General features: G+C 47.8%; 1 protein-coding gene and 2 long non-coding RNA genes across 5 annotated transcripts in view; 1 reads left to right on the top strand and 2 right to left on the bottom strand.

The window, feature by feature from the left end:
* The window catches only part of LOC139060006 (neprilysin-2-like), a 4,859-nt gene extending 2,672 nt beyond the window's left edge, over window positions 1–2,187 (top strand). Inside the window, exon 2 of the mRNA XM_070538682.1 lies at window positions 45–2,187. Coding sequence (XP_070394783.1) covers window positions 45–2,117 — 2,073 coding nt within the window. The 3' untranslated portion in view covers window positions 2,118–2,187. The remainder of the gene's footprint in view (window positions 1–44) is intronic.
* Window positions 2,188–23,744: 21,557 nt separating this feature from the next.
* LOC139060005 (uncharacterized) lies at window positions 23,745–27,596 on the bottom strand. The gene is made up of 4 exons (XR_011514560.1): window positions 26,348–27,596; window positions 26,069–26,270; window positions 25,791–25,991; window positions 23,745–25,718 (listed from the first exon to the last, which is right to left on the bottom strand). It is a non-coding gene; the product is annotated as an uncharacterized lncRNA (long non-coding RNA).
* Window positions 27,597–28,399: 803 nt separating this feature from the next.
* Window positions 28,400–47,236, bottom strand: LOC139060004 (uncharacterized). Of its 3 annotated transcripts, none has more exons than XR_011514559.1 (9): window positions 45,749–47,236; window positions 45,607–45,674; window positions 45,328–45,527; window positions 33,951–34,117; window positions 31,640–31,845; window positions 31,499–31,555; window positions 30,437–30,560; window positions 29,683–29,796; window positions 28,400–29,609 (listed from the first exon to the last, which is right to left on the bottom strand). It is a non-coding gene; the product is annotated as an uncharacterized lncRNA (long non-coding RNA). The 3 variants fall into 3 exon arrangements; XR_011514557.1 differs by having other exon boundaries at window positions 30,386–30,560; window positions 45,749–47,235; XR_011514558.1 differs by having other exon boundaries at window positions 30,386–30,560; window positions 46,312–47,235.
* Window positions 47,237–72,089: the final 24,853 nt, after the last annotated feature.

Below are 72,089 nucleotides of genomic sequence, written 5' to 3'. Positions count from 1 at the left end.
TGGCAACCAGCTGATTTCCGCAACTTGTCTTTCTTTGTTTTCAGCTGTCTCCTCCAAAGCGGCCTTTGCAAAGCTTCAACAAAGGAAAGCGAAATTGCTGCGCAGTCGTCACCATCGGCGCCGCCGCGTTCGCAGCCCTTCTGCTCACTGTCGCGATGCTCATATACTCGTTCGTGGCAAGCGACTCGGCCGAGAAGCCCGTCCCTCTTTGCTCGACGGAAGACTGCATCGTGCACGCGGACATCCTGACGGCCTCACTGAACCGGAGCCTGGACCCGTGCGACGACTTTCGCGCCTTCGTCTGCTCGGCCTGGTCCCCGCGGCGACAGTACCGGGAGCGCGTCACGTCGGTGATGGACGAAGTCATCTTCGCTCACCTCGAGGCCCTGAGTGCGGTGCTTCGCTACGGCAGCACGCTGGTCCCCGCGGGTGAGAAGGCGCGCCGAATGCACGAACTCTGCGAACGCTACTTCGAGGAGGGCGACGCCAACATCAATGGCTTGCACCATTTCATGAAAAACATAGGACTCAGTTGGCCGGAGGAACCCGAGGATTACCACGAGCCATCCTTCTTTGACGTGCTGATGGAGTTGTCGCTCAAGTGGCAGATGCCGTTCTGGATCTCGGTCAGCGTGCTTCAGGGACGAGACTCGACCAGAGGCCGCCTCCTGATCAAGCCAGGCGAACACATAGCTATAGCGCGGAACCGCCATCGACGCGTGATTATGGACGGTGACTACGGCAAGTACTTGCAGGGATTCTATATCACGGTCAGCGAGGACGATAAGGGTCATGCGGAGACATTCTTTATCGAGCAGACAAAGGCAGTGGAAGGGGACGTCCTGGAGCAACTCTACAATTGCATTGTCTCCAAGATTAAAGACCCGGCCTCCTTCCCGCTGAGCGACATTGGCAACTTCACCACGAACATCCCCAGCGTCGATTGGAAGGGCGCGTTGCAGAAGCACCTGTCCTTCGATCCCAGCCTCGCTCCTCATGACCGCGTCCTCGTAAGCGACACGAAACTGCTGGAAACCATCGACAGGCTGCTGGGAAAGTACGACAACCGCCAACTCCTGAGGCACCTGGCGTGGCTATTTGTCCAGACGTACGCGCCCGTCTTCGACAGTGGCCTCCTTTGGTTCACATACGGTGGCAAGTCGCGTGCTTCTCCGTACCGTCCAGTCTTCTGCGGCCTGCACGTCGAGGCGGTGTTCAAGCTGCTGGTGTTGTGCCTGACCACCGTCTCCCGGCTGACTGGTTCCGACGAGAAGTTCATCGACGGCGCGTACGGCAGTCTAGTCTCGACGGCCGTTCGCATGGTGAACGCCTCCAAGTGGCTGGACGACGAAAGCAAGGCGCTCGCAGTGCGCAAGCTGTCGTCGCTGCGAGTGCGAGTATGGCCCCCTCCGCATTACACGGACAACGATAGGCTCGAGAAGTACTACAAAGAGTATCCGCTTGGAAGCGAGACGTTCAGGGAATACTGGTTAGCCGCCCACCTTTCCATGTACCAGCGCACGAAAGCTAAAGAAATGGCCGACGCGGATAGCCTGCCGATGAATTACGCCCCCGCGCACGTGAGCTACGACTACACCCTGAATAGTATGGCCCTGCCGATCGGAATCGTAGATCGGCCTTTCTACTATCCGAAGGGAACCGATGCCATGTTTTACGGTGGCCTCGGTTTTCTGTTGGCCAAGGAGATGGTCAAGGCCTTGGACAACATGGGTCTTCGCTGGCACCCGAACGGTAATCATGTTGACTCGATCTTCTCCAAGGCCTCGACGAGCGAGTTCCGATTCAAAGACGGCTGCTTGAGGAGCCAAGGCAGCGCGAGCATATTCCCGGAAGTGCCAGCTTTGGAGATAGCGCATTCCTCGCTCCTCGTCGCCTTGAAAGAAAGTGGTCCGAAATTGATCCGGAAAGACCTGCCGGACATGGTGGTTTTCTTCATGACTCTTTGCTACGTCACGTGCGCCACAGAAGGATTCCCGAATCCGTTCGCGGCGGACTGCAACAAGGCCGTGCGCAACTCCGCCGCGTTCGCGAGCGCGTTTCATTGTACGGTGGGATCGAAGATGAATCCCGGAAGCAAATGCGACTTCTTTGACTGAAACCGGAACGACCTTTGCCGTTACAGTGTACCAAAGTTAAGACCATATCTAGAGCTCCGTTTTGCTTTTGTACTTTTGCTTTCTTGTGTATGGGGCTGCTTACACGACGCAGCGATGTGATGGCACCACAATGCGCATGTATGTAGCCGTAATGAGTCAGTTATATGTTGCTTTTGTATTGTTCTGCATTTCAGTCGCACATCGCCATCTATCGCGATACTGTTCATTTTAACTGCATCACGTACGAAACATTGTCACTTCCTGTTATGCGGCTTATCTATGCGCACTCGAACTTAAAAACTTAAGGATTGTGAATAGTTAGAAGAGATGCGGAAAAAAACTGCATGCGAGTTCGCTGTTCCGTGAAAAGTTTATCGATTGATCTGTCAACCATTGCGCGTTCCGGCAGTGATACCGCGCACACCACAGGCAAAGCCTTGCAGTGTGCGCGACTGAGAGGACACTGGTTGCAGCATCGCTTCTACTCTGGTCTCTGTATAGGCTTCCTTGCTTGACGAGCTTTCTCATTGCTTATATTCGCCACTTAAAGCAACGCAGCGTCGTTTAGTTGCGTTGTATATTCCTTGCATATAAAGTGGCTGGTTCCGAGTTGAATACCTAGTTTTGTTTGCCGTGTTTATTATTGTCGTTTTTTTTGCGTACCGATCTTTGAGACTGTCACGTATGCAACGCAGCTATATATAGTATATCGGCAATGCACAATCCTTGCGCGTTTTTCCTGCCTGTGTTTTCTTACCTCTTCTGACCTCACCATGATAAGCAACAGCCTACATTATGACCACTGCAATTACCCATAGTTCTCCTATGTTCTCGAGTGCGCTTCAAACAAACACGTACCCCACGCAGAACAGACTACATCACTACATGACTGACCTATACAAAACATCATATTGCGAAAATTGCCATAGCACACTAGACGTACATCACTTGCTCTGGCCGTGTGGTCGGACCCACGCAAACAAGGATCAAGACTCCGCCAGGCTACAAGAAGCATTACGCAGCACGGACCTGGCGGAGCAGCTATGGGCCGTCCAGCGAGCCCACGATGGGGCCAGGGAGTTACAACTCCCGGTCCCAACGTGGGAGTAGCCCGCTCTATGGGACCTTGCGTCCCGTAGCTCGCAGGACCTCTCATTAAAGTTATTCAATCCAATCGAGTGCGCTTAATTCCCTTCCCTTTGCACCCATTCCGCCTGAAAGACTACATTGCCTGCCCAACTCCTGAATATCGAAGTGTACAATATCGACTACACCCGTTCGCTGCCTAAACCACACCACTGTATTTCAATAGTTAACTAATATATATCATTTCATTGCGATTACAATTATGCGGACATTCTACGCACGTTCGAGCCATAGGCGCTGCGTACAGAGACGCCGCTGCCACTGTAGTGCTGTCCCGCTATCGACGCATCACGCGAGTGGAAAGTTAGTTCTCCAAAGACGCGCAGTGCGTTTGGATGTAAAAATAAATACTGGCTCTCCCGTAACCGAGTGGACGTAGGCATGAAACGCCTACCGGCAAAGCAGATTGATTGGAGATGATACTAGCCAGAATCTTGAAATGGGTGTATACTACATGTTCTCAGCGGCACCCTCCACTAAACCACATCTCGCCACACCAGACCACGCCACATCGCGCCACGCCATACTGTGTACCGGTCCCTGTGGACCCAGTAGTTTCCTGTCACAGACAGAACTTCATTGCAAGTCTCGTCTCGGCCAAACAGCCACCTGCGGCGTGCCGAACGCTGTTGGCTTGGACGCTGGCGGGCGCTATCGGCGCGTCGGACGCGCCGCGGAACTCACGGACCACTGGCGTTGAAAAGAGCACGGGCTACCGTGCTTCAGCGCCAAAAGATGACAAGTGTATGTTGCCCTGTATCTGCCTTTTCAACGTCGCTTTTGGACATGACAAAGCTTCAGCTTACTAGAAGTTACAGCTTGAATGATATTGTGAACAAACATTAGGAAGAACTCGGAAGAATTATTTTTTGTAGCTTGTTTGGGCAGTAACTAGCGCATGTAATGCGGTCCTGTACAAAAGGCTGGGGCCAAAGGCCGCATTTTTATGCAAAAAAATGTCGGGCGATTAGGATACTCCCAAATGCGAAATTTGAGCGCAGCTTTATACGTGTTTTCATTTTGCGATATATTGAGGTAAAGAATTTGTGACCGGAATCACCGCACCGACTGGCAGTGGGTCAGTGCCATCAGCACCTTCGCAGAGGGAGGGGAACTATGGCAACGCTAGCTGGATGAGCGGCATCAGAGTCAGATGAGGAAGAAGAAGACGACGAACGCGCGAGCAGTGGCACACGCGCATTCACGCTCAATCCAGGAAATCGGGGCGCGCTTCGCTCTTAAACGGCGAAGCCAAGTGGACTCACCATAACGCTCCGCCACGATGCGCGATACCGTGTTAGAACGTTAAAGTATAAAATTGGCCAGGGAAGCGTTCTGCATGGCTTCCGCTGCTGGAATTTATGTTGTGCGCACACGCATTAGCGTTCCCGTTGAGCAGCTGCCTACATAACACGGTGGGGTGCATACACTGGTCCGATCGGAACGGGCAGAAAACATCAAGCTAAAATGTAATCCTTTCTCGCTGCGTGTGCAACACTGCGATGGTTTTTCATTGGTCTCATCTGGTGAACTATCGATGTGACACGTGCTAAGCTCGGCTACGAGCTTTACTTATCGTGCCAGCGTTGAAACACGCCTTCTGCTAGGGTGCCGTTCGGTCTCACGTGCTGCGTCACGCCGTGTCGCCTCCGCGTATTGATTGAACGCGGCGTCAGGAGCTCAATCGCCACTCTAAATCTTGCCATCGCTTCGTCGTCAGGCAACATCGACAAATTTTATTCAATTATATGGACACTCCAGGCGCATTTCTGCCGTCGCCGTTGCCGTCGCCGTTGCCGTCGCCGTGAGGTTCTGCACAAAGTCTAAGTGTGATAACATCGTCGCCGCGCGCCATATGTTGTGTGTGCGAGTATAAGCGTGCGAGGGTGAGCTGGCGACCGCGACTCAATCTCGCGCACGCAAGGGAGGGAAGCGGGCACTAAGCGCGCCGTCTTCCGTCGCGCGCAAGGCTCCGCGGGGAGGGTAGGGAGGGGGAGGGGGGGGCATTCTGTTTAGGCGAGCCGGAAGGCCACGAGCGCTTGACCTGGCCGCTCTATCTTCAAAGCCATCTGCGACGGGGACAGAGTCCGCTGCGCGTTGTTTTTTCGCGGCTTAGTTAGTGTTGATGCGAGGCGCAGAACGAAAGTCAATTTGCTCGCTGATGCTGCCGCGCTTCCTCACTCCAGCGTTTCGACAGCGAGTTATCATGGTCATCGAGTGAGATGTGTTCATGTTTGCTTGTGCGCGCGTGACACCATGCTTGTTAGCTTAGTTAGTATGCTTATAAGTTTATACGGCCTATAAAACTACAATCGCTACTTCGTACAGCAGTCCACTAATTTGCTATCCCAATCAATGCTTTGCCTTTCGGGTGAAACTGCGACTTTAACCCGCCGTGATTGCTTATTGGCTACGGTGTTGGGCTGCTAAGCTCGAGGTCGCGGGATCGAATCCCTGCCATGGCGGCCGCGTTTCGATGGGGGCGAAATGCGAAAACTCCCGTGTATTTACATTTAGGTGCACGTTAAAGAATATCAGGTCGTCCAAATTTCAGGTATCCCTCACTACGGCGTGCCTCATTATCAGATCGTAAACTTAAAACCCCATAATTATTTTTTTTTACCTGCGCCTTACTTGTTTCATTCATTCACTTACTGCTTGGTTATTAGTTTCCTCTCACGCTTCTTTGTTAGCCTCCAAGATGCTGCAATTCAATGGACTTTCGTCAAATGGAAAGTGAAGGGACTATGCAAATATATTCCGTTTATCAGGAGTGACATTTACACAGGGATTGAGCTCAAGGGGACACACGGTGCTCGTTTGAAAGGGCCACGTACTTCGTTGCTAATCGCAGATAACAAGGGCAGCATGTCCGATTGCAAAGCTGCTACTTACAACAAAGTTTCTACTTGCAGGCGCCCATTGGTTAGAGCTATAGCAGCACAAAAAACATAAACGCACAAAAAAAACGAGTCGTTGCTATTTCAGTGTCATGTTGTCCCCGTTACACAACTGTAATAATTTTAGCATCGTCATCCCATTGTCGTCATGTCATCAGCATCACTACATCATCTGCATCACGTTGTCACTCCGGCATCGGCATACCATCGTATTCACTACTGCACCGTCATCCCATGGTTGGCATGACATCGTCGTTACATCTTGGTCATCATTTCATTGTCGTCATTGCATCGTTGTCACGCAGTCGATGTGATTCCATCGCGGTCGTTCCATTGTCGCGGTTTTCTCGTAGTGATTCCAGTGTCTTCATGCCATCATTGTCATGGCGCAGAGTCATCGTCATACCATTATCGCCCTTTTGTCGTCGTCATGCTGTCGCGCCGTCATGCCGTTCATGCTGTCGTATTCGTTTGATTGTCTTCATTCATTCGTCAGCATTCCATGGTTGTTAGGCCATCGCCGTCACATCTCCGTCATAACGTAATTTTGTTGCAGCCCGAGAGGACGAAGACGTAGACGAGGAACACAGGACGAGCCGACTCCCAACAGAAGATTTTATTGAAAAAAAAAATCGTATATAAGCGATTGCAATACACCTAGAAACCAAGGAATACGTGGTCAGATACAAATAAGAAGATTAACAAGGCATAAAATTTAAAAGAAAGTAAAAATCAAACAAATATTGCCAGATAAGACTAGATCACAAAGGCAAACAAAAAAACACTTTAAATAACAGATTATGCAGGATGAGCGTATTTGCTAAGCAGATATGCATATTCCTTGTCCGACAACAAGACCGATGCCTGGCTGATGCATGCGTCTGCCATTCTATTAATATGAAAAGTTTCCATTATATCGCGAGTTGTTTGGCACCTATGCCTAGAAATGACTTCTGTATTTATACCAACATGGGTGTGCAGCCGCATGTGTGGCAGTGCGTCGTTAGATGCTATGTATTAGACTTCTGTAATTATTGACTGTGCTACTTTAATCGGGTATTGGCCCATCCAACATGCAATTCTTTACATGTGAGTGGAATTTCATACACAATCTTAGTCTTGCAGGGTCCAAACATTGACAAGTGCTTCACATCTCCGCCACCTTGTCTATTATCACATCGCTCGTGAATTTTCTTCTGGTGCGTGGGCAAATCCTTGACAGCGCTTCTGGAGGCCAGAACACTATGTTTGCGCAGTATCCATTGGCAACATTCCTTAAACCACATGACAACTTGTGAACGTTCGGCACTACAACAAACATTTGTCATCTTTGTTTACTTGTCTACTTGTACTATAGAGTGATTATTTACCCATTTTATAAGCTTCTCACAAGATCTGGACACCACTCGACTGGTATACCCAGCTTGCTTTAGCCTCTCGATCTTTTTCAAGAACAGCGCTCGTGCTCTGTATCTCGTCTACGTCTTCGTCATTCTGCGCTGCAACAAAATTATGTTACCGGACCAACTCGTCCAACTTTCGATCCTGTCGTCGCGACGCTATTGTGGTCATTGTGTCTTCATCGTGTCGTCGTCGTGCCATTGTCATTCCACCGCCGCCATTCTCTTCGTCACACTGTCATTGTCACGCCATCGTCATCATACCATCGCGTCATTCCAGCACCGGCATCCCGTTGTCCCCACGCCGTCGCCGCCGTACCATCGCTGTCACTCCAGTGCAATCATCTCATGGTCGTCATTGCATTATCGTCGTGCAGTCGACGTCATGCTGTAGTGGTCGTTCCATCGTCGCCATTTTGTCGTCGTCACTACAGCGTCATCACCCCATGGTGATGACGCTCGTTGTTCCGTCGTCGTCATGCCTTTGGTTTCATTGAATCGTGATCATGGAATCGACGTCATGCCGCCGTGGTCTCTTACCCTCTGTTAGGTATGGCCGGACACCACGGGTGGTGCGTCATCCCCCTACCTTCTACTTGGCCGGACCCAACGGCGCCGAAGAGGTCATTCACCCGACCTTCTCCCAGGATTCGTCGAAAAGAGGATCGACTTCTCTTTCCCGTGCTCGGTAATGCAGGAGGAGGGGCCCTCTCTCTTTCACGTGTCATCAACGGAAGCAAGATCCCGCCCACACTTGTAGAGAGCCTATTTAAGGGGCTCCGAAATATACTATATACTTCATACTTCATACATCATGCTCTTCTTACTTTCTTTCAACTACCTTTGAATAAACAGTGCAAGTGTCGCACTAGCAACTCGTCTCGCCCTTGCTCGGTCGCCATGGTCTACCGGATGCCTGCAGCCCGCCGACAACGCTACGCTACCCAATAAGTAATGTCGGTCGAGCTTCGATAGGCAGGCGCCGCGACTTCTCGGCAGCAGTACGGTACGCTACCCTGGAGTACGCAAGAAACTGTTTGCTAACGGTGGGATCGCCTACAAATGCAACAAACTGGTTGCTAACGGTGGGATCGCCTACAAATGCAACAAACTGGTTGCTAACGGTGGGATCGCCTACAAATGCAACAAACTGGTTGTTAACGGTGGGATCGCCTACAAGCGCAACACCTCATATTTTGTCGTAATGATACCAGTGTCGTTCTGCCATTTTCCCCACGCCGTTGTCTGACGCCATTCCTTCATCGCCGTTGCGTCGTCATCACATAGTGATCTTCACGCCATCGTGGTCGTCATATCGTCGTCATTCCTTCATCGTGATGCGTAGCATACGCATGATCGAGCGCAACAAGCTTCTGTCGAGCGAGGCGGTTCCCAGTGAAAATGTGTGCAATTGGGTCGTATGGTCTCTATTTGCACGAACTCGCTAAACATGAACGACACTCTACACAAGCACCAAAGAAAGCTTCGTTTAAACCGATACCCACAGAGCGTGGGATCCACAAGTTCATTTCTTCTGTAGATTCAATCTCATGAGCCTGGTCTCCTGTGACTAATCGACCTAGGTAAACATACTATTGTACATATTCCAGAGACCGACTGTAAATCACGAATTCTCGTTCTTTCGTGAGGCCGTTGACCATGTCTTTTGCGCATTAATCTTCAGCGCTACTCTACACCTTACTGGCTAAGGGACTCAATCATTCCTTCAAGTCGACTCTGGCGTTGCCGAACAGGACAATGTTATCGGCAAACTTTAGCTTGCTGAGTCGTTCCTTTTCGATCGGCACCCCCTATGCTTCTCAGTCTAGCAGCTTGAATATTTCTTCTGAGTATACAGTAAATAGCATTGAAGAGATTGTTTTTGTTTGGTTTTCCCCCATTTTAGATCGGTATTTTACTTCGCTTTTGTGCAGGATTGATCTAGCTGTAGAATATTTATACTTAGTTGCCAATTCATTTACATATGCTGTCGGTACTCATTGACAGTGGCGTAGCCAGAAATTTCGTTCGGGGGGGGGGGCTCATTTTGCAGCTTGGCCTCCTCATATAGAATTAGCCGAGGGAACAATATATATATATATATATATATATATATATATATACACACACACGACCAGGGGAAAATCTCAATGACGCCGTACTTTGTTAGAATGTATTGCGCAGGAGCAGCTGTCACCGGTTGTGTATTGCGAGTAATTGCTCCGAAATTATAGTCGCAACAGAGAGCACATATAAAAAGCAGGAGTTCTGCAAAATATACGAGGGCGAGTCAAATGAAAGTGAGCCAATGCGAATATATGACAAACGGGGTACTTTATTTAAAAGTTGTCACCATAAGTATTTAGACACTTGTCCTACTAACGAGGCGCGTAATTCCCGTCTCATAAGACTCCTTGGGTTGCTGCCTCAAAAATCTGTAAATGACTACACGTCTTCTTTCGACACGAATCTGGTTCCCTTGAGCAGTTTTTTCAAATTTTACCAAATGTGGAAGACGCAAGGCAACAGGTCTGGGCTGCATGAGGGATGCAGCATTTCCCACTTGAACTTTGCCAGTTTTGTATTAACCACATCAGCGACGTGGGAACGGGCAACGTCGTGAAGCAAGATGTTTCCAATGCTCAGTTTTCCACGTCGTTTGTTCTTGATTGCGACACGCAGCCGATCCGACCTTTCACAATATCTGAAACGATTTAGAGTCTTTCCAGGTTTAGAAAATTCGATCAATAATGGCCCCTAACGATCTAAAAAGAAGTCAACACTTTTCCGGCAGAAATGACGGCCTTTGTTTTCCTTGGGAGTGGTGAATTCAAATATTTCCACTGTAAGCTTTGCCGTAGTGTTTCAGGCTAGTAGTAGCGGCATTATGAGTCATCCCCGGTGACAATTGCAGACAAAAAGTCGTCACCCTCATCTGGGGTTCTTTGACGTGCACTTAAATCTAAGTACACGGGTGTTTTCGCCTCCATCAAAATGCAGCCGCCGTGACCGGGATTCGATCCCGCGACCTCCTGCTCAGCAGCCCAACACCATAGCCACTGAGCGACCACGGCCTTTTCATTATGTTGAGGGTGATTGCACGGTAGCTTTGGCCCGGGCATGGATCGTCTTTGTGACTTTCATGTCCTTCTTTGAACAGTTTGCTACAACGCTTCACAGTGGCCAATGAAACGCAATCTTCCACGCATACGGCAGCCATACGGCGAATAATTTCTTTTTGGGAAACATCTTCATTTGTCAAAAACCTCACGACACCAAGCTGTTCAACTTTTGGAGTGTCCATTATGTCACGCAATCGTGTTCAACCCAGTGTATGAGAGCATTAAAGAACATTTAACCTCACCTCTGCATGTCACTTGTAAATGAGATGCGTATGTGCTACGCGCATGCCTCGAAAATAATGAACCGAACCATTATTGAGCGGCGCGGGTTGTCTCACTTCCATTTGACTCGCCTTCGTAGATTAGAAATGCGAAGATACAATGCAATATACAAATGCGAAGATACAGCTTGATACAGGGCCAGAGAAAAACGAACGCGGATCCAAGTGCGCCACGCGGTTGTCGATGCAGCACGAGAAAAACGCATGCGCTCTGGTTGGATCAGCAGCCCATGGGCTGCGAGAACAAAAAAAAATGAAGAAGAGATAGAGGCTTAATGTATCCTCGCGAATAAAAGTCTAGGTAGAAAAATAAATAAGAACTTAGTTACAATTGTGGCTTTAGTGTCTTGACATGGATGCTTTGGTGCAGGTGAAAAAAAAGATGTTCATATTCTTTTCTGTGACCTGATGGCACAAATGAACCGCCACAACGCTTTGTCTCGTCGGACCTCGCTGCGTGCTTTGTCAACTTGTCTAATAGTATGCTGATTTGGCTTGTCTCGTTGTATGGCCCGATGTACGACTTTAGAAAAGTCGATGCACCTTTGGCGTCAAATATTTACAACAGCATTAAACCCACAATGTTCCGGAATTGAAAATCTAAAGCACGACTTTGTAAATGTCAATGCACCTTTCGCATCAAAATGTTATGAGTACTTTATACCCACAAAGTTTCAGAATTGAAATCCAAGCGCTCCATAGATACTGCGGCCTCCGCGAGGTGCCGAGACGAGGCCGCTCGCCATCAAAACGCCCTTGAAATTTTGTACTTGGTAGGGCTCCTTGCGTTACGATATGCGAGTCCCGATGCATGGGCGTTTCCGCGAAATCCAGCCCGATTTCTCAATGTTTGCGCTAAAATGTCTTTTCGAGCGTGAATTAAGGACATTCTAGACAAAATTGAGCATGATTTCTGGCGCCGGGAGGTGTTTTCGTCGGCGGCGCATGAGAGCACGAAAAAATTTCGGGGGGGGGCTGAAGCCCCATAAGCCCCCCCCCCCCCCCCCCCTGGCTACGCCCCTGCTCATTGACTACGAAATGCTTCCATGACCTACTGGTATTTGTATTTAACCGAGCACCTTTTCGTAATATACGAAAGCCATACAGACAGTCTGGTAATACTCAGCAGATTTCGCAATTACTTGTTTGATGTGATACATCGTGATCCTCTGTTGAATACCACTTCCTAAATCCATCCTATTCTCTGGGTTGACTGAAGTGAGAACGTTGCCCTGATTCTATTAAAATATATCTTCGTAAGTATTTTGTACAATACCACAGAGTAAGCTAATCGCCCTACAATTCTTCAAATGATTAACGTTTCCCTACCTATAGGTTAACATGATTTTGGCATTTCTCCAAGTCTGTCATACACTTGATGTACTTTGACGCTGCACTTAACGTTAAGCATTAGGTCATTTTCCTCTGCTTCTTCCTGGCAATCTAGACAGGGTGCTATTCAAAGCCTCCATACCTTGGCACGACCTTCGTGGTGTTTTTTTCTTTTAATAATATAGTCTCACAAAATATTCTGCACATCCGCGTCTTATCACTCTGTCTCTTAAAAGCGACCCAAGGCGACAACTACTCAAGAATTACCTATCACTTTGGGCTTCCTGTCGTAAACAAGCTTTTGTTGAAAGTGCCCATCCGCGCCGTTATGTCACCTAGCTGCCTTACACGGGACCCGTGCAATCTGAGTGGTTTTCTTCTTTTTTTTCAAGAGCCTACCGACGTCGACAGACGCAGTCATCACTTCGGTCCCCGAATTCCTGCACTCGGCACACAGGCTTACCCAACTTCTCTGTCTACGGTTTTCTTATTGGCGCCGAGTCCACTTAGCTATGACCGTGCGTGCGCTCCCGTACACGCGTGTTGATGACGACATCGTTCGAAAAAAAATACGACGCCCGATGCAATGACGGAGCGGGGACAGCGCGCAAGGGGGCGAGGGCTAGGTGTTGGAGATGTGTTTCTCAGGGTCGCGGGGTCTTGCCTTCACACGGAGGAAGGATAGAGTGAGAGGAGAGACGTTCGTTGTGTACGACGGCGATGGATCACCCGTCCGCGTCGTCGAAGGATGGCCGTGGCTTTCGCGATGCACGTTTTCACGCGGCAGCGGGGTTGGACCTCGCACGTGACCGAAGCGCGTCGTCAATATATGCCGCCGTGACATTCGGCGGCCTTCGACTCGACTGGAGCGCGGACTCGCCGCTGCGTACAGGGTCGTCGAGCAAAGAAGCTTCTCGTCGGGAGAACGTTTCCTCCTTTACACCTACCATGATTTCGACGTTGTTACTGTTCTTTATCGGTGGTGCGCGAGGGACGTTGTTGCGAGGGCAAGGTGTGGTTGAATAGTGGCTACTAATAGCATCTGCATAACTTCAATATGTATCTGGTAGAGCTATGCATGTGTACCGTTTGACCCAGTAAACGGCGTCTAGAGCAGAGCCCCTTCAAGCTCTAAAAAGTCATTAGACGAAAAAGAAAGCAGCTTTTTTCGTTAAAGAAAGTTTACTGCTTAGAAAACATTCTTTGTGGGCACCCCTGATTGGCTTTCACCCTCGGCTGATGAGTTCGGTCCAGGTGTCTTTGACCGTCTTGTTCACTTTGACAAGTGCTGCGGCTTCTTCAATGGTCCGATTCAATTTCTTTCTTAGGAGGGCGTGCTCATAGAAATTATTAATGTTTCAGATAATGTTACTGGCACGGTGTTCCAGTAGCGCCTGTACGGACAGAGGACTATCATTTCATCATATCAACGCATTGGGCCTTGATTCTCTTTATCCATCAAATCGAGAACAGTGGCACAATAGGGGGTCAATGTTCTCTTCGCAGCTGAGGACATTACATGCAACGCTGCGAGCCATCCCAATAAGTGCTGGAAAATCTCATCAGCCCAGAGGGCAGACACTTTTGCGTTTTCCCAAAACGGATGGCTTGTGCGAGCGCGTATGACGGTGAGGTTGCAGTTCGTGCGCATTCGCACGTTCACCTTGTCTTTCCTGCGCCCCCCTCTCTCTTTCTCTAACCTTTCTTCCTGTTCTTCTCCCCCAGAGGAGGGTAGCCAACCAAGCGCTGACCTAGTATTCTTGTTTACGTGAATTTTACGCTAGAGGGTTTACTCAGAAGTCGAGCTGACGCAGCCCGACCCGATCGCGTTTACACGCATTTTGCCAAGCGGATTGGGCGAGTCAACCGATCCCTAGCAGGCAGGTTGAGCGAACTCCCCTCGACGGTTGCTGGGCCCGACCCGCTACGAGCCAGTCGAATGTTTTTCGACCCGCGACAAGCCGACTCGGTCCAACTTTAGCGAGTTCATGTAAACATGGCTCCTGTCTTCTCTCTCTCGCTTTCTCTAAATGTTCTGCTACCAAAAGTGAAACGTGGTGACTGCAGCTTAAGAAAGCTAGCACTAGAGGTCGCGTGCGTGGCTTGAAATGCACAAGCTGCAACCCTCACGCGCGAGACCCAGAGTGTAAGGTGAGCTCGGCTCTCAGCGGTAGCACGTTGGCGTTTCTTTCCCTCTTTTTGCCCTTCATCAGACGGCCGAGCAAAACCACAAAACTTAAATTTACGGCTCATTTACTTCAAAAGTGCGTAGAAGACTTCGATAACTCAACAATGGATAACTCCACCAGAACACCCTCGCCCCACGCTCTGGCAACTCCTCGTGCTGCATGCGCCATTCACCACATTTAATAAATTCCCAAATACCATAGAGCCACCTCACAACGCGTTACCAGCGCTGACGGCTTGGACAAACAGCCGCTGTGTAAATAAACCTGATCTCTCTCTCTCTTTCAATGTACGCTTTCTTGTTTTCTTTTTCTCCTGAATAGGTCAAGTGACTTGGACTGATGTCATCTGTCCTCGAGCTCCAAGCGCGCTGTGCATTTTTCTGGCTTACGTCTCCTGTCATGCCAGGCGAGCTCCACTATATATGTGCTATACGTCGTTCCTCACGAGTCCTAGCAAAGGCACCGTTATCACAAAGAGCGCAGTGCCGTCAACGCATTCCCAGAAGCAGCCGGTGTCCCCGGTTTCGAAAGGCTGCTTATGAGGCCGTATTGCGAATAATCAAGTGTGCACAGCGAACAGTAAGGAGGAAGGCCATCTTCTCCGTAACTGCAACCCAAGGCACTCTGCTGTAACTAAACCAACACCGCCTCTGCGGTGTCACCTTCTGAAAGCCAGGCGACAACGTAAAGGAACTGCTGACCCAAAAGCGTGCCCGACTCCATGCGCGTAAGTTACAAAACGCCGACATGGTCACACGGCTCTTCTGCACCAAGCGCTATTGCTGGGCGGCTTTCAAAGTGTCAGCTTCGCTGGAAACGTTGTGCAACGGAACAGTAATGCGTAAACGTTCGCGGTAGCCAAAAAAGAAAAGGAAGTGTGAATAACTATAGTAACCAGTGTAAGACTAAGTCGTATACCTTTCACGTTTCGCTGCTTCTTTTGACTACGACGCGCCCAGTTCCTCGCACTTTCCACTTTTTTTACGCGTCGAGTATTTACTGAACATAAACAAAACGCAGCAGTTCGAAGCGACGTCAGCGAATGGACGTGAAGCTAACCACGAAACAGACTTTTCTAGTCAAGCTTCCTGCAGGCACCACTGACGGAGCGAACGAAAGGTATACACAAGGCAGACAGCTTGCCAGGGTGTCCTTTCTTCTACCTTTAACCCCTCAGTTCAATAACAGCCTGCCCACTTATAAAGTTAGCAAAAGGTGTATCCGTAGAAGGAAACACGCTGTTTTTTCGTAGCTAAGGAGTATTGCGAAAAAAAGCTCGAGACGGTCCATAAGAAGCATCATGAAGGGTAGTTCAATCCATTAGTTTCATTGCGGGTACCAACACACAAAAAGAAAAAAAAATCTTGACTGCAGAGTGATCTTGAAGCCTTTTGACGTTAAGCGGAATTATCGTGTGTAGGTGTTCCATGTACACCCGTGAGCTAAAGTATACGGATCACGGGTGTGCCGCAAAACAGAAAAAGAAAAACGAAAACGGAATTTTGGAAAGGGCGGATCATCACGGCGTTCTGTCCTCTACGTGGGCGCGGCCAGCGGTTAAAACGGCCTCCCGTTAGGGGGTCTTGACAGTAGCTTCTCAGGGTCAAATAAAGTTTGTTGTCTCTCAGTCTATTCGTAATTCGGCGGCACATTCGTATTTATTCGCAATTCCCCCGACTACCGTCCTGAATTTCTAGTTGCATTCATGAAAGGAGAATGGCTTTACTGCGGAATTCCTTCTCTACGCGTTCACTCAGGGGAGCACAGAAGCCGCAAGAAATGATCTTCGGTAAATGTGACGTCCGGATCAATACTGCCTCCGTGCACAGCACATTAAATTATGGTGTTTTACGTGCCAGAACCACATTGATTATGAGGCACGCCGCAGTGGGGGACTCCGGAAATTACACGGGTGTTTTCGCATTTCGCCCCCATCGAAATGCGGCCGCCGTGGCCGGGATTCGATCCCGCGACCTCGTGCTCAGCAGCCCAACACCACAGCCACTGAGCAACCGCGGCGGGTTTCACGCCGAAGAGGACAGAAAATGCAAAATGGAGGCCTGATGCTCACTACGCGCCCATAAATGACACCGACGGCCACGGTGCTAAGCTCCTCGGCGCATGCGTTGACACGCCCGGGCATTTTTCGTCTCGCATTAGTCTAATGTGGAACTGCGTCACTGGCTCGCTAGCCGTGGCACCGCTGTTATCACCGCAATTGGAGCTAGTGTTCATCGTAAAAGGGAAAAAAAATAGTAGCCTGCATACAGCTGTCGAACTCGGCAAAGTTCTACAAGCTTGCACACGCTTCCACTGTTTTTGGACAGCAATGGTGTTAGTCCTGTCGCCGCAGTTTGAAATCGCAGCCCACCGACGGAACCACCGCGGTTCCGTGGCCGCCTTCGTATTCGCGTTGGGCTCCGGCAGCGCGCATGACTTGCAACTCGTGAGCGTCCGTCGCAACATGTTTGAGTTGCCTGCACACGTCGTCGCCTGCTTCTGCCGCACCGTTTCCCCCCGAAATAAAATAGAAATTCTAGGCGTTCATTTGCGTGCCTGAACCACACTGGTTATCGGACGCGCCGTAGCAGGGGACTCTGGGTTAATTTTGACCACCTAGCGTTCCTTCGGGCGCATCTGAAGCTAAGTACACGAGCGTGTTTTCATTTCGGCCGTTATCGACATGCTACCGCCGCGGCCGTTATCGAACCTTTGACTTGACCAGCGGGAGACCAGAGCCAGTCGGCTACTGCGACGGGTTAGCTGCTTCGGACTGCTAGAGTGACGCGGTTTTTGCCGCCCATTAAAGACATACGTATAAAAAAACGTTTCGATCTCTGTATCACTTGTGCCACATTAGCTTTTTTTTTAAAATTCCGGATGTTAGTGTCGTAAAACGCCAGCATACTGTCTTTGCTAGCAACGCAACGGAAATGTGGAGAACGAAGAGAATTCGTAGAAAGCCAGTCTTGTTATACTCTGAATGGCTCCCAGTGATGATCCCATTCTGTCGGTGTCGCTTGACCAGTTGCAGACAGCGGTTGTGCCATTACAGTTGGCTGGCACGGCACAGTCTTCACTACATGGAGTTACCGAGACGGGCAACAAGAATATGAAGTTTTATTTTGACATGATTTGGACAAGGTGCAGTTTAATGCAATGCATACTCAGTACAACCAGCGCAAAACACGACTGTTAACTAAACGGAATTAAAAGCGATTCAATGCTACGTGACTGGACTTAATCCCAGATGCTGCAAACAGCAGCCTATATACAGTGCATTTATGCATTTGTAGAGGAATACATATCAAATACATACCGAAATTTGCATAGCACAGATAATTTCTCAGCTTTACGATACTTCGACGTATAAAAACGTAAAACTGACAACAGTTTTCTTAGATCAATAAAGCGAAAATAACAGCACAAGTAAAGGCACAGTAGCAGACTTCTTTGCATACATTAAAGTTAAAATAGCTTCAAGCCATAAAACTTATCTGAAACGGGTAAGCGTAGCAGAGCACCTTAACTGGAAGACGAAAAAAAAAACGGTTCCGGCATTTGTTTTCAGTAAACGAGAAAGCGCGCAAGTATTCGAAATTTCCCAGTTGGATGCGAAACGCAGAGAAGGGACTAAAACATTTTTAGACGACGATCTATATATACCACGTCACATCCTCCACTATCATGGCCTCAATGTGAAGTTATTTCGTGCATCGCTGTCGTATTGCTAACTATTGAGTGCTGTGTGGGTTTGTTTATTTTTTCTGGAGACTACGACGAAGTGCCTTCTTGGTAGAACGCTTCTATCTGTGTTCTGATTTCTGGCGAAATACGCGGAATTTCCTGGTGCCACGGCTCCCGGTATTGTGGCCATGGACGTGGAGCCTTCCAGAGGCCCTCCTGGCCAGAGGTCATCAAGGCCGTCCTGCACGAGGAAGAGAGGAAGCGTGCTCAGTGACACCGAGGACACTGAGCTGTACTCCGTGTCGGATGATGATAGCTTCCTCACTGTCCGCAGAAAGAGGGCTAAAAGGAGGACTGTCAACGCGAATACATCAACGCAAGCGAGCACGGCGACTCGGAAGTGAAGGCCTGAACGCTGGCCTCACGCCATCGTGTTCGTACCCGAGGAACCCTGAAGCAACCTCCGACTACTAAACAGGCAAGAACTATCCGTTTCCTTGGAAGGGGTCGTGCCGAATGAAATTAAGGACATTCGGATAAATACACGAATGAATGTCCTCGCAATCGATGTTTCGAACGGGAGTGCGCTCGAAAAATTGAAGCAAATCTCGGAGCTAGGGTGCATCAAAGTGCGTTCCTATATCCCGATTGATAATGCATCCACAGCAGGTGCAATTTATGACATCGATGTCGCCACTCTCAACGCGGACTTGCCCATCCTCGTCAAACCAGCGAGTGAGGGTGTTGTCATCACGCGTGTGAGCCGCCTTGGAACTTCGCGCTGCGTCAAAGTGATTTTCAAAGGAGGCTGCCTACCATCTCACGTCAAAGTCGGTCACTTCCGACACCCTGTTCGGCCCTTCGTATAAAAGCCTCTTCAATGTCAGTGCTTTAGGCTTGGACATGTCAAGGGGGTCTGTCCAAACTCGATACTGTGTCCCCGGTGTGCTGAACCTCACGCGGAGGACACGTGCCGGGCTACTGTCCTAAAGTGCGGCAACTGTAATGGTTGCCATGCTGCCTCGTCTAGGGACTGCCCTCGCATCAAGAAAGAGGTCGCTGTTCTGAAGTAAACGGTTCGAGACAATTCGACTCACTGGGAGTCTGCTGAAACGATCCAGCGTCGGCGTCACTGAACCTCCTCCAAAAAGGCAGACACACGAAAGGAGAGGGGTCCTTCCAGTGTAGCACAGACATTTTTCAATCAGGCCAAAAAGGGGCTGAACCGCACAAGAAAGTCAGCTGAAAATCTTTCTCGGGAAGAATGGCCTGCGCTTCTAAGCCAGCAACTGCCCACAAAAGCACAGATTGTCAAGGCCGCTCGGGAGTTTACTCCTGCCGCTGATGACAAGCCCAAAGCAGATCGACAAGTCATTTCAATGCTGCGTCCCCTCATAGATGTCATTCGAGTGATCATGTCGAACCTTGGAACAACGTCTGCTCGAAGTGCACTGAAAGTACTGGACGCCTTAAGCCCAGTGCTTGAGTCTCGAATAGACATGGCCAATGTTTTGCCAGTCACTAGACCCCCGAAAGCCACTTTCCCACATCTGGAGAACCATACGTGGTCTGCGTTCTCTCCCTGAACAACGCTTCCCATTCAAAGCGCTGGCGCTCTTCCAGAGGCGACTGGATGCTGATGCTGCCGAGGACTTGTGCAAGGATCACTGGCCAAGCAACCGGTCCAGGTTTTCCAGCGCCCAGTCACATCCCTGTTTCACGTGACGGCCGCATGGATCTTCCTTTCATAATGGAGGAACTAGACGTGGCTCTTGCTCTGTGCAGGCGTTCATCCTCGGGGCCAGATGGAATATCCTACCGCGCCTTCAACAACCTGAGTGATGGCGCACAGAGAGAACCGTTACATCTAAACAACGTATCTTCGCAAGATGGCATCGTACCCGAAGAATAGAAGACAAGCCGCTTGGTCCCTCTCCTGAAGCAAGGCAAGTCCCCACTTGAACTCGCCTCAAACCGCCCAATAGCGCTGGCTAGCTGTGTGGGAAAGATAATGGAAAAGATGATCCTTGCCCGCTTGGAGTGGTACCTGGAACGCTACAGCCTGTTACCAAATTGCATGGCTGAGTTGAGTTGAGTTATTGTAGGCTACTGGTGGGATTAGCCTTGCAGTTGCTGCCGGCAATTGCTCCACCGTAGCGACACTTAAAATAATTAAATCACGTAATCCGACACAGACCTCCCAATTACAAATGTTCACTCCTCAGTTCACCATGTGGAAGCCAAATCCGTGTCCTGTAGGTAATTTAACAGAAGGCGAGAGACCTCCTTCCTACACAACCGGTTCCCGCGCGAGAAAACTATGTCCTGATGCGAACTGTGAGGAAGTCCTGTGTTCTTGAGGGACCCGAATAACACCCTCCTTTCCGCGTTATACACAGTACAGCACATTACGTAATGTTCTATGTTACCGCACACACCACACGTTGAACATAATGGTGATAACGCCACGCCAGTCTTAAACATCCACGCAGGGGTACGAGCAGAGCCCGTGCGAATGCGGAGCAGTAAGGTGGCTTGGTTTCTTTTGAGACCCTTGATCACACATGGCTTGTGAGGTGAGCTCCACAAACTGAAGTGGCACGACACCGCATCTCTGAAGAGTCTCCCGTCTTCTTGAGGCACTTTTCTCGAAGGATTCCCAGACAGCGCTCTATGAGCGAGGCTGTCCGCCATCTCGTTGCCTATGATACCTACGTGTGATGGCACCCATTGGAATCGTATGGAGAAGCCTTTGACACTGAGATATTGCACCGAGCGTAGGGAGCTTAGAGATAAGGCATCAGTAGGGAACCCGTGCTCTAACCTTTGAAGGGCGGATTTCGAATCTGTAAGAATGACCACAGGTTGAGGCGTACAAAACCGTAGCTTTTTGAGAGCTGCCTCAATGGCAACGCTTTCGGCCGTTGTGGAGGTCGGAGGCTGGTTTTCGCCGAGATCGCTCATCGGTAGAGTGTTGATCTCGCTGTGTATGTCGAGCATCAAAAGTCACGCAAAAGATTATCTGCAGCTTTGTTCTTGGATGTCAAGGGGGCATACGATAACGTATCTCACGAAGCTATCCTCGATGCTCTTGAGATGGTTGGCCTAGGTGGTCGAGTTTTCCAATGGATTTCTCATTACCTTTTTATGAGATCTTTGTGTACCAGCGATGATAAGACCGCACGACACTACACCTACCGAGGTGTTCCTCAAGGCGGTGTATTAGGCCCTACCCTATTTAACCTCACACTCATTGGTCTCGATCATCTGCCAGAAGCGATCAAGATATCGATGTACGCAGACGACATATATATATATATGGACTTCAGGTGTGACGCCCTCAGATACATGCAAGACTTCAAAAAGCTGCTACTCTGACAGCTATATACCTCCGCAACCAAGATCTTGAAATTTCGTCAGACAAATGTACACTGATGGCCTTCACTGGCAAACCAATCGCACCTTACGCCATCTCAATAAATGGCCAGATAATTTCTTACGAGAAGACTCAGATTTCTTGGAATAATCATAGAGATCTCATGGAGCCCACACGTTACCTACTTGAAACAGCGTCTGACAGGAATTTCACAGCTTTTCAAGTTTCTTGGCGGAAAGACTTGGGGAATGTCGGTGCATGCAATGTTGGAATTGTACACGGCTCTTTTTATGGACTTATTGAGACACAGTTTGCCCGTACTGACCAACACTTGCCAGAAATCTTGGTGCTCTACAGGCTGTTCAAGCTCGGGCTCTCAGGGTTTGTCTTAGTTTGCCAAAATGCACATCGACAGTGGCGACTATTGCAATCTCCCGGGACCAACCCATACAAACACACATTGCGGTGGAAGTGTTGAGAGTGCTCATTAGGCACGTTGCCCGCGCCTGTTCCCGCCATCTGGCAACACTACCATCAGAAAGGCCACAGGCATCATTTTGTACCACGATTTTGGATTATTACAGCTGCCTTCCACCAGGCTTCACCCCCGCAACTAAGCCATCGATTCCTCCATGGTGTTTGACTCGACCTGCAGTGCACCTCACCATACCAGGAATCAAGAAAAAATCTGAGCTATCGTCACCTGTTCTTAAACAACTAAGTCTGCTCCTTTTGCACGAGAGGTACGCCGACCACGTACATATTTATACTGATGGAGCGGCTACTCTCCAGTGTTCCTCTGGAGCTGTGGTTTTCCCTGCGAAAGCCACCACCATCAGTTTCAAGACCTGTCACCCAACGACACCGATGGCTGCGGAACTTGCAGCTCTTTGGGCTGCACTTCGTCTCGTCAGCCAAGAACAACCTCGAAGATAGTCAATATTCAGCAACTCGAAGGTAGTGCTGCAGTCTTTGCTATCAGCCCTGCGGCGTGGACCACACGAACAATTGGTATACGAGATCAGAGAATTAATCCATACCTTGACTGAGAAAGGACGCCACGTGACCTTTCATTGGCTTCCAAGTCACTGCGGCGTCATAGGAAACAAACACGCCGATAACGCTGCTCGGTCGGCTGTTCAAGGCGACGAAGAGGAGCCGATACCATTATGAAGGACAGATGCCGCAAGAAGACTCCGAATGCTCAGCCGAGATATCACGTTCTCCTTGTGGAATGCAGGAAGTTTTCAATACAACCGGCTGCATAACCTAGACTTTTCTACGCCTTTGCATTCCAGCTGGACTCTGCCGTGGCGAAGCTACCCTGCTTTGTCGAATATGGCTAGGGGTGGCGTTCACCAAGTCCTTTGCTTTCCAAATCGGATTGGCCGACGACGCCTCGTGTGATAACTGTGGTAACGAGGAGACTCTTCAGCACCTCTGTGACTGTCCTCGCTATAATTTACAGAGACGATCGCTTGCAAACGCGATAGGGCGCTTTGACCGAAGACCTCTAACAGAGGAAGTTATATTAAAATGCCGCCATCACAAGCAATCGCAGCAGAAGGCGACGATAGCACTGTTGCAATATTTAAGGGCTACAGAAATGGACAAGCAGCTGTAGCATGAACAGATGTTCATAGTGCTGCAAGTGCTACTGTTCTGTGCGGTGAAAGTGTGCGGAGACAGTGACCAACTGTGATTGTATGACTGTGCTCCTCTCTTTATCTCTACTTTGTTATCACTTTACCTCCCCCTTCCCTCCGGATCTTCGGATCCGGAGGGAAACCGGATCTTCTCTGGTTAACCTCCCTGCCTTTCCCTCTCTCTATATATATATCTCGTTTTTTCTGCGTCCACGTACCAGTTGCGTTACACAAAGAAAGCCTCCAATGACACAATAAAAATTATGAGGTTTTTACATGCGAAAACCACGATCTGATGATGCACGCCGCAATGGGAGACTAATTTGGACAACCTGGGGCGTTTTAACGTGCACCCAAATTAAGTAAACGGGTATCGCATTTCGCCCAGATAGAAATGCGCCCGCCGTGGCCGGGATTCGATGGCGCAACCTCGTGCTTAGCAGCCCAACACCATAGCCACTAAACAACCACGGCGGATGCATATCAAGAAGTCCAAATCACCACACTGGTCGTATTGTAAATTGATTGCGAGTATTGTGTGGCGCAATTGCAGGACTGTCGTGTAACTGAAGATGGAAAATAAAAAGGCTTTCTACAGTAAGGCTTCATTGCGCTGTGTGTATGTTAGAGGTTAAGAAAAATGCATTCGACTGAGCACAACCGCGAATGCGTGGTTGCTCGACTTTCATCACAGCGTATGAAAGCAGCGAAAAAAAAAAGGCAAAGCAATGCGGCATACGTAACCATTTACCAAGAACAGTGCTCATTTTATATTTGGTTATCCAGCAACGCAGAGGTAAGGTTATTACAGCTTGAGAACAATGGAAGTAATTCGTAATAAATCAAGTGTGCGTCCTTATATCGAGATTAGGACAACAGTGGTAGCATGTGCAAATTCGATCACTATTCAACGTAAACGCATTCAGATGCGTGCGAAAAGCAATGGAAAGACGCACAGCGTACAGAAAAAAAAGTGCGGGTGAAACTGGTAAACTTAATTCCCTTCAACACAAAAAATACGAGTAAAGCGGACATTTCTAATCAAGGTTTCTTTGAGCTTGCTCGTCACTTCTCTAGACGTTTACACACGACTTGGCATAAGGGGAGTGGATGTAGCCGCTTCGAAGCAGCTGTTTGACAATGGCTCACGCGGTGCACTTTAATCACGAAATTACAAGTGTGCGTAATCTGAACTACAGTCAGCAGGCAATGACGTCACAGCCGCGTGAAGGGCGCCATGGCGTTTCAGCTTTCTTACCTATCTTGCAGAGTACGCGACAGTTGTGGACGCCATTATCAAACTACGGCGCGGTGTAAGCGGTGAACAAGCGACGACAGCGGGTAGCGCTGTCCGATAAACAAACGACAGGTGATACATAAGTTGGACCATGTAGATCCATAAAACCATTTCACGAGTGAAGGACACAACTAGAAACAGCGAGCCCGGTGACCTTTACCACCAACCAGTCTTTAAATATGGACGTCATTATCATGAGCAAATCAGGAAATATTTGTTGGCGAGAATAACCACCCTCCCCTTTCCCATTCATTGACATTGTGTCCTTTTGTAGTGGCATGTTAATCTTTTCGAGTCGGTGATGAGCGACGTGGAAAAACCGAGAATGTGTGAAGACCGTTTCTGGCACGAGAAAGGCGCCTGAACAAATCCGCTGAATGCTGAAACGAGGACAGATCAATCCATAGAGGAAAGCCAAAGAAACAAACGGGTTGACCAATCCAAAAGCCTATGTCCATAGACGATAGTGAACCATCAAACCAGGAAGCTTTCAACAGGAATGAACCGGGAAAAGTGAAGCAACTGTGACGTTGGAAATACTACCAAAACAAAAAAATTCGAAGCGCGCCAGGTAGCAGTGGAGCTCATGTCATACGTTCTCGTCGATCGAAAAAACGGAGCACACTACTACTACTACTACCACTACCACTACTACCACTACTACTACTACTACTACTACTACTACTACTACTACTACTACTACTACTACGAAAGAGCACAATGAATGAATGTCCATTACTCTCGCCACCAAAACTTTACAGATCGGCTCATGAAAACATCGACAGTCTTTATTAAGTACCCAGTGGTGTCCACTTAACCAGACCTTTACTGTTCGGCTCCGTATTCACCCGATTCCTAGAAGCGCTATCCATTCGCTGAGCAATGTGCGCCACTCTTGCAAAACAGAAAAGCTTGCTACACAAAACGTGAACATGCCTGCGGAAAAAGGCAACAGCGAACTGTAGGAGCCCATCCGATGGACGGTCTCGGGACGGTGAGCCCACGCAGTCCTTCAGAGCATGACCACGCCGTCGACACAAGTGCAGGACACCGCCAAGACAGAGGCGTGCGACGCGTTCACTAGTGGGAGGAAGCTTGTATAGAGCACGCGGCAGCACTACCGGGCTGAAGATAGTTGCTCGTGAGGCAAGGCCAGGAATGTTCTTGTAGACGAGAGTGCTGGAACGTTTCGCTTGCGCCACAAGCGACAGCGAACACCGGGAACCTGAAATGACAAGCCCTGTTGGCCATTCGAACACACGCAGGCGCAGTACAGTCGTGTTTACGCGATATTTACCAGAATCAAGTGCAAGGGCGCCAGGCTAAGTCCAGTCTAGCAGCAGGACGCCATCGGCGAGAGAACGTAGAAGCAATAGCTGTGGCTCATGGAACGGGTGATACTGGTGCCCGAAGTAATCTCTTTTGGAGCGCAGAACGGAGAGTCGATGTGCAGGAGCGTGCTAGGTACCCACCGCAGTCGAAAACAGGAGTGCAGAAGCTGTAACGACACAGTGCTTATTTGTTAAACACTGGAGGACACAGTCGTAATACCAGTGCCATGTAAACGACATTTACCAGTAGTAGTGCAGGTCGCGAAGACAAGTCCAGTCTACCAGCAGGACACCACTGGCGAGAGAATGTAGTAGATGCAACAGCAGTCGCTCCTGGGACAGATGATGCTCGTGCCTGAAGTAATCTTTTGGAGCGTAGACCGAAGAGTCGTGAAGAGCGCGCTGGGTACGTTTGTTGACCGCAATTGAAAACAAGAGTGCAGAAGCTGTAACGACACAGTGCTTATTTGTCAAACACTGGAGAACACAGTCGTAATACCAGTCCCGTGTAAACGACACTTACCAGTAGTAGTGCAGGCGAGGAAGAAAGCCCAGTGCAAAGACGAAACGAAGATTCAATGGAAAATAGAAAATACCCGACTGGATTGTGCCTGACCTATGTGGTGTAGAACTGCGAAACACGAAACTTGTCATGGTTCTTGACGCCGCAGAAACTGAGGACTTTCATTTTGAACTTTTTGAAGGCGGAATATACTGGCTTAGCTCCCCAGAAAGAAACTGTGCATAAAGTGGACTATGTAGTTACAAGGACTGTTCAGAAGCATGGAGAGAACAAGTTAACGTGTAAATCAACGAAGTAGCAATCGGAAGACTACGCCGAAGACACCAGACAAATGCAGCAGTGAGTTAAAATATAACTGTTCAATGCGAGATGTTTCCCACCTGGAAAGCAGAACAAGCGAGTTCGGAAGAATCTGAATAATAACTACCATATCGCGCCATCAAGCAATTCGAGAACACGAATTAGCAAGAAAATTAGGCGTAGTATTTGACGCCTCGTACGTGGTTAAGATCAGGAATGTTCTGAATGATTATCTGCAGATAGGAGTAAATGTGAATGCAAATGTACCAACATTTATTTTCTAAGAAATTCTTGCAATGACAGCAAACTTAAGTGAGTTTGCCTGGACGAAGTTATGCTTGGAACATCATAAGAAAACCAGGCAAAAGGCGTGTACATAGAAGCAAAAAAAAGTTCTCCGAGCTGCAATGAATCTTAGGAAATGGACATACAGTGAAGAAATGAGAATTTGAATTCGCATCGAGGTGCCGTTCTTACGTGATAAAGCGAGACCAGTATTCTAGGAATTAACTGGGACAAGGCCGACGGTATTCTCATTTTCCATCGATATGAAGACTCCAGTGAAATACGAAGCGATGAGTATTTCAAGCCAGGGCAAAAATATTTGGTCGGCTGGAATTTCTAACGTCCTGCACTGCAACAGCTAATATCGGTATTCAATGACGGGAAAAAAACGGAATCTTGAGACAACCCTCTCCCAGACGAAGATAAATGCTCTATGAAGAAATGTACAGAGGAAGATAAATGACTATATGCCTCAAAGCGCATCGACAAAAAGAAACGAAACGTAAGCGCCGAAACTTTTTTCGGATGCAAGCCCGGCGGTGTATTCAAGTGCAGCATTCATGGTACTGTTACGTCAGAGCGGAGACAGTGCTCGTCCTGGCGAAGAACAGAGTAGCTCTAATGAACACCATCGTCAGTCGCAAATTAGAACTTGCGAGCAACAGTAAAGTATCGGAGCACTTGTGCAATTGTGCTGCAGTGGAGATAGAAAAATGTATGAAGCAACCGTTGAACATAGACTACAAAAAAAAGCATTACTCAGTAGGAGAACAATGGGGATACGTCAATAGTACTGAAAAATCGAGCAGGTATAACCAGGAGTCACTGTAGAAAAGATGTAGTGAACAATTTTGTGGAAGGGATCCAAGTTGCTACAGACGAAATAGCCGTTACAAAATGCCGGTTAATAATGAAAGGAAAAAAGTTAATTATCGTGTCAGATATACGTCGAAAAGGATCTCAAGACCAGGCATTGAAGTTGACAGGTTTGGCAGTTACTTGAATATTTGGAAAGCAACTGCGTGAATGTTTCGTTCCGTGAATATTAGAGGACAAGTTCAACGGACCACTAAAAGCAGAAGAAATAAATACCGCCGAAACCTGCCTCATTTGGCTAGAACAAAGCGTGTATATTGCAAAATTGCAGCAATTCAGCAAGCAAGCGAATGTGCAGATAATAGGCGAATGCCAGATATAGTAAGATAAAGACCCAATGAGACTTCAAGGGCGCCTTCTGTAGGGGCCGTATCGCAAAAGGAGCAGCACCCGATCAAATGTAAATGAAAGAAATCTGGACTATTAGTGCGACACCTGCATGGACAATCTTCACGGTGGAGTACGCGGTACACTGGCGCGTATAATAACAAGGTTTAAGGTAATCGGAGGACGAAAATAAGTGAAAGAAGTAATACGACAGTGCATTGTGTGGCGAAGATACAATGCCAGATAATTGTAAGAGGAAGTACCTCGTCTTGAGGATAGAGTAATGAAGAGCACATTGTTTGAAATAGCTGGTCTACATTTCAACGGTGCGCTGGGAGCAACTACACAAAAAAAGAAAGAAAGGAGACATCCAAACTTTGTGTAGCAACTTTCACATGTGCTGTGACAAGAGGTGTACACTGCGAAACTGTTGGAGACGCTTCACATCGGTTTTCTACACTATTCTAGGCGTTTCTCAGGTCGAACGTAAATGTGCTCAGCAACAACGCAAGACTTTCAGGAGAACTAATAAGGGATTGTATGCGGTCACAGCAACATTACGACGATAAACTGAACAATTCATGACTTATCACCAAGTGAAAATTTCGTCCGCAAAACCCCGTGTGAGAGCGGTTTCTATGAAAGGCTTATTCGTAGTTTTGAAGGCTACTGCGGAAAGCAATCGGTCGATGTGTACTGCATAATGGAGAACTATACACACGAGTACACGAAGTAGGTGGTATCATTAAGAAGCAATCGTTAACAGAAGTTGACGATGGACCTGGAAAACCCATTCCTCTAACTTCTGCGGACCCGATGGGCGGAACCAGAAAACTGGGAGGAAACATTGAAGAATAGGACGGCAACCTTCGACTAAAGTGAAGACTATGTAGAGCTACAAAAGCATTGTGAAAAATGTGGCACTCCGAGTAGACGAAATAAATTGCGGGTGAGGAAATGAACTCAGCTAAGAAATATAACCAGGAACGGAAGAAATTCAACGTCGTCTTGCTCGGAGAGAGACATACAAAAGCCTTTTGGAAACTGTGGCGAAGGAAGTTTTCCGAAGCATAAACCTAACCTCGAAGGTCTGCATAGTAAATACATTCGACAGCGAATTTAGTCGGAAGCCAACAACGTTTCTGTAGTTGCTGAACCGGCAAGGTGTAGCAACAAGATTAATGAAAGGAGCACTGAGTGAACGTGAACCACAGCCGTCAGAGGAAAACACGGCTTCATTCGAAAGCAGACGTTCGGAACCTTAAATGCCACAGGGCTTATACGGCACACGAGAAAATTGGAGTGTATACATGGTACTTGTCAGAAGCAGTGCAGGGAGTTAAACGAATCTCGGTATCCCAGCTGAAAGCCACCGGTGAGAAAAATGCAGACCTAACACGGCCGGAGACGATGTCCAGAAGCACTCGCTGGATATGCTAGTGAATAGCCGCAATGGAAAGCAGACGGTAGGAACCTGAAATCAGAAAGGGCTTGTTAAACGCTCAAGAACACAGCCATACTACTATTCTACTGTTTATGATACTTACCAGGAGTAGTGCCGAGCGAGGAACAAAGTCCAGTTCACCAGCAACACTTCACCGCCGAGGGAATGCGAAATAGTTAAGATGGTTGGTAACTGCACGAGTAGCGATCAAGGTCATCTGCGACGCAAGGAGGAAAGTAAACAACGAGAAAACAACAGCTGGAACAACAAAGAAATGGACCCCTTACCGTAGCTGCTGCACGGCCGAGCTGCGCTCCAGACCGTAGGCGACGTAAGGTCGCCGCAATAGCTAAAAGCTGGCGAGGTAATTTCCGAATGCCGTTTGCTTCCGTCATTCCACATTTCGCTCGATAGCACTGACGCGCGCGGGCTATCTCCGTCACGAAATAGTGGGGTCGGGTCGCAAGGCCATTCGGATGGGTCCATGTCCCTGACGCAGTCGTAAGAGGACGGCTATCAGCTGTAGCCTGCGCAGTGTGAGCTAAGCCTGTGTGTCTGCTAAACCTGAAGCTATACACCGCCACCCCGCAACACGTGGCCCGTCCTCTTCGATTCCGGCACGGAGAAGACCCGTGTGGCCGCAAGCCATGCCCACGAAACCTCGGGCTTACAGCTAGGCAATTTTGTAATGTAGTTATACAATCCTAGTGAGCGCTAGCTAGTGCAACTGAACAAACAGTTAACTTCTCTAAGGCATGCGCCACCCTCGCCAGCTTGACCATGTAGAAAAAATACACAAAGTGCACCTGATGAGCGTTTAGGACGCTCTATGCGAAGCTCGCAGAGACGACACTCGCCGTGACGAGGGGTTGCCGCGCAGGTCCTGGGGTTAGTGGCCACGCTCAGACTTGAATGTCCAGTGCAAAGCCGATGTGCAAACGAGCACAGCCGTGGAAGGATCATTGCTCAAAAGCATCTGATCTGGAACGTAGGCAAGAAAATACTTGGAATTTTTAGCAGAAACCAGTGCTGCTAAATTGTCACGTGTACTTCAGAAAAGCATCTATACGCTGTGAGGAAGTCGCTTGCCGAGAATCTGAGGCACAATTCCCTGCAGCTGACTTAACTAAAACCCATTCGTCAAGGAAACGCAAAACAAGGACGATGGAGTCGAAGATATGTGCGCCTAAGTGGCCGGCAGTGAAAAAAAAATAAGGAAGTTTCGAAACCAGGTACAATGCCTTGATAAGATGCCTTTCAAACATCAGACATCGAGTGCTAGCGTCAGTTATTCACGCGTTCAAGCAATATATAATAGCAATCAAGAAAGCTATCTGTAAATAAGAAGCTACACTTCCGGCTCCTTATCGGCATGTTTCAAGCGTCATACTTTGCTTAGAAAATAAAAAAATTACACGATGTTCAGTTTGTTATACATGGCCACGTTTTGTCTGAGCACATGGACCGAAACGTATGAAGCTGGTGGTCATCACCCCGTAGTGCAGGAATTCAGCGCTTAACAAAACATCTAACCAGCTTTGCTGAAACTGCTTTCAAGATTTAGTCTTACTCGCACTGTAGACGCCAAAAAAGTGGCCGAGGTCGCTGACGTGAGCCTTTTGTAATGTCTGTCATTGCGACTTGCAGTCAGCTGCACAAAGCGTAACCTAAGGTGGCCACACGTAAGATGATATTTAGAAATCTCGCAAAATAGCGTCCGTCTAATAATTCAGGCATGTCGCATTGACTTCAGTTGTCTGCTAATATAAACAACTACTGTTGCCCATATCCGTACACTGCAGCACATTAAATCTAAAAGGCTCTTCTGACGTAGAAAAAATATAACATGTTTTCATTGCCAGAATAATATTTCCCCCGTGATCTCGGACGTAGTGTCCACAATATGCAAAATTTCCCACCTTTTGGCAAGACTGCCTCGGACGTCCTCCTCGCTCACCGCCATCGAAAACGGTCATCTGCAAAACGAGAACATCAGCGGGCTCATTGTCGACCACTCGAGGACAGTGCCGAAGTACGAGACGTCAGTACGCGATACTCACCAGTATAGTGGTGGGCGAGGAGCAAGTTTCCGACTGCCAGCAGGACGCCATGGGTGAGGGAATGTAATTTAACAAACACGGTCGGCCAGAGTACGAGCGGTGCTCTAGGCCATCTCCCGAGGGGGACGTTGGGAGGATGGCAAACGGGGAGCAGCACACTGGATAACCCGACTCATGGGCCTCAATTGAACGCAGACGTCGGGATCCTGAAAAGGCAGTATCCGTACTAAGCATTTCCACTAGAACATACCAAAGCGTTTTGCACAAAAAATTTCTCGCTTTCTCGAAAAAGCATGGAAGTGATTTCGCAACACCGGTGGAGCTTTGAACAGGACAAGTTAATTGAGCTACCGATATTGCAAACAAAGGAAGCAATAATAAAATATGGAACGGTAGTTCAATGCAGTATGAATATTTCTATACCTAAGATGGGCCTTTGATGAAGTCTAACACTAAGTACTCTTCAGGATGTTAAATTAAAATTCAATTGTGGGGTTTTACGTGCCAAAACTACTTTGATTATGAGGCGCGCCGTAGTGGAGGACTCCGGAGGTTTCGACCATGCACCTGAGGTGCTTTACCGTGCACGTAAATCTAAGTACACGGGTGCTTTCGGATTTCGCTTCTATCGAAATGCGGACGCCGTGGCTGGGATTCGATATACCGTGACCTCGTGCTCAGCAGTCCAACACCATAGCCACTGAGCAACTACGGCGGCTACTTTTCGGGATGTTCTTATAGAAGTGGGTGGGGACTTTAAGTTAATTAGAATCTATCTCCAAAATTGCAACAATGCGTTTCACTGGCGCATCAATCTCCAGGCTAATGTCAATGACTAAAGGTGTAGCACAAAGGTATCTTAGGGCCGCTTTTATTTTTGCTTTATAGGTAAATAATATCTCTACCATTCCACCAATATAAAAAAAAGTTTTGTACGTGGATTACATGAATTGTTTCATGTAGTGCTGACTTAACAAATACAATCAAGCAGGTGGTTAAGGGAGTTGCCAAAGTTGCTAGATGCGAACGAGTTTCAATTGAAGCACATAAAGCAAAGCGAAGTCAGTATTCTTTTTAAGTTACCAATCACGGGAGTAAACCCTTTAGGTCTCTATGGGCATTGCTCATATAGAGCGGACCAACAGCATAATATTATTGGATGCTTTTCATGACTACCTTGGAATGTCGATGTTGGCAATTTAAACATGAAGCCATCTGGTAGAATAGGTGCTTTAGGAAGGGCGAGACCAAATTCCACTTAGATGCAGGTCAATCACAGATGCAGTATGTATTTTGATGTGGGGCACAACTTTTAGTACTAAAATGAAAAGGCGAACGACGAAATAAAGCATTTCCTTTCGCTTCAATGTTGCTGAAGAACAGACTACTAAGGACTCCTGAGATCATAAATTGCTATTCGCAATCCATCCCCGCACGTGCATACTGGCGACATTGATACTGAGGTTAAGAGATCTACAAAAAACATGAAAAACCGAGGACATTACGGCAGACAGCCTTGACCTTTTGAACTCCGCTGTCGTGAATAGTTGCAACATTGAAACTGGAATTCAGCAAGCAAAGTCCTAGATAAATTTCAGCAAGCTACCAATCCATATTGTTTCCCCCACGCTCGCTAGTACAATATTTTTTTTGTTTTTTTAGATGCCAGGTTTTTTTCCTGGGCTATCCGAGTTTACGCAACAAATGGTTAGGAGGGTTTTCTTCGCCCAAAAGAAACGTTTGTTTTGTATTGCGTGACCATTGTCAGAAACTTGTTCTTTCATGTTTACTCGCTAACAATGTACACTTTGTACTCCTTTTTGCTAATTCCCTGTATCCTCCCCTCACGCGATACTCCTTCGGGAGCCTGTGAGGTAATTGAATAAATAAACAAGGAAATAATTGCTGACGGAACATTAAGCTTTGTTTAGTGATGGGATGTGTTGAATTATAATTACCACATAGTAAACATCTCATGCTTGCTTATGAACTGGTAGTCCAGATAAGTGAATTTTGATAATGTGCATGAAAATTTACATTTCATTTTTTTATTTTAGTGACAATGATAGGTTACCGCTGTTGCTCGAGTTCAAAATATCGAGGACAAGTACCTGGTCAGGTATCGAAAAGCACTTGTATTCCCTCGTTTTCCTCATATTCTATTTCCTTTGTCGTATACGTGTCCAAGCGATGAAACGAATTGATGTAACGAAAGAGACGGCGAATCTAAAACGAACCGAGGCAATAAGGCTTATTGTTCGACCACTCGAGGATACAGTTGTAGTACGAGTGGTCTGTACGTGGTACTTGCCCGTAGCAAAGAAGGGCAATGAACAATCTCGTCTGCCAGGAAGACCGCACCGGCAAAGGGGAACGATCGGTCAAGGTAGGAGCGGTGCTACAGGCCATCTCCTGAGGGGGACGTTGGGAGGATGGCGAATGTGGAGCAGCGCGCTGGATATCCACCTTACACGTGGGCTGCAATCGGAAGCAGAGGTCAAGATTCTGGAACAATACGGCACGGATGCAGTAAGGCCAAGTGCTGGGGGAAGTTGGTACATACCGAAGGAGAAATTAAACCAGTTAACCAGGCGCATACACAGCAAAGAGCATCGGACGATGCTTGTTTTACTACCAAGCGACTCAACCATCATCGTCCTGTGCACTTATTCGCAGTGTTTATGCATCTTGATCGCTGGTTTAGTTGCTGGTTCAGTAAGGCATGGGCATGGCAGTGCTACCAGGACTCGTCTCTTAATTGACCAGTTCTACGTTCTGCAGCTAATGTTCACGCCGGATCTGCCGGCGCGCGTGGAACAAGCGGTGTGGTTCGATGTGACTCTGGGTGCGCAGGAGCACATCGCCACATGTTGCTCCCTGCCACACCTTTCGTCGGATTAAGTGGTACGACCCTGAACGGCCACACGTGTGGACCGCTCTGCACAGCTCGACACAGCGAAGCCATACCTCCGAACTTGATAACGCCGCACCGTCAACGCCGTCGTGACCGGGCGTGGCAGCGCTACCTGCACTTGGGTCTCAAATTAACCCCGTCACCTACATTGTGCAGGTGGGCGAACGTGGTACGTGTGTTAGCGCGAACAATACCTTTTTAGTAGCGCTGGCCTTCCCACGACCATCCTTGGTGATCGACACGGTTATGTACTTCAGCTTGCTTCTTATGCGAGGGTACATCGAAACCAACCAAGGGCTAGACCTCAAGCAGATCGCTAAGGAACTTGAGGAAGCTGCTGTCGATATTAAAGACATTAAAGAAATGACACTGGTTGAATAATAGAAACTCGTTAAGGATGTTGCAAAGAAATGTAAAGCTTGCGAAATCTAGGTTATTAGTATGAATGGAATGATTGAAACAAAAAAATAGACCATCTAGAAAATGTCGGTAGGTTGTCAAGTCATATCGTTTATGGCCTATGGCGTCTATGGCGAAGGAATACGCAAGTAGAAGATACCATTGATACGGGGTTTATTGACAGCGGGAAGCCACGTTACGGGGAATCGTACGCAGAGCAGTCGAGTCATTCCCGACAGACGCAAGCGCGTGCAGCTCCGAACCTTCCATAATCTCAGCAGCAAAGAGGCAGGAGTGACACGCGAGCTCTCTTCGGCATTACAGAATCGGGATGTGCTCGGTCAGGAAGCGGTCACTATAGAACGCATCCATCGTTAGTGCAAGGCAAGACGAAAGGCAAAGCAAGCCGTGTTATACGTAAGCTCCTGAATTCTCGACGAACGGTACTTCAATGAGGTTACAAATTGAATAATACGGATATGGTTTATAGAAGAAGACGGCACGAAAAGCGCGAAAACACAGAAAGAGGCTTGGGACGGGACTAAAGAATCCGTAAGAGACATGAGAAAGCGTCGCTCGCGTTCGACAAGCTATGCAACAGCAATCGGCCATACGTGTCTGGTGCGTCCGTTACAACAAAGTGCCATTGCGGACAAATGCGGAGTCATCGAACATGTTGGAATTTGTGAAACGAAGCTTTCTTGAAGCTGTTCATACCGGCGTGTTTGACAGAAAGAGAACAGGTGCGTGCACGTTCTCTTGCGTAATTAACCGCGCTACACAATGCGACATCTTAAGCAGGCTTGTATTTGTTCGTGTCTTATTCTAATTGTGCCGGCTGCTTCCTCGGCAATGACTCGTTCTGTGCATGTGCTATTGCACCACCCACTGCTTGGCCGATCCCCCGCTGAGGCTATGCGCCACAGCATGGAAATCTATTGTAAAATATTATTGAAGCACTCGAACACGATGAGCAAGAGAAGGGCTCCTTGTCACGATCACGTGCTACTTTAATAAACCGTTCATATTCGAAGCAGTCACCGGTCTATCGTTTTTAACAATGGTGCCGTGAACCAGCATACTACATCCGCGCCCATAAGGCAGGTCAACCAGCAAAGAAGCAGAAAAGGAAACGGAAGCAGAAAAGCAGTGGATCGGGCAACGAGACCGAAGAGAAAACCATATATAAACATCGGAACAGCTCACTGACAAGCAAGACGCCATTGTTACTCGACTAGAAATGAGCGAAGTGTACAGTAACGAAGAAAAGGAAAGCGCTTCGCCCCCAGATCACGAAGCTTAATGCAATTATCCTCATCCCCTGCCGTAACCATCTACCAGCCTTCCTAAGTGTCGTGGAGTACCTCTACTCGTCGGGGCTCTCGGCGAGACTATAGAGAATTTCTACAAAGATATAGCCTAACGGCCATCCCACCACCTCGGGCTTCCTTATCCGCCACAACTTCGCTTATGCTGGGCCACCTCCTATACGGTCTATCACCAGCCTACTCCTCCGATAGAACCCACTAGGCCCTCATGGCCGTTCTGCTCTGATGCTGCTAGGAAGTCTACCTTACTCCTTCCTACCCTCTCCTTTACTCCCATCACCCCTCACTGCTGGCGCTGAGCAGTGCTCCCGCAAGGGTTGCATAAGATAGTGCTAGCCTTTCCTCGTTTCCCCACAAGAACCACTTCTTCAACAGACCAAAGTTGCACACAGCGCAAGAGAATAAGCGAAAGCCTCAACAGCGCCAAAGAACAAATGGAGGAATCTGTAGGAAAAAATACCGCCGCAGCAGTATTTGATAGAGTACGACATGAAAATGACGATCTTGCCTAAGTCCAGAATTCGAGAGGCCATACAGTTAGATTTGAATAGAACAACGCCGGCGGCATCACTAAGTACAGAACAAGACGCAAGGGAAATACATAAACTGCCTAATGTGGAAATGACAAAGTTTGCCCAACAGAAGAAGCAATGAAAAACAGCCATGAAATCTAGCGCGTAAAGCAACAGGAAAACAATGCGAGGAAAAGATGGACAGGCGTTAAGTCATTTCAGCGATAGTAAATATCTTTTCCAGAATACACACAGCGTGAACAGGATAGTTGCGAAGCCAAAGAATAGAAGACAGCCTCGGAATCGCAGCTTTTATAGCTCAGAAACAGAAGCTGCCTGTTGTGCAAGCAGAACAACCATCCAACTGAGGACTGTCGCCGGAACATTCCAATAACAAAAAAAAGCCATTATCAATGAGAATAGTGTTTCAGATGCACCCGGCCAGAACACTGACTTATTTGTAGAGCAAGAGGGAAATGTAAGTAGTGCAAAGGCCAACATGCTAGATCAGTAGGCATAACGGTGCAGCAAGGTAGACACAGCAAGCGGAAGCGACGACGGCTACCACACACGCAATTGAATATGTAAAACAATTTTGCGCTTGTGGAGACAGCTGTAGCTTGGATAGGGGGGGGGGGGGATAAGGGTGGCAGACAGTGCCGATTGCTATTAGACAGCCAAAGCCAGCGGACATTTGTTACAGCTGGATTAGTAAAATAAATAGGAGCGAAGATAGACAGGAAAGGCTGACGACTGGTGCATTCGAAGGAGACGAAAACTTCAAATTAACGTTGTCCAATTAACTGTAGCAACGCGAAGAGACAAATCAGCTGTGGTAAAAAAATATCTACAAGCCGACGTCATATCCGTTGTCTACCTGCTACAAATAAGAATTTAAACATGAGAAATGTAACTAAAGCTACAAATGGCGGATGACAGAACCGAGAAGACTGCAACAGAAGCTATAAGATTGCTGAAGGGCTCAATCATTGGGAGCTCTTCGCTGGTAGAACGTGAAATATCGAAAGCAGATTGATGGCAGTTGAAATAATACGGGGTTGAATACGACAAGGTTCCCCAAGAAGGGCCCCAAAACAATTTAATCAAGCATAAGAACAATCGGTCATGGTTCTGAAGGTTGAAGCTGCGGAAGCAATTCAGGAAGAGCTACAAAGGTTTTGGAGCATTGAATCAACGGGGATCCCCAAACAGAGTGTCAATACTTAGGAAGCCGAAATTCAATCGGAGTAAAACAGTAGATGTAAACGGTCGCTGTCAAGTCCACTTGCAATGGAATGAGAGCGTTAACTTGTAAATCGATATGGAAAATGCAATGGAAAGACTCCCCCGACTGCCGGAAAGGGTAAAGAAAAACGAAGATATTGTCCCGCGACAGTGATTGTCATGAGGTGTCCTCGAGCTGTCCAAATTTCAGTGCTATCCCAAGCTTTCAACCAGTGGCGTAGCTAGGTCGTCTGGCACCCGGGGCCCATAGGTCTTCTGCCACCCCCCCCCCCCCCTGATGTAGTCGAGGAAGGCGAGGATATCGACAATTTCCGGGTTTCAGCACCAGTACAGACGCCTTGGATACTGCTCACGTTCCCCGGGTCACCCTCTCCTTCGCCTTCTTTCCCAGAGATCGCGAATGCAGCAGATATACACGCTACTTTTCCTGCGCCAAATAACACAGGGTGCTGCACTGATAACGTGTGATAAGCCCATGTGCACATCTTCTGTCAGACTGTGGGGCTTGGCAGCCAATACAAATGCGGCATCGTGGAAAACATGACTCACGCCACAAGTAACAAAAAATATCTTTCTAATAAAGCTTTAATGACCAATTTTAGCGGCAATATTGCATTTGCAAAATTGAAGCCCGACATTCATATCTTGCCCAACAACAACTTCACAAAAATCGTCGTAGGTACTATGGCACGCAGTATTTTGTCTGTGGGCAGCCCGGAACGAAAACGAAAATTAAATTGTCAGTGACGCTGATCTCCCCACCCTATTAGAAAACGCTACCTGCCTCCCAGCTGCGCGGGCGCCAATGCTATGACAATTACGAGCTCTCTTCATTCTGACCAATAAAACCTTGTTTTCATTTGCTGCTATACGTATACAAACGTGATTATCCGAGCTGCGGTACAATAGAGCACGCTTCGCGTCGATTTTTGGCGTCCCCATGAAAAAAGAAAGAAAAGGCCGCGATGAAGCCCGTGCCAGCAAAAGCTTGCACTACTGTTGGTCTGCACTCGCAATAGAGAGGATTAACGGATCAACGTCACTGGTCCACTATTTCATATTTCTTTCGCTGCTGCCATATACTGGGCGCCGCCCGCAGTGCCAAAGTACTGTAGGTTGTAGCATCCAAAACGATTTTGTTTAAGAAATTTTTGTTGAGTTAATTATATGACTTCGAGTCCCCAATTCTCGAATTGAAGTGCTTCCTCTATAAGTACTAATCACGGGATTATTAAGGATATGGTCATTACTCATTTGCCCTATTTTTCGCGCTGCCGAGTTCCTAGTAATCACAAAATGACATAACTTCATGGAATCTCGATCGGGAAATATCCTTACAAAATTCACCTTTCTTTTTTTATAAAATTCTGTGCAGCTGAAACAGACACTGTACTTGTGACGTGAAGTCACAACAACAACAGTTTTCTGAAACTTTCGAGGGTAAGAAGGAAAGCGTGAAACATAACGGCAAGGTTTCGCAGCGGCTTCTCGGAGCGAGCAGGAGAGGGGAAGTAAAAGCGAGCCGGATATCGCGGCGGGTCCGCGACTACAGCCTGTCAAGTCATACGCCGCCAAACTCTTCGGCCGAACAGAGTCTGAAGACGATCTAGAGAATCCCATTCGCGACTTTTGACGGCCTCACTTATGCAACGTCGCTCTCAACGAACGATTTGCCGTAAACGCGAGCGCCGGGCGCGCTGGTTGAACGCCCTCTTGCTGCTGTCTTTGTTCGTCTTCACTGCGCGTTCTGAACGGAAGAAGGACCCAAGAGCCCCAACGCCTTACAACGCCTCACTGTATGTTTAGCGACTCCTGCTCCCAGTGTCAGGATTGGGGGCTCAATCCCGTCGCTCGTGATCCGTTGTCAAGATTGGAGTCCGGCATGAATTAGAAGGTAGCTGGCCCATGCCGTCGTCCAACTTATCCACGCTGAGGATGTTGTTGAAGGGAAGAACTGCTTCTCATCGAGAACGAGGAATATGGGTTTACTTACAGTATTTAAATCAGTCTAACATGACTGCCTGAAAAAGTGCATCAGTCTAACATGACTGCTGAAGAAAAAGAGTGTCAGTCCAACATGACTGCATAAGAAAAAGTGTCAGTCCAACATGACTGCTCAAGAGAAGTGTATCGAGCACCCGCACAACAGCAGTTTTTAAACACTCGGTCCGCCGGCGATGCAAGGCGGCGAACGTTCGTGTTTCATCGCAAAACTAGCCGCCTTCCGCAGGACGGCCTACGCACACAAAGGCACACACATTCCCATGTCCGGAGCCGACGTCCGAGGGGAGCCGTTCCGGGTAGCTCGGAGCCATTCTGGGTAGCTCGTTGTCCTGCGTCCCGGTCGGCGCGTGGGAAGCAACAAAAAACGGCTTTCCCGCGGCAGCTCGCGCACTCGTAGCAGAGCAGGTCCGCAATGGGGAGTTCGGGCACAATAGTTCGCCCGCCGAACTCATTCTGTCACAACGGCGACGGGGTTAGAGGATGGCGGCGGTTTCCGCACAAAGCCCGCTTCATCGAACGCATCCTAGCTGAAGCGACGGAGAGTGGGGGATGCGTGTCTTGTTCCCCAGTCGTAATTGGGTGGCAATCCTGCATTGCAGCTCGCCATTCTTAACACCAGCATGAACGCACAGCACGAGCGCACCCCACATGAAACGTTCCGCTAAGGCGAGTAGCTTAGCGACCATTTCGCAAATTAAGTTTTTTATCCCGCACATTCGTGCAATTATTTTGTGGGGTGTTGATATAGCTGCAGTCGACAATTCTGCGGCGCAACGCATCGGGTGCATGAGCTCGGTCTACTGGTTACCGGAGCATTCTTTGCAACTTGCGCCCAGTCAAGCCGGCGGTAAGAGGGGTGTCTTCAGGCGTAAATGACACCCCCCCTCCCACTGGCCCCTTGCACCCGGGGCCCACGGCCCCCGGCCGCCCCTGTTGCTACGCCACTGCTTTCAACCACTGGCGTGGCGGAATAGACGGCTCATTTCTTCCGTAAACATGGCAACACTGAGATTATTTCAGAAGTCTAAGAAATCCATGTTTCCGGATCGTTCGACGAAGAAAGGTAAGTGGCTCCCTGGGTTGAAACATGGACCCTGGGGCTTCCATTATGGATGTTAACTTGACCGTGATCTTGGTCGTCTCAGGCAGAAGTCCGTGCTCCGGGGCCCATCCTTGCAGCCTGCAACTTGCTCACTGGTCCTTGGCAACGTTGGTTGTCTTCGGAGTTCAGGCATGGATTGCGGCTTGTTGGGAGCGTGCGGTGCATGAACGTGAAGCACCTATACCAGATGTCACGTGTAGTGAGGATCAAGAACACAGTAGAAAACCAGAATTGCTAAACTTTTCTGGGAGGACGTGTGCCCAGAAACAGGCTACGCTCAAGGCACAACGATAGTGGCGAACACAATCGGCGAAAATCTGATCTGCGGTTCTTCTGCTTTTCTCTTTCCTCCCTCCTGATCTGCGGTTCAAGCGCGTAGATAGACGGTGAAACGCTATCGCCGGAGAAAAAAAAAACAAGTACTCGTGTCAATATGCTGCTACGCTATGATCACGCAATCTCAGAATATATGATCTTGGAAGTCGCGGAAGAGGTTCAGGAACCCTCAGAACCACTGACTACGCTGTGGTATTACATGCCACATCCCGCGGCTTTCGAGAAGATCGAGTCACGAGAAAGGTTCGTGTAGTATTCGACGCCTCTTCACACACGCAGAAAGGCGTGTCATGAAAGGACTATCTGGAGGCAGGACATCAACTTTTTAAGGAAAAGGTGGCCTAGTTGGAGACGTTGAAAAGGCATTCCTACAAATTTAGATCCACTAAGAGGACAGATGCCATGAGATTTCTGTGGTGGGAGCATGACGATTGAGGAAAAGCTGCGGAATGAAGTACAAACCAGCAGCATGACGAGTAAGTTCCGGTAAAACTCCGAGCCCGTTTCTTCTGGCAGTTACAATCAAGAACCATTTGAAACAAGTGGCCGAGTGATTAGGAGATGCAAGAAATAGTACAGAAAGATTTACGTGGATGATGTAATCCTGGGGTAAACTACTTTTTAAGGTGCGGTCAACTTGTACGAAAAGGCAAAACAAGTGATTAAAGAGGCGGCGATGAACTTGAGAAAATGGACATACAATGAAGAGAGCCTAAATAAAACAGATGAAAACGAAAAGGACGACGATCACATAGGGATTCAATTGAAAGGATACACAATGCTTCTTGCCATTTCGTGGAAGTACTCAAAAGACGTGCTATCATTTCCTGCGGACAAGTATGCATGCTTACCAGCAACAACGTACTTAACCAAAAGGACAATGCTGCACAAGCAGGAAAGATTCGATGCGCTTGGTTTGCCGTCACCTTTTACGATACGCGCAGGGATAGGCTTTCAAAAATTATAGAACGGACGACGCGTGAGATGAGCCACTCCTTAAAGAAGAATGCGACAAGTGGAGGGACGTGATGTCTGAAACGAAGGAGCTGCTAGTTCTAGTTCTCCAATACTACGCATGCAAAGATCAATTAGAACAAGCATACAAACTGTATGTCGACGCGAGTCTAACAGCATACGAAGCGGCAGTACACTTAGCAGTCATGCAAACCGATGGAACGAAGGCTACCGACAGCGAAAAGCGACGTAGCTCCAATCAAAGAGCCAAGTTTAGCAAGATTTGAGCTAATGGCAGCGGCGATAGCATCAAGACTAAGCGTCTACATCAAGTCGCTTCACCGCAAGAATTCAAGAAGCACTGCTTGACCGACTCAATGATTAATGCATTGTACCAGAGGGAGAAGCAAAGGGGATACATTAGTTGACAGAGTCGTCGAAGTAAGAACAAACGAGCGAGTCGTTCATTCAAGGTGAAGACACTCTGGCCGATCTACACCCACGTGGTATAAGCGCGTGACCGACTCGAAAAATATGGTGGCATGGACCCGAATGAGTTACACCGGTGTAGCTGGAAAGAACAAGCGTGATTCACACGAATATACAGATGGACGATCACACAAAGCGCATTGTCACACCTGCACAGGAACAAGAGAACAAACTAATTTTGCAAATAAAATTCGTCATACAGGCGGCATATAAGAGTAACAGCATGGGTATTCAGGTTCATAGACAACGCAAGATCACAAAGACCGTTTACAGGAATATAATTGCAGATACATATTGGATACGACAAAAGTACTACTGAGGCAACTAAGTGGCAATACTGAGTCAAGCGCTAAATCGTTTAAAATAAATGGGCAAGGCTATTATTAGAACAAAGGACTGACAAGACAAAAAGGACCCTTGCACTACAGCCAAGAATCAAAGCTGGCACTTCATCGTATATGCAAAGCACGGGTATTTCACGGATCCGCCAACACATCACGTTCATCAAATATTGTACGGCGGATTTCAAGCAACGCTAGTGCAACTGCAGGCTAAGTTCTGAATATTGCAAGGTCGCCAAGCTGTAAAAAGGTTTAAATAAATGCATAGTTTCCAAGAGGCGTAACACAAGACCGGCCACTTAAATTCTGCTTCCCCTCCCGGCGGACAGAGTCAACGAGTCAAGCCCATTGCAAGTCACAGGAACCGACTTCACCGGAACACTTTATGCGGAAAACAAGTACGACATTGTAAAACACGTAGTAACTTTCACCTGCGCGGTAACGAGAGGAGCGCACTTTGAGATGACCAACGACATGTCGATATCCAGTTTTTTTTTTTTTTACGAGCTTTCCGGCAGTTCACCGCACGACGGGCTATACCTGCCTTAATCTGCTCGTACAACGCCAGTACCTTTATGAATGCCGAGAAAGAAATGCTTGAAGCTGTTGGGCACGAACGGGTGAAGGATTACTGCAGTACACACAGATGGAAAACAATAGCCGAGTGCGCCCCGTGGAGGTGGGGAGAAAGGATTTTTCGAGCGCCTCATACGAAGCCTGAAGACATCGATGCGAAAAATAATCTCAAGAAGCGCAACTGCAGTGGAGAAGCTACGCACAATTGTAGCAGAAGTTGAAGGAGCGCTTAACAATTGACCGTTAACGAATGTGCATGGCTAACCTAATGAGCCCATGCCACTTATACCTGCAAACATAGGCGGACGCCAACAGCTTCGAAGTGGACAAACAAGGCTATACAACGGAGACGAAGCATGGCGAAGCAGATGCGAACTCGTGAAAGCTTGGTGGATGAGATGGCATCGCGAATATATCAAGTAAATAGGTGCTACTCAAGCCAAAACGAGACAAGCCAAACCATCGTCCAAAGGCGATGTGGTGTGAAGATCGGGTCGAACAACATTTTGGAAAGTGTGCCAAATTGAAAGAAGTTACCCTGGACGCGATGAAATAACAAGGGCTTGTCTAATTCAGAAAGGCAACAAATAATGTCTCGGAACACCTGTGAACAAAATCTTTGAAGGGTGCCTCAAACATCCCGCCAGAGCCTACCTCAGTGCAAGTTGGAAGGCGGGAGCCTGTAAAATACCTTCACCAAGGTACTCGAAGACGAATACGAGAAGGGCTCCTTGCCGCGAGCTACTTCAATAAACCATTCATGTTCGAAGCAGTCACCCGTCTCGATCGTTCTAACGTGCATCAACAACACCCGCGATCATACGAGAGCTAGTTACGGTTTGCGCAGTGTGGAATCTCCCGCTTCTTGGCCCGATACCTCGCTCTGGGAAAGGGACATGCATTGGTTTGGAACGTACAGACCCGTAATTTATGTAAAGTTTACCACTTCTGCCACTCGCCTTGTGAGGCAATGATAGTGCCGACTTTTCTCCCCGGCTATGAACAATGGTGCACAAGCAAATCCCGCATCGCTATCCGTCCTGTGTACTACGTAGACAAACAAGTCGTTTACGCAAGGGAAACATATCACACGAACTCTGCGCCGGAGTAAGTACATACGACGTAAAAAAAAAAAAAAAAACACCGCCAATTGCCGTCAACCAACGCAGACCGTAAAGAAAGCTTCGCTTATACCGATCCCAACAGCGCGTGGGAGCCGCGTAATTTATTTTTTATGCGCTATGGCGTTGAGTATCACCTACGACACGCGAGCACCTGGCAGTGCGGCCACACGTTGGCGCTCCTACTAAGGGCGTTTGTGCCTGCAGTAATCCCACCTGCTATGCTCCGAGTAAAAAAATAGCGGTAGTATTGGGAATAACAGTAACAACAGTATTAATAACAAGGAATAAAATTGAATAATAATAACAATAATGAATAATTAATAAGACACAGCGACAGTGCGAATCGTGTTTGAACGATATTTACCTGTAGTAGCAAACGATGTCCCCCGAAGCAGAAGGACGCCAAGGACGTGGAAATGCAAAGGAGCCAACGCGGTCAGCCACGGTAAGAGGTGCTCAAGGCCATCTCCGGTGAGGGACGTTGGGAGCATGGCAGACGTGGAGCAGCACACTGGATATCCTTCCTACTCGTGGTCCGCATTCTTGAAAGCGGACCTCGGGATCCTGAAACGACAACAAGGCTTTTTTTAAGCACTCGAGAACACAGATGCAGTACTATTATTAATCTGTACGTGGTACTTACCCGGTGGAGGGCCACAAGGCCACACCTACGAGGGAACACGGTAGACCGCGCACGGTGCGAGTGATGCTCTGGAAAATAGCGAGGACAGTAAGCCCACATCGAAAAACGAACAGCAACAACGGCAACGAAACGGGCCGCTTACTGTAGCTTGCTGCCCGGCCCAGCTCCGACGAAAACAGCAGGCGACGTCCGGCGTCGAGGTGCTGCGTAGAGCGGGTTAGTGCCTAATAGCTGGCGAGGTAATGTCCGAATGGCGTTTGCTTCCGTCATTCCACATTTCGCTCGATAGCACTGACGCGCGCGGGCTATCTCCGTCACGAAATAGTGGGGTCGGGTCGCAAGGCCATTCGGATGGGTCCATGTCCCTGACGCAGTCGTAAGAGGACGGCTATCAGCTGTAGCCTGCGCAGTGTAAGCTAATCCTGTGTGTCAGCTAAACCTGAAGCTATACACTGCCACCCCGCAACACGTGGCCCGTCCTCTTCGATTCCGGCACGGAGAAGACCCGTGTGGCCGCAAGCCATGCCCACGAAACCTCGGGCTTACAGCTAAGCAACAACACTAACTTTACGCAATTTCGCAGTGTAGCTATACAACCCTAGTGAGCGCTAACTAGTGCAACTGAACAAACAGTTAACTTCTCTAAGGCATGCGCCACCCTCGCCAGCTAGACCATCTAGAAAAAAATGCACGAAGTGCACAGGCCTTTTGAGCGTTTAGGACGCTCGATGCGAAGCTCGTAGAGACGACGCTCGCCGTGACGAGGGGTTGCCGCGCAGGTCCTGGGGTTAGTGGCGACGCTCAGAGTTCATCCACAGTTCAATAGTCCCGGCGCCGTCCGGGGGTGGAAACGCGCACCAACAAAAGAACGAGTACTCGGCAGGAAGGACTTGCGGCTTATATACGCTGCGCCGGCTCGACCGGAGTGTCGTCGGCGTATAGTAACGTAGTTATGCCGGCTGGCGGTCACTTACACTCCGGGAGCTCGAAAGCGGGCCAGGAATTGCCGAGACGGAGACGGCAGGCGGGTCGGGTAACAAGTCTCTCGAGGAGTGCCTCACATTTTTCTGGCCCCGGTGCATGAAGCCAGTGCTTCCAGAGTCGGCCGAATGCGGGAACATGCGCAGCGTGTAACTTCGACTAGCGCTGCCACTGTTAGCGCGTAATTAAGACCAGCTGGAGCTCGAGGTATGGTGCGACGCAGAAGGCAGTAGACACGACACACGCCGAAGCAGACGGAAAATGAAAAATGGCGGCCCAAGACCCCGGATGCTCATTACATGTCCACGACGACCACGATGCCAAGCTCTTCGGCGCATGCGTTGATACGCCCGGGCTATTTCTTTTCTTCTCTCATTGGTCTAATGTCGAATGACGTCACCGGCTCGCTAGCCTCCGCGCCGCTGTTATCACCGCGACCGGCGCGAGTGGGGATGGTAAAAACAAAGGAATAAAAAGAAGAAAAAAAAAGTTGCAGCCTGCGTACAGTTGCCGAACTCGGAATGTTCTAGAAGCTTCCACATGCTTCCACTGTGTTCTTGGACACGGAATGGCGTTAGCGTTGTCGCCGTGGTTTTATCGATATTATAACCCGCCGACGGAACCTTCGCGGTCCGTGGCCGCCTTCGCATTCGCGTTGGGCTCCGGCAGCGAGCATGACTTGCAACTCGTGAGCGCGCGTCGCGACATGGTTCGAGCTGTCTGTACACGCAGTCGCCTGCTCCTGCCGCACCGTTTCTCTTGGAAAAAGAAAAATTGAAATTCTAGGCCTTCAATTGCGTGCCCGAACGACACGATCTTATTATGAGACATGCCGTAGCAGGGGCACTAACGGGCTAATTTTGACCACCTGGGGTTCTTTCACGCGCATCTAGAACTAAGCACGAGAGCGTTTTTGCATTTCGGCCGTTATCGGAGTGCGACTGCCGCGGCTGTGATCGAACCTTCGACATGGAACTGAGCAGCGGAACCCCAGAGCCACTCGACTTGCGCCACTTGAGCTTGTTCCGGATATTGGTGTCCCAAAACGCTAGCATCCTGTCTTTGTTGGCAACGTAATAGTGAGGCGGAGAACGAAGAGCTCAGTTAATAGAAAGCCGCTCTTCCTCGACTCTGAATGACTCGGCGAAAAGACATCGCGAAAGATTTGGGACGAGAAAATCACACGCATGAAGATTTCATAACCGCAAGAAAAATCATGACAAAATTATTCCATATAGCACCTAATCACCAATAACACTTTTAAATATATTTCGATTCCTTGTTGAAAACTTCATTTGCCAATGATTAGTGCATCTGACCCTACCACCTGCTTCCTCCGCGTTGACATGGTCGAGGGTATATTGAGTCAATTTTCCTTACTTCCTAATTTTTTTCATAACTTCATTTAAATATTCTTTTGTTTTTGCTTTGCGCGGCGACCTCTCAACAGTGGCCTCATTGAGCTATGAGCTTCTCGTGCTAAGCACACGTTCACTCGTCGTCGTCACTCGTCGTCGTTGCGCACAAAATAACTCTCATTGGGCTTTAGGGAGTTTCATTGGCACAGTGCAAGTGTAGAGGGACATCTATTGGAAAAGAGGCACACCGAATAGGCTGAGATTTGTGATTATTTACTTGATTACAACCGACCGGGTATTATTTGATCATGATTAGTCATTTAATACGAGAAAAACTTTTCGGCAGCATGTAACACTCTTCAAGAAGAGGCTGAACCAGCTGCGCTTCGTAGATCGACCCGTATAAGAAAATCCGTACGGAGGTACTCACCTTAAGATGGGAAGAGTGCTGCGATGTGAAAGCGACAACGAAGACCGAAAAACCGCGTTCGCCGTGACGCGAGACTCATTTACCAAACTTGGCCTATCGCTAACCTCGACAAGCATTCTTTCTTTTGGGGCGACTTCACTGGGATCCAGCCACAGGGATGCTTTTCTTGCAGTTTACAATTTTATTAGAGAGACAAAAAGAGCACCTTGCTGGAATTTGTACAATTATCCATACTTTCTATTATTTCATTTCTTTACGTTAAATTATTTTATCAAAATTCTTAACAATATTTTCATTGCAAGTCTAAATTACAGTTCTATCGTCCCATGCTACACTATTCAAATCTAGTTTCTCTATACTTCTAACCTTACGGAAAACGGCCTGCTTCTTGGCCAATCCCCCATAGTGGGTACGCGCCACTCTCTAGGACACAAGACAAGACGCGAGACCGACGTCACCACACGTGCCGCGAGCTGCTGCAGAACGTCTGGAAAAAGGGGCTGTCACTGAATAAACGGGCGCAGTGTTCCCGTTCTTGTGTGTGCGTTATAATGCTCCTGGCAGTCCGGCCGGATGCCGTTCCTGCCCGGTAGCAGTCATAACACGTTCAGACCACGTCGCAGTGATGTTACGGAGTGATCACTTTTAAGTTTTCCGGAATTAAAGAAAAAAAAAGTCTCGTGTGGCAGATGACATAATTCTTGTCCTTGAGCTAGATTATTCGAAGAGGTGGACATTACTATCACGAGCGATCGAAGCACACTTTCAAACAAATAGCGAAAATTCCCCAATTAAATTCTCAATTACTTCACGGCACATATTGCAATTTACGAATTGCAACTAGTGAGTTTGCAAGGCGCATCTACTTGAAATAAATCTCCAGGATGACATCAGTTTAGAGATAACATTTCCCAAAGTGCAAGACTGAATACATGGGCATTCCAGTTGCCTGTGTTCTTCCACAGATAAAAAAAGCATTTTGTTAAAAAACTAAATGGAACATTAGCGAAGTTTTACGGTGAGTTTGATGGCGCATATGTGCAAACTGGTGTCATCCTGGAAATTAATTCTAGGTGTTACACCTTGAAAACTCACCTGCAACAGTTAGTAGATTGGAATATGTGCCATAAAGTAAATAATTAAGACGTTACTTAATATACATTATTGATTAGTTTAATATGTGTTTCAACTTCTCGTGCAAGTAATGTGCAATATAATCCAATACAATACTCTCTGAATAATCCTGCTCGAGGACTAAAACTATGTTATCTGTAACAGGCTACTTAAAAAAAAAAATCCCGAGAACTTAGAAATGATCTTCACGTATATGGGCGGTGTATTGAAGCTGCGCTCCCTCGTGCTACGATGACGACGATGTTTTATTGGCATCCCCTTTGAAATGTGGCGGGGACAACTTGTCGGACGGACGGAAAAAACTTTAATGGGAAATGGACCTGCGAGGTTGCCAGCCCGGGCTCAGGCCACCCGGGCATTATGTACGGTGAGGCATAGCCTTTCCACCGCTTGCCGGGCCCAATGGATAGCCCATAGTTGGTCGTGTAGTTCCGAGCTAGTCAGAGAGCTTAGCCATCGCTCCTCGAGAAGGTTCGGTTCTATGTTGTCCTCTACATATATTGATCTGATCTCTGTGCATTTCCATAAGATGTGTGCCATGTCTGCGTGTTCGTGCTTGCAGAGCTTGCAGCTCGTGTCTGGGTATTGTGTTGAATTTACTCTGTTTATGCGTACTGGGTTTCGGAACGTTCTGGTTTGCAACCTTCCCCAATCTGTTTCTTGAGACCTGTCGAGTTGTTTGTGGGGTTGTGGGCGTGCTTCTCTTTGTTTCTTGTAGTGTGTCAGTATGTCGTGGTACGTGACCAGTCTGTCTCTGTCGTCTTTTATCGCTTCTTCGTCGTCGACGCCTCCTCCGTCTTCTTCATCGCCTCCGCCGCAGTCCTTCCCCCTTCCCCGGGGGTTGCGGGGTGTTGGGCCGTCACTGTCGGAGCCGCGGTGGGTTAGTTTTCGCGCTGCTCGGTGGGCCATCTCGTTGTGGTTGGGATCCATTTGAGGTATTTGGGTGTAATTTTGCCGCTCTTAAAGTCTTCTGCTCTGTGGTTCAGGATCTTGGCCGCCTCGGTGGAGACCCAGCCCTTTGTGAAATTCCTAATAGCCGTCTTGGAGATGCTGATTATTGTTCTGTATTGTTCCCGACCGTTAATTACAGCCAATGCGATTGCCGTTTCCCGCAATCGCGGTCTTTCCTTTCGTGCATACGACCCCCATTGCGAAGAGGGAGTCACCTTTGTCAGCTCCAAAACACCATTGTCGTCCTGGTTTCGGGGGTACCGTGCGGCGTCAACGCCGCACGGTATCCCCGTGTATAATGGACAGTGAAATGGTGGTGGGGACAGCATCGATATGAAACCTTCGCGAAGCTTTTCACGCGGGCCAGAGTATAGTACTACTGTCCAGTACATCGGACAGTCAGAAAAACAACAGAAAAATTATATTCGTACGTGAACAGCCATAACAGAGACCTAAGATAAATTTATAAAACACCACTAAATTTGGCAAGACACGGAAAAGGTTAACCGGCAAGAATTCTCACATTGTCGGATGAAAGCTATTAAAAAAAAAGAATGTGCAGTAAACATTGGCGATGTTGTCATTGTAAGCGAATACCTATAGACTTCTAAAAAGTTTCTCGCTTTATTACATCAATAATGCGCTTTAAAGCGCATATTTGTGGCAGTTATAGTATTCAGCTAGTTTTCGTTGTTCCATTGCGTCGTTTCGTATATAGAGAACAGAACTTTTAAGCAGAACGTTTGTGGGCGTAGTACGGGTGCACGTTACTCAGGGCATACCTATAAGCCGATTTAATTTTTACGTTTTCTTGCTCAAAAACTGCGGTTTGCTGTAAAATAAAACACCATAGAGCCAAACGTCCCCCCCTCCCCACTTCCCCCCCCCCCCCTTTTTTGGGAGAACATGCGACCAGGCAATCACCGAGCTCTTACGTCGAGTCACACTGGGCGCAAGGCACACACTTTTCTCAACCACCGACCGCAGCTAGGCGTACTATACGGGGGCGACCGAAGCGGGTCTGCTTATACCGCGAGTAATGAACGTTGCGTCATCCGTGTCAACGCTGCTCCGCGTCTCTTCACCGGCCGCTCATTCCGTGTCGGCTATATTGTTGCGAAAGGGAATCGTACGCGCGCCCTTCGTCGCTTTTATCTTTCTTGGCACCGCGCCCGCGGTCGCGCGCGGTGTCGGGGCGATGCCGCTCCACGCGCCTGGCGCGACGCCGTGCATTCGCAATTAGCTTTCGTCGCCGGTGTCTTTCCTTCTCTCCCCTCTCGTCTCTCCTCGGAACCGTTAGTCTTCTGTCTTTTCTCCCGCTTGCGTTCCTAAGGCCTCGATGAGTCGATCTCCCGCCGCGGTGGCAGGGGGGCGTTATTGGCCTTGTAAATGTTCTCGCAGAAGTAATTCTACTTCGACCTATTTCTGAAAAGAAAGAAAGAAAGGAAGAAAGAAAGAAACGTAGAAGCAAGCAGAGACATATCGAGAGAAAATAAAGAGAGAGAGAAACAAGGAGACTTTACATATATATATATATATATATATATATATATATATATTCACGAAGCTTACATGATCTCTGATTGCAAATACCTGCAAACAGGCTTATATGCTGACCGCTACAGTAGATCAAGTAAGCGACCGTGCTGTACCACTCAATCAAAAAAAAAAAAAATCAGAATTCTGCTTATAAAACGTAAACAGGAAACGTAAACATGACAGCACACACAAACAAGCACACATGAAAAGGAAGACACACTGACGGCCACCCGGGCGGCAGTACTCGGTCGTCTGATGAACCATGCGCCCAGACGCATCCTGCTTTATTTCAGCTAACCAAGCTGGCCCTTTCTTGAAAGGAACTATACGGAGTCAGTCATTGAGCATACGAATTTGCCTCCACACTTCTGAACCAAGTATTTTGCACAGACGGTTAATGCGTCCCATGGACGGTGCAACATGACCAAACAGCACTCTCACTTCTGGCGTCGCATGTTGTTGACACAACATCCGACGTATTTTGCGGCACGTCGTAACATCCGTAACATTCATAACATCGCAACACCCGACTGCGGCAGGTCGCAGCGACGAAATGGCTGACGAGCTCTCTTGAAGCTGAACACATGATTTCGTCTTATAGGTTTCTCTAGAGCACAGCGACTTCTTAATGGCTGTCATTCATAAATGGCAGTATACTCAGCGGCTTCCTTTATTTACTTTATTCTCACTTATTTGCCGATTCGGTATGCGCCACTGCGTGCGGGCCCGCTTTTGGCCAATCCTCCTGAATGAGCATGTACTACTCCGATACAGGGAGCACAGAAGTATTAAATGCAGCTAGATACGCGTCGTATTTCTCTGTGCATACAGTTGTCATCAGCATTTTTCCCTCCACAAGCAAAACGAGAACAAGGTGAAAGCGGGAACCAACGCTCCGACAAGCGGACTTGTCTTTTTCAAGGCCTTGAAAAAGACAAGTCCACCTGTCGAAACGTTGGCTCCCGCTTTCTCCTTGTTCTCGTTTTGCGCATCGTCTTGAATTTCCATCTCCCGCCTTCCCCGTGTTTTTCCTTCGCAAACGTCATACATCGCCTTGCTCATCGTACCACCGCTGCGTATAGGCGTCTCACACTTCTTCTCATCCTCCGGATCTGGTGTTTTCATTTCGGCGTGGCTTGTGAACGCTACAGTTCATAAAAATAAAAAAGTGCGTGACAATAAAGTTTCGATAAGTTTTGAATAAGTTTGTTGATAAAGCTTTGAATAAAGTTTTGCACAACACCTGCAGGCTTGGAGTGACACCTGTCACCGGTAAAAGATGCTGAGAGTGAGTGGGGCTTTACTAATCCAGGTACAACCAAATTAGGAAGGCCCTCTAAGCTTCAACAAGACGCTCTCTCACCAGAACAGGAATTGGCCTCCCTGCTGCAGTATTCTGCCACCCCCTCCCACATGGCTCTCGCAGAGAGAGGCCTTCGTCCTGCAGCTGTCTTAAAACAGGCTGATGAGGATGATGAAAGTTTTGATCTTTGTGGTGGATAAACATGAGCATTTCATGAGCTTGCACGTTGCATAGGAACACAATTGCATGCACCACTGTTTATTTGTGCATGATTTAAATAACCGCTTCACCAAATCATTGATTTACATATAGATTCCAACACTTGTGTTGGATCTGCGCAATTTTATAGCGCTGGATTCTGTTAGCTCGTTGCTCAGTTTCGTGTCGTTGGCGCCTTCCGCAGCGATCTAGGTGAGCGAGAGAGGTATCAGAAGGTGTTTCCATTGGTGGAAGCGTGCACGGCTTCATGTGCAGTTGCACCAATGAGACAGGAGTGCTCATTGACCTGACGCAAGGCTCGCTTTCCTGTAACGCCACCAGATGGCGTCAACCTCCGCGCGTTACTAGAGTTACTGTCTATACTGCCGAAGCTAGCACTCCCTAAAGAGAGCCTGTACAGTTAGTCTACGCGTTACTGTCGGCAAAACCACTGATCTACGCTAGAGAAATTCTGAAGGAGCCCGAAAATGCAAGTCCTCTTTGGCTCCGTGCAACTGATAAAGTGACTCTCCGATTATTATTATTATTTGTTTTGCTTTACACAGGCATGTGCACTTGGGTACAACTAGGGTGGCATTTGTGAAACCTTTCCACCGCAGGCAAGAATTAAACGGCGCACAGTGCCTCACAAGCGAAATAGCAGCATTAGTCAAATCTAGTTGTTGGAAACATGCGATGACTGCACATATTGTAAAAAAAGAAAGAAAAAAAAACCGCTCATAATCACAGCGTAAAACCATGATGACAAGCGTAAGCGTCTTTGGCAGAAAGGCGCACCCCGAGATGGACATCAGGCTGGTGCGTACGTATTTTCCTCATAAAAAGGTGCATTCAGCAAAAATTTATTTGCATCTGCAGCTGCTCTATGCTCTCTTGTTTTGCTCTAGCGGCCACGAGTACGAGATACTAAAAAAGTGACGCAACAAATGAGAACAGAAGAACAGCTGCAGCCCAACAATACTTCGTTTGCGCATATACCTCTCTGCTGCGCATTGAGAAGCGCAGCAGACGCCAGCTTCCGGTACAAATGACGGATCTTCTGGCGACTTCGCAAGCTATCACCTCGAGGAGCGGGGATGCGCCATCCAGAAATTGTAGTGGAGGTCAGTGGACAAAACCCACCAGTATCGCTATCGTGTAACTTTTGCCGCGCGGCGGTCAAGCCTCGGCTCTTCCCTTCGTGAGTCGCCAGAGAGCAGTTGAGAATCGGTAGAGGAGCGCAGTAGTCAGAAACAGAACGCTACAAAACACCCTTTCCACTAAAATTTCATCGAGGAAGCAGGACTCTCAGAGCTCCTAGCGATGATTCGGTGATTCGGCTAACAGCCAGCCCGCGCATTACAACTAACGGTTAAATATTTGCGTTACACTTGTAGCCTTCCTGTGCACTTCTTTTTTTCTTTCTTTTTTTCATTTTGTACCCAGCGCAGTGTGGCCGCCAAGGCCAGGGATCAAATCGTCGTTTCCTTCTACTCGGCAGAAGAACGCATTATGGGTACTGAGCCCCCGAGGCGTGTATGAGAAAGAAAGGAAGGGAGTAAGAGTGGGGGACGTAATAATTTTCATCGAAGGAGTCGGTATGCGTGGGGCGGTTATAAAAACCCCAGACGCAAACGCCTACATAGTGCCAGGGGTCGTAGCTGCAGTCTTGACATTGCTTCATAACCCGTATCAGGATGTAGCCGATTCGTGCTGTTCTTAAGAGCGCAACGAACGTCAAGAGTACACATCCACCAACCTTGGTGATCAGACAGCGATAAAGTGGCGATTAATTGAAACGAACCTTCGCCGTCGCGGTCGTTTATCGTGCTCGTCTCAACATCCTCCATCCAGCGCTCCTCCGACGCTTGACTTGAGCTATCGGTCTACCGTGTCGTGTTATTTTCTATCGCAGTTCCTGTACAAGTAAATCACTACACCCGCAAGGGCAAACTCAAGGCAAATCAGATATGTCGACAGGCTCGGAAAATTTGATCACTGTCAGGAAATTACAGTAATGTACGCGATGTTAGAGAAACACTTGGAATTTAACATGAACACCTTCCAACAGGTAAATCAATAAGCAAAATGAGCAGCAAAATGACCACCCTTATGCTTTTCGCGTTGCAGAACCCACCAGAAGAAGACTTACATTTCATTATTTTCGACATTTACTGACAGGAAATTCAAGGAATTCATCTAAAAATTCGCACCTCCAATGACTTCTAGAGAGCCTTGTCTCTCCCGTGCACCACACTGTATACCAAACTCAGCGCTCTGGCTTTTCACGAAGAACACAGACGAATTCATCAGCACTTTTTTAACCACAGAAAATTACCTTAGTCGAAACATTTCCTCGTAATATTGCTGTCGTTACAATGTGACTCCAGAGGCCAGGTGCGATGGTAATGCGAGAGTACTCTTCGAACGTAGACGGGAAAGAGAAAAAAAGAACGAAAAATAGAAAGAAAAGAGCGTAGGCAAACGTGAATAAGGGACTTTCTCTTTGATCGAGTGCCCTCACACCGGGAGGCCAAGGCGACCGCGGAGAAAGCAGCACCCCCTGCACCCCCCCCCCCCCCCCTTCATATAAGTAACTTGTTTCGCAGTGCTCGGCGACATTCGGACGGTATACCGCGTTTACACGTACTTAACTTATCGTTTTGTGAAAGTGGGCGTTTGCAAATAGTTGGCACGAACTTATGCGTAAGTGATTTTTGTACTTGGCTATATTACTTTATTCCACAGCTGAGCACTTATTTTTTCTTCATCACACGTCGGAGCAAACGAGTAGCCGTGGAATCTCAGAGTCACCATAATATTTTTTGCATTCATTTTTAACGATAAAAAAAGAGAGTAAGCTATCTTTAATAGAAACCCCCGTACCAAAGACGCGGACGAAGGCGAAAGTAGTGCACCTCGCTTGTGTTGTTTGTTTCTCTCTGTCTTTTTTTTTTCATTTTTTTTCATCTCGTTCGCTGTTATTCCTGTCGTACGTCAAACCCGAAGTAACTGTTCCACAGTCTAAGCAAGGTGTCATATGCATTAGAAAAAAAGAAATCATCATGAGATCAACACAAAGCAAAGGCACCTTCCTTCTTATGCCACTACCAACCACATTTACGGACTACCAAAAAAAGATGCTCGCATGAGTACATCCTCCTTTTTCTCCCCCAGTAAATATGGTGGTTGGAGAGGTTGGTATCATATTTTGGACTGGCTAGCCCCGGTCTAGTTCGGTTTACCATGCAAATTACAATTTAGGCCCGTTCGAAAAAAATGCAAGCGTACTTAATAGCAGACACTGACCATATATATATATATATATATATATATATATATATATATATATATATATATATATATATATATATACATATAGCGACGATAGTAACTACATTCAAAGACGTTCTGTAGTCAGCCCTACTATTCCTATGACATAATCCCGTTTCTGCTTTTAAAGGGACCGCATATGAAGGGTTCCTGCAAGAAGGGGCCCTATAAAGAGGGACCTAATAAAATAGCGACGCTAAATCGATATATTAGATTATTTTCGGACGCTTGATGAGAAATTGTTGGTTATAGTTGAAAAAAAAGAACGCCAACCTTTCGTATATATAATTCCGCGCCAGAACCTCTGCGCCGTGGCATGTCATTGCGAAGTCACTGATTTAAAAGGCTTTTCTTCTTTTTTTTTTTATTTAGGCAGTTTTTTTCGCTCAGGATAACTTACTGAAACTCGCTAGGTTCAGTGTTTAGGTTCCTTAGAATTCGATGTGCTTCTTTGCCATTGATAAACAATTACGTTAGCTCTAAGTAGACGCCGGCAAAATCCATGAAGTCCCTGAAAGCGGGAACTTCGAGGTGGCGTGGCCACCGGCCTACCAAGCCTCCTTTGATTGAAATGGTGAAAATTTTGTTAATGTGGAAGTGTAGTTCTCTAATACAGCTTAACTTAATGTTGCTTCTTACAACCTCTTTCAGGTTATCAGCTGTTACATGCGGTGACTCTGATCAGCGCCGATCGAACAAGAAATTTTGCTTGAGTCAACGTTTGGACCAATGGCGAGTTTACGTCAGGGGCACCAACTGTTTTCTTAAGAAGCCCTTTATACACGCGTAGCTCGCTGAATAAGTTGGTGCGTAGAGTAGGGTGAGGGAAGTGTCAGGTGAAAGAAAGGGGCGGTGGTGTGTGTGTGTGTGTGTGTGTGTGTGCGTGCGTGCGTGCGTGTGTGTGTGTGTGTGCGTGCGTGCGTGTGTGTGTGTGTGTGTGTGTGTGTTTGTGTGTGTGTGTTTGTTTGCGTGTGTGTGTACGTGTGTGTGTGTGTGTGTGTGTGCTTGCGTGCGTGCGTGTGTGTGCGTGCGTGTGTGTGTGTGTGTGTGTTTGTGTGTGTGTGTGTGTGTTTGCGTGTGTGTGTACGTGTGTGTGTGTGCGTGCGTGTGTGTGTGTGTGCGTGCGTGCGCGTGTGCGTGTGCGTGTGCGTGTGCGTGTGTGTGTGTTTGTGTGTGTGTGTGTGTGTGTGTGTGTGTGCGCGCGAGCGCGCGCGCGTGGTGTGTGTGTAATATTATTCCTGCGCAGCCGTGCAACCTGGAATCTTCTTAATGCATCGCATTGAATGAACAGGCGTACGCTGGCTGTGCCACTTGATCTCAGCCTTCACGCCTAGACTTCGAAGCGAAAACTTTCCTGCGCGGCATCCGTGGGCTTCAGACGTTTCCCGAGGACACTTCCGCATCGTCACGGGCTCAAGGCAACATCCCCTGGTACATGCATTTCGGGTGCAAAAAGAAGAAGAGGAAGAAGAAGAGAAACGAAAGGTCCGTTTCTCGCGTGGGCGGTGAAATCGACATCATATAGACGGCGGAAGACGCCTTGCCGGGAACGCGTCGGAAATAAACGTTCCTCGACGTGGCTTGCCTCCCTGTACGGATGTAGATGCGGTACACATCTGCGGAATTTCCTCTTGCGACAGCTACCTTCCTCCTCCTCCTCCTCCTCCTCCTCCTCCTCCTCCTTTTCCTCCTCGCGGACGCGTTCTGCCCGAGGGAGGACACCTTTTCCTCTCGGAGGAAGCGTCCGCGGGCTTTATTTTTTTGTCGTTTCTAGCCTTTCTGGTCTTTATCGGCGCACCACTCTCACGTCCTCTGTCCCTTCCGAGGCCTTTGGCATCTTCCAAGGCTCCCAGTGCGCGTATGCAGCGTTAAACTAGAGCACACGGCGGATTCGCAGAACGCATTGCATGAATGTCTTTGTTCGCCCAATTGGCTTGAGAGTCACTTTGTCATTTTGTTTGTTTGTTTTCGTTTATTAGCTGCGACAGACCTCCTTAATGCTATAACGCATTACATCCAACGGCTCTTTCTAATTTTCTTCATATTTCGGCTACCCCATTCTTGGGTAACCGGGCGTGCGCCTCCGGATGCTCTGACTTAATATATAGCACATAATTTTGGCGACCAACGTGATGCGTCTCTAAGCAAACCTCGGCTCTTCGAAATGAAAAAAAAAATAATAAATTCCAAATAACACCTGCACATGTAATCTCAGCTCTTGCATCTCGAATGCGAACAGACCTCTTAGTAGAATATCGCGTGCGATTCAACAACAGTCTTATTTTTTTATTTTCTTCTACATATTATTGATCTGATTTCAGATATTTCAGCTACCCTATTCTTCGGTCACTGGGTATACGTCACCGCATGTAGGTAAAGGCCCATTCTTGGTCAATGCACTACATTAACTATGGGCCACTGTTACACAAGGCGTGTGGGAGCCTTATAATATGCTATCGATAGGTTCATATATATATATATATATATATATATATATATATATATATATATATATATATATATATATATATATATATATATATACACATATATATATATACACATATATATATATATATATATATATATATATAATTGCGCATTTTTTCCGTACCTTGTTAACGGTGCAGTTCGTAAAGAAAGTGCATGGTATTACATGTTAAATCGGGTGGAAATAAACCCAGTTGTACGCACCGCATTTAATCAGCAGAGTCACCAACCCTTCGCTTCCCACAGATTCCAACGTCTACGTAATGAGCTTATTCCAACTCACCCAGTTCTCGCTACTTGTGAGCATGCTAAAACAGCACATTAAAAAAAAAAGACTCAGTCTTTATTCGGTGAGAAAGACGATGACGACGAAGGGCCAAAACTCAGGGAGGTGGGCCACGAAGCTTCCCTTTAAATACGGTTCTGTTTTTGTTAAATAGCACTTACGGAATGACCGTATTAATTAGTTTAGTTATTTATGTATGATTGATTTGCTTATTTATACTGCAATCGTTACTGCGTATTTCTTCTTAATTAATTTGTACTCCTATCGAAAGGATGGAATGTAAAAAAAAAAACTGATGTATCTTGCCTCTCTGTTTTCAACGTACTTTTACTTTGTTTTCTTTTTCTTTAGAATGTATATTACATGCTTGAAAGAGAGATACCGTCGTGAAAGGTGAATGCTTACAAAACATGCATGCATTTGGTTTTGCCTGATTATTTAACGTTAAGGCTTTGATGAAAACAATTCTAATAAACACTCTTATTAAACCGTGAAGTCGAACAGAAATTCTATGAGTTTCGTCGCACATGCAGCGACATCTACACATGCCTGCCCAGCATGGAGTGGTGTCGTGTGTTGTGGTGTGACGTTGCGAACATGCACTACACCCATTTTACGGTTGTGGCTAGTATCATCTCCAACCGATCTGCTTTGCCGGCTTCCACTCCATGCTTACATCTACTCTCGATTACGGGAGAGCCAGAATTTGTCCTTCTTTTCCTTTATTGATGGGATACCAGGAAAAAGGAAGCAGTGCACGTCGTATCGGGGTACGCCTGCGTCGAAGGACGCCGACGTATTAATCCGCCAGCCTTACCCTTAATACCCAACGACACGGTGGCCTTAGCACCTTTATTTTTTAATTCTTGTGTTAAAGTTGTGCGTCAAGCACTGTGACCTTGCGACTTTGCTGCGGACGACCTAATTATGCGCCACTGCACGCTGCATCCAATGCCATTGTTTGGCTCGAATGACCTTGCGCTGTGCAACGCGGTGGCCGGCTTAAACGGATTACGATTACTCGGACCATTAACGAAAGAACATTCGGCAAAACAGCTGCAGCTTTCTGTCGCTGCAGAGCGCGTTGTGTGATACTCCTTGAGGCAACGAAGCTGGCTTCGTCGTGCGCAGCAACTCTGGTTGCGACGAAGCCGACTAAAGCGACCTCGGCTACGTCTAATGCTTCACCAAGTTAATGACACTGATATTCTCAGCGTGTTCAGAGCATCACTAATGGTTGAGGCATCATACATCGGAGGCACACATCCGTGTCGAATGATTCAGTCTGCATACGTAGAAAAAAAAAAAAAGGTAATGTCGTTTCTGTTGTAAGAAGAGATCCAGAGCAACTCCATGTAATAAAGGAATATGTAGTTTACTTAAGAGAATACTTACTGGAAAAATTTAGAAAGGAATTCTTTCGTGCGTCCAACAATAGGGCTGACGTTGTGGATAGCGTATACCTCCTCTGTTATTAGATTTGGAAGCAAATTATGTTGTTCTTGAGGTTGGTTCGAATCAAACACATTAGACGCTTCGTTTCCCTCATCTCTAGATTCCTTGTCGGTGTTTAATTTTGTTGCACTAATGTAATCAGCGAAAAAAAAATCATCATTAGTGAGGCGCTGGCTAACGCTCCAATGGCTCCGCCATGCGACCTCCGCTGATTATGCGGAGGTTATGGGTTCGATTCCACCAGAAACAATTGGCGTGTTTTCACCTTGATTTTTATTTTCCTTCATTAAGTGCGTGAGCGTCGTAAAATTTAACACTCGTCTACAATTCATCAGTGCAACATAAAACATTCCATACTGCCCTACACATTTCTTGGATTCGTACAACTGTTTTCGGGTACGATTGCTGCTCATCTTCAGCGCGAGTGTTGATTATAACGCGTTTTTTTTTACCTGTAAGAAGCCTTATACAGTTTTATCACATGAGTAACAAAAAGGTGCCGCACCAACACGGCACCCCGTGAACAGTTCAGGGCTTTACGCATTAAACCTATACGCATATTCATGTGCGTAGTTTGTCTAGGAGGACGAGTAAGTTGCAGTAAATTCACACACAACTGCGGAAGTTGTATCGGCGCAACTAAAATGTTTCGTGGTATTTGAAATTTACCAAGACTAGGTCACCAGTACTGGCGGATGTTGAAGTCATGCCCATAATAAAGAAATCGATAGAAAAAACGAACTGCAACCTCATCCAAAGGCAGCTTTGACAGTTATAGTGGAAGTACGCAGCATTACGTGTAGCAAGACTCCAACAGTTTTACGCAGTACTCTATAAAGCCTTTTTCCTCGGCCTTTGCGCCCACAGTTCCTCGTCCCGACACCATTCGTATAGTGCTACGGCATCCTGCCCACCCACGGCGTAGTCCTGGCGCCTCCGGCTTTCAGATGTGCTTTTCAGTACGCGTGCAGAACTGCGTTGTTCACTGGAGACCCGAGGACGCGGCTTTCTCCTGCGTGACGGGCTTCTGCGACTACCACCAAGGCCGCTGGATTAAAAAAAAAAGAAGTGCGACCTGCCGCGTGCATCGAAAATGGTTTGATCCACCACGGCGCATCCAGCCAGGGACTGTTGTCTGGTGTTGGTATAAAAAAGGCATCAGGAACGTGCTTTAAACGCCGTAGACCGACGCATCCCATCCCAGCCAGCTAACGCCGTTCAGCCCAGCCAAGCGGCCGAGAATGCAACTACGGCCGTCACGTTCATTGCAGCCCACCCGACGCGGCAGGCTGCACTTTTTTTTTATTCGGCGGCCACGCTACCACTCCTCCAACAGCACTTTCGGACCCGTGTAGTAGACGTGAACGAGTCGTGCGAGCGAACCTAGCCCTCGCACCCGGGACTCTGAGTTCGGTCAAAGTCCACCGTATTGTCAACGACGCCATCTTGTCAGCTCCGATTGGCAAACAGAGCATCTATGCCGTCTCTTATCGGCTGAAGGCGCCAATGACGGAAGAATCGTACAGCAAAACAGCACCCCTCAGCCCAACCCGGCTCGCCAGGGTTCTCGCTCGTCCTCGACAAGCCAGCTTTCAAACATGGAACCGACTGGGGGATTTACGACAGCATGTCTTCGATTTTGTCGGGTTCATGTATAAGTGGAGCTACAAAGTTCCCAGGTGCGGTACGCAGGCACGTACCCCCCGAGTGACGCAAGCGATCCGCCGCTACGGCGGTCTTCCTGCGTGTTACGGCTGTGCGGCCGCTCACTAATGCACAAAACCGGAGGCTCCACTTTGCCCGAGCCAGCGGGCGCTCACTCCGAACGCATAAGTGCAGGAAGTAACGTATAGGGCGTCAGCTTTTCGCGGCAAATCTCTCGCGATATGCGGAAGCTGCAGAAGGACGGTGCAGCAGCTTTCCTCGTAGGAAAAAGTCAGCTGTGAGACATTCGAGCCAGTAATCATTAAGCCGAATACACGAACGTTTAAAGAGGGAAAAGAAGCGTCCTCTGCGCATGGACGAACGAGTAAACACGTTTTCTGATGATCTCGAGTCGCTTTGGAGATCGGATAATTTACTCGCGTACGAAATATTCGTCGAAGGGTGTAATAGTTCGGAGGCTGGAACGACGGAACCCCAAAGATTATTCCTAGTCTATATCTATAAGGGATGGAGGAAAAGTGGACATGGGTGCCTTGTGGGCATGCCTCTGGACTCCGATTTCGTGGTTTGCAGAAGACGTATGTAGGAGTGGCAGAAAGATGTGACGCGCATGACGCAGACGCACAGTAATTATCCGGCCGAACAAAACAACAGGAAATTTTATGTAGCAACGACACAGATTGTTGTCGTGTTTTTGTACATATCACTTTCGGTGCAACAGAAATTTTACAGGGCTATAGCTATATCCTATGAGGAAATTGCAATTAGATTCACGCCGTCCACAAATGTCATCGCCACCACCGTAATAGCGATGCGGTAATGATGATCATCATCATACCTTTATGACCCTGATAAAATAAAAAGTATCTATATGTCTATGTGAAAAGAAATTATGCAAAGCACGAAAAAAAGAAAAAAAAATGTCGCGGTTTAGCACGAAAGGCGAAGCAGCGATTGTAACAATAAATTAGTGGACAGCTAGCTATACGAAGTAGTAATAATAATTTTATTGGCCGTATAAAGTTGTAAACTTAGGCATACTAATTATGTTAACAAACACGGTGCCCCACGAGCACAAGCAATCATGAACATACCCGCCGTGGTTGCTCAGTGGCTATGGTGTTGGACTGCTGAGCACGAGGTCGCGGGATCGAATCCCGGCCACGGCGGCCGCATTTCTATGGGGGCGAAATGCGAAAACACCCGTGTGCTTAGATTTAGGTGCACGTTAAAGAACCCCAGGTGGTCAAAATTTCCGGAGTCCTCCACTACGGCGTGCCTCATAATCAGAAAGTGGTTTTGGCACGTAAAACCCGAAATATTATTATTAATCATGAACACATCCCACCCTATGACCACCGAAACTCGCTGTCCAAACGCCGGAGTGAGGAAATGCGGCAGCAGCAGCGAGCTTGAGCCCGCCATCGCTGACTCACCCTCGCACGCTTTCACTCCAACGTACAGCACACGGCGACGATTTTATCGCCCTTGGACTTTATACGGAACCGCATGGCGAAACCGACTGCAGAAATGTACCTGGAGTGTCCATATAATTGCTTTCGCAATCAAAATACTACTGAGAACGTTTTTGCTTTCGAATTTCTTCTCTGTTTTTATGCATTAATTTATTTGTAGCGAGAACAGAGGCGGAGCAAAAAGAATGCAGGCTTGTGAAGTCCTTCTACTTAGGGCGTAGAACCTTCCCCGGCCCACACAACAAACTATCCCGAGCGCAGGCTACAACTTTCCGCCTGCTACAAACCAATACTTACCCCTCGTTACAGCTTTATAACAAGATCTACCCAGACATTTACCCCAATCCCACGTGCCATATCTGCAAGACACAGCCAACCACACTTCCACACATGCTTTGGGACTGTACACACCAATACCCCGACACTAACCCCACGATCCTCTCGTCGAGATGGCACGCTGCCCTGCGTAGCCCCAACCTTGACGACCAACTCTGGGCGACCCAGCAGGCCTGCGAGGCGGCGAAGAGGCAACACCTCGACGTTCCCACGTGGGAGGCCTAGGCCCAGCCACCATCTCTTGCTGGTTTCAATAAAGTTTATTCAGTCAGTCAAGAGCTTGCGGGGCAGGAACGCGGGGATAACACAGGCTTCCAAGAGCGAGGGTTACGTGGCGTCGCGTCGATGCCCTCTCCCCTCTCGCAACAACTGGTGCGCCGGCATGGCAGCACGTGTTCCCTTCCCCCCCCCCCCCCCCTCTGCTCCGTCGAGGTGCTCACGTGACGTGCGGCGCAGCCAATGGAGATCGAGGTGCCACTTCGCTGCTACAGACGTCGATTTCATTTTCCCGCTCAATGGGCCGTTTGATGCTTTCGCATCAAAACGTTCCTTCCGAAGAAATTCGCCCGCTCTATTCATGTTTCAGTTGCACGGTACAACTACCGGCAGTATAGGCGGAGGCACAAACACTCTCCTGCTTGTCTATACATCGCTTTTCATAACAATCGCAGCCGCCTCTAGTACGTTATCTCCTGATGTTTTACTCCGGCCCATCATGTCGAAGGTGGCAAATTGCGGCGAGGGCGTGCCATTACGAGGTCGAACGAACTCTTTCGATGCTGACCCCACTAACCTAACCGACTTGTTGAGCGCTTTGAGCGTTTTCCCACACAATGGGTTGTACACAATGGCACACGATGTGGCGTGCCCGGTTATTTGTGAGCAATTATTGACCCCAAGCAGGAGTCCTTAGCTCATGAAGTTATTATTGGAAGCACGAATGGCACTACGTGAGCGCGTTCTTTTTGCGCATTCATGCTGCGATCGCTCTGTGCCACTGACCTTCCTTTTGTATTTATGCTTACATGTTTAGACGTTGTGGTTGGGTGTCTGTACACGCCGATTTTGTGTTGTACTCATCGTCTCGCTACACATACGTGCATTTGCGTCCGTGTTCTTCTGTTCGTCTCCCACGCTTTTGTTCTACGGCGAAGCTATGAGCACGACTGCATAAACGCTCCAAAAACGTTAAATGCGCGTTTTCCCTGTGTCTTGGGAGAACTAAATTTTGCACCGTGCGTAGTTTTTGAGGGAAAGGGTGATATGATGATGTGCGGGCAAATAATGAAATGTGTGGGCCAAATAGGAGGTAAATGAACATTGCGAAACACTCATTTTCTTTCGGTTCGGAAGCGTGTGTGAAAGGACTTTAATGTTCTCATGGTACTTATCGAGAACCAGAATGTGGCAGCAACTTTTATTTTGAGAGGACGAGGGTAATGCTGTGAATTAGATACGCGGAAAGTTCGAAGTGTGAAGGTTATATGTTAGGGGCTCCAGAAAAAATTTATAAGTACTCGTTTTATTCTCCTTTGGAGAAACTGGTGAGTGAATTTTGGAGACTTGAATTCTTTCTAGTGAGCCTGAGTGCGTAAAATTCTTGTGAGTCTGAGTACGAGTGAGCCCGGCTGTGTAGAACTTCAGTGTGTCTCAGTCCGAGCGAGCACGGCTGAGTAGAATAATGGTGAGTCCGAGTCCGAGTCCGTAATGAACAAAGAATTATTTTCTAGTTGAGTCAGAGCGAATTCCTTTTGCTTTGTAGACCTATATGGTTACACCGGGATCTTGTGCCTAAAGACATAGGTACTGCACAAGCGCCCCCTGAACACACGACTTATGTTAGCGCTCCTGCGATGTCATCGGGTTGAGCATTCATGATCGGCTCTCGCAGAAATTCCTAGCGAAGGAACACAATGACAAAAAAAAAATGATAGACACGAGCCATACGACACTAGCATTTGTACGTCGTCATTTTGGTTGTATCTGTTTTCATTCTCTTGCGCTGCAAATTTCTGTAATGCCTTACCAATATGCAAAAACAAAAATATAGAAAAAGGTAACCGCAGTGGTGGCAGTCACTCGCTTTGAAGTTATATTGTTCATCTCACAGTTGCCGACCTTAATTCAAGTTTTCCGAGTACGACTACTAATATTGTAAAAAACTTCGTTGCCTCTGCATTAATATCTCACAGTGACAAGCACTCGCTCGCATTCAAAGCTGGGGAATTAGCGTGAGTGCGTGCTCATGAGGTATTGGGGCGATCTCAAAAGGTGAGGTGACTGATTACGGGGGACAGTCCATGACGATGCTGCTTGAGAAATGTGAAATAAAGTATAAGCTGCACAACGTTCTTGAGAAAAAAAATGAGAGAGCAAGAGGGAGGGAGGAGATAGATAGATAGATAGATAGATAGATAGATAGATAGATAGATAGATAGATAGATAGATAGATAGATAGATAGATAGATAGATAGATAGATAGATAGATAGATAGATAGATAGATAGATAGATAGATAGATAGATAGATAGATAGATAGATAGATAGATAGATAGATAGATAGATAGATAGATAGATAGGACAATCAAAAGTTGACGCTTAAGACATAGGTTTCGGGAAATAAGATAATAGTTATTGTCAGAAAATAGCTTATTTTTAACCAATTTGAAGTATAAAAATTATATAGTGAGGTTTTACGTGCCAAAATCGCGATATGATTATGACGCATGCTGTGGGGTATCCCGGATTAATTTTGACCAACCGGGGTTTGATCCCGTGACCTCGTGCTCAGCAGCGCAGTGCCAAAGCCGCTACGCCACCGCACAGTTAGTCAGGCAATACGTCAATGAGGCCAGCAAGATGAGCAGCAAACACCAATTACCAGCCTAGTGATGAAGACGAAGTTGACGCTTCGGCCGACTAAAATAAACTATCAGCTTTTGTTGCCCCGTGATCCTAATTCTGCTTTAATGCGTTAGTATTCTTTGGGTACTTCACGCATTTTTCTGGTGGCTATGTTTGTACCAATGTTCTTAGCTAACAGTTTTGGTCCCTGAGTAGGGTGTGGTCGAATGGGTAGCGTATCAGGCTGCTATGCCGAGGGAACAGGGTTCAAAACCAACCGTTGGACCAACTTGGGTAGCTGAGTATGTGGTAATGTCTACATACGTGCCGCTGTTCCACGAACCTCTTTCACCTTGACATAGGTCACTTAGATGAAAGACTGGGTAGGTACCGCTGTTCTAAGAAACCCTGACACAGACTTGGAGCACTAGGTATGTGCCATTCACTCTGTGTTGGTATTCTATGAACCTTTTTGATGCATACGTCGGTAACCTGGTATGTGGCAGTAGGTGTGAGCAATGAACGTCTTTGACGCCAACTTCGGCGACTATGTATGCGCCCCCCGAGTTACGACAAAAAATATATATTTAAATTTCTTCAATGCTGGGTGGAATCAAGCCCGTGTCAGAAGGGTTCCTCAAGGACAGCAGCCCGACGCTTTAGCAAGCTGCGCAACAAATCTGACGGCTATGGGCCGATTTTTTATGAAACTTCTTCACTCCAACGCTTTAGCGAGCTGTGCCTTGAGTGCACTCGGCATGTGCTGTTCTTCAACGAAAGTATCGCCAACTTGAGTCACCGAGTATGTGCCACTGGCTGTGCGGCAAGCAAGGCAATATCAGCGTTCGCGGCCACCGGCGCGCCACGCTTCTCGTCGCGGAGGCAGAGCTACTACTTCTTGGCAGAGCTACTAGATGGCGCTGCGCGTCCAGAAAGAAGCGCGGGAAAGGAGCCCGGTTGCCGCATGACGCGTTTCTCAGCGTTAACACGCACCGGCGCGCTGTGCATTTCGGAGGCCAAGCGCGGGCTTCGAGGCGGCGGCGCTAGATCGCGCTGATCGTTCTTGCGGGAGCGCGAAAGAGGAGCCCCGCTGCAATGAACGTCCATACATGACTAGTTTCCACGGCGGCACTGCGTTGTGTCATTATACAGGTTCAATACAAACGCATTACTGTCAACGGTCATCGTGAGATGGATGCGGCAACAATGTTTTTGTTGCCACGATATATACTCCATTTTTTTACATAAGATCGTTTATTGATGAATATGCTCTATACATTCTTTGTTCACGTTGACACGGAGCCTCGCCTCTACATTTCTTTAAACTTTACTTTTGCATTTCTTGCAGACGGGCTGGGCTGTACCTACAGCAGCAGCAAGTTCAACTGATGCGCCGCACCGCATGGACGCATCTCGATTGTTTTCAATAGACGCAACGTGTAGCGAACTCGCGCTTCCCTCTCAACCAACTCGAGCTTCACCAAGATGCCGTCACTTCGTCAGAGAGCGCTCGTCCCGTCCTCTTTTTTATGCGAAGCATATTACGAGGGCTCAACCCAGCTCCTCAGGCGCGGCGGTGACCATGAAATCACGTGACACCGTGACGTCACGACAGAGGAGAAGTGGCTTTGGCTCAACTCTTGCAAGACGGGCTGGGTGGGAATCGAACCAGGGTCTCCGGAGTGTGGGACGGAGACGCTACCACTGAGCCACGAGTACAACGCTTCAAAGCGGTACAAAAGCGCCTCTAGTGAATGCGGTGTTGCCTTAGAAACGCGCTGTTTCTAAGACGTGCGTCTCTTGCTCAGGCGCACATTTCGTTGCCGCGCCGAACGCTGCTTTGCTCGACGCTCACCGCGTCCAATGCGGGGCGCGTAGTCGCTGCCCTGTAGCACATTGTCTTACACCCCTTGGCGGGTCGACGGGAACGCTGTCGCGTTCCACTCTTGAAGGCGAAGAAGTAATGCATGAGTTGTTTCTTCGTCTAGCCGAACCAAATATAGCCAAGCAACAGCAGTTCACCAGGCTAAACAGTGGTTCAACAACTAAAATAAAGGCTAGTATGCTTCGCATCCTGGGCTTAACCTTACCTAAGCCACAGCCATTTTTTTTTTTTTCGTCCGTGTTCCAAGTCGTGCTCCTTTATGTTTACCTTATATTTACGAAAGTGGCGGCGTTTGAGAGATTGGCTCTGCCAGGCCCGTTTCGGACTGGACAAACCACTTAGAGGGAGATTACGAAAAGAATGAAAACAATGACAGGGAAGAGGGGGGGGGACACCGAAGAATAGAAATGAAAGCGTGCAACGTCGTCCTGCATTCCAGAGAGCGTGCGCGCTAAATTCCAGCGGTTTTCTCCTCGTCACACCACGAGGGATACGCGTACCGTGCGCGCGCCCACGCACCAAAAGAGGCGCGACGGCTCCTCCTTGTCGACGTATACTGGCTTCAGAACTCTGCCCTGCAACAGACGCGTAATGCATACTTACTTACACGCCGCAGTATGCGAAGGTAAGCTGAAAGAGAGAAAAGAAAGCGAAAGCCCCCATTTCACGCTCGAGAGGCGCGCCGCGCAATCCATATGATACGGTTTCCGGGAAAGCCGAAATGAGTCAAGGCAAAGGGGTCGCCAATCGGCTTTGTCGTCGCCGGCGGCCAGAGATATATGAGCGCCGATAAACGTAATTATTAGTCAACGTGCAACGCGCGCGAACGATCCGTTTGTTATTCAACGCGGCGAGGCCTCGGACACGCGAAGTTTCGCCTTGAAATGTCGCGAGGCGAGAGAGAGAGAGAGAGGGGGGGGGGGGGTAAGCGCGGGGAGGTTGAGGAAAGCAGGGTTTTGCCTATTCTTTCGAGCAGGCAGGACAGACGATGTCCACAGGTTCGAAACGGCTCCGGGTTGAGGTGCTCCAATTTGCCGTGGCTGATTCGCCTTTCGGGGAAACTGTCAGCTTCGGGCGTAACCGCCGCGCAAGTGAGAGCAGGCGCTTGGCGTGAAAAGCGGCAGCGTCAGGTAGCGCGAGAGTAGCGTACTCGCTCGATCAGTGAAAGTTCGCGGTGTATCTCTGACCGTATCTCGGATGTATCTCTTTTTGTTTTTCTTCTTTCTTATGCACCCGCAATGTGGAGCACTGATAAAGTAGACGCATTGCGACGTGAGGGCCCGGTGAAGGTTGACTACGCTAACTGAAAGAAAATTCAGCGGGTGGTTGGAGGAGCAACTGCGTATTGGAACTACGATGTAAAAAGGATCTTCAAATGACAGAGCAGCGCTTAATTTCTATTTGTTTCGGCGTGACATTACCGTTTGTTTTACTTTGCGGGAAAGTAAGTACGCATATAATGACGCCTATATTGCTCTCCTAAACCTCCACAATAAATTGACTCACCTATGAGCTACTAAATACTAATGATTTGGTTCCACTAAGAGTGATTTTATGACTCTGAACTGCGTGCCTCCTGCCAGCGTTATTTTGAATGTCGTCTGTAGTTAAGCTCATTACTACCGCGAGACATAGGTAGTAACGTTACTGAGGACGCATAACCCTGAAGGTGACCGACAGCGAATACCAGCAACAGCCGTTCGATAGCTTAAATATGCAAGGTGTTTCAGCGAAGACTTTCAAAATTTTCTATTAAATTGCCGGCTGCCTATAGCACAATTCTAGTCAACGAGCTGGCCTACTCGAAAAGGCGGACATTACTTTCGCTAAAGATTGAGATGCATAATAATAGTAACTAATCAACAAAAATTCACCAAGTAAGTTTTTAACTAATTGCCTTACGGCACATATTGCAATTTACAAATTCTAGCGGGTTAGACCGCAAGGCATGTCCACTTGAGAAAACGTGTGGATGACACCATTAGATATGCCCCGTCAAACTTCCGCTAAACATTCATTTTTTTTCATTTTCTTTATTAAGAAAACGTAATTTTAGGCATTGAAGTACCAAAGTAACTAACTGGAACGCCAATGCATTTCTTCGAAAACTTCGCGAATTAATTTCTCAAAACTCGTGTCATCCTGAGAATTCGTTTGAAGTAGATCTGCAATATGGGCCACGAGGTAATTAGTTAAGAACATAATTGCTGACCTTTTGTTAATTAATTATGCATTAAATTTTTTTGAGCAAATAATGTCCGCCTCTTCGAGCAGCCCGGCTCATTGACTAGAATTGTGCTGCCTGACACATGCAATTTAGCAGAAAAAAATTGAAAGTGTTGCAGAAACAAATGGTCAGTGACTCGATGACCGATAATGCAAACGTGATCGAAAATCACGATAGCAAAAATAGCTGTCGATTTTTATTGAGTCTGATGGTCATTATCTGATTAAACATCGGAAATGCACGTAATGTGTGTCAGAAATACACTTTCTACGTCATAAAATACAGTAAAATAGAAGTCAGATTGTTTTCCTTCGCCAGTGCCACAGCTGTCGAAATGAACACAAATGTCTTGTCCAACGTCCAAAAACCGCGTGATCGTTCACAACGTCTCTTTCTGCAGGGCACTGCAGCCTGCTCCAAGTTGAAGTCTAACGTTCACGTAGGTTCGAAGGCGGTGACATGCACGGCGTAAACAGATATCGCGCGCGCATGGCCCGTTCTCCGAAGCTGGTGCGCGTCACAAGCATCACCTTTCCTCGTCGCTGTTGCGTTATTGAAAGCGTCGAAGTGCCTCTTAAATGCAGGGAGATGCCG

Source organism: Dermacentor albipictus, chromosome 5 (assembly GCF_038994185.2).
Source record: "Dermacentor albipictus isolate Rhodes 1998 colony chromosome 5, USDA_Dalb.pri_finalv2, whole genome shotgun sequence".
Taxonomy (NCBI): Eukaryota; Metazoa; Arthropoda; class Arachnida; order Ixodida; family Ixodidae; genus Dermacentor; species Dermacentor albipictus.
This window is presented reverse-complemented; position numbering and strand designations above follow the sequence as displayed.